At 47.1% G+C, this 72,089-nt stretch overlaps 1 protein-coding gene across 3 annotated transcripts; it reads right to left on the bottom strand.

The window, feature by feature from the left end:
• Window positions 1-23,316: 23,316 nt before the first annotated feature.
• Window positions 23,317-55,444, bottom strand: LOC137561242 (myogenesis-regulating glycosidase-like). Of its 3 annotated transcripts, none has more exons than XM_068272521.1 (2): window positions 55,349-55,444; window positions 23,317-26,616 (listed from the first exon to the last, which is right to left on the bottom strand). In XM_068272521.1, the coding sequence occupies exon 2, from the start codon at window positions 26,539-26,541 to the stop codon at window positions 24,517-24,519; it is 2,025 nt and encodes a 674-aa protein (XP_068128622.1). In that variant the 5' UTR covers window positions 26,542-26,616; window positions 55,349-55,444; the 3' UTR covers window positions 23,317-24,516. The 3 variants fall into 3 exon arrangements, with proteins under 3 accessions (XP_068128622.1, XP_068128609.1, XP_068128616.1); XM_068272508.1 differs by lacking the exon at window positions 55,349-55,444 and adding an exon at window positions 51,032-51,100; XM_068272515.1 differs by lacking the exon at window positions 55,349-55,444 and adding an exon at window positions 36,531-36,649.
• Window positions 55,445-72,089: the final 16,645 nt, after the last annotated feature.

The raw sequence follows: 72,089 nt of genomic DNA, 5'->3' as shown, positions 1-72,089 counted from the left end.
GTAATTTCACAATTTCATTTGATTTTAGCATAATTTTGTGCCAACTTTAATAGTTATTAGCAAAAAAGCCTCCATATATGTCATTGCCACCAAAATGGTTACGTATGTAAAGGAGAAGAGTGGGAACAAGTAAAAAAAATAGTTTTTCAAGTGAGTTTGTAGAGTGAGTTTGTGTGTGTGTGTGTGTAGAGTGAGTGTGTGTGTAGAGTGAGTGTGTGTGTAGAGTGAGTGTGTGTGTGTGTGTGTGTGTGTAGAGTGAGTGTGTGTGTGTAGAGTGAGTGTGTGTGTGTAGAGAGTGTGTGTGTGTGTGTGAAGAGTGAGTGTGTGTGAAGAGTGAGTGTGTGTGAAGAGTGAGTGTGTGTGTGTAGAGTGAGTGTGTGTGAAGAGTGAGTGTGTGTGTGTAGAGTGTGTGTGTGTGTAGAGTGAGTGTGTGTGTGTAGAGTGAGTGTGTGTGTAGAGTGAGTGTGTGTGTAGAGTGTGTGTGTGTGTAGAGAGTGTGTGTGTGTGTGTGTGTAGAGTGAGTGTGTGTGTAGAGTGAGTGTGTGTGTAGAGTGAGTGTGTGTGAAGAGTGAGTGTGTGTGTGTAGAGTGTGTGTGTGTGTGTGTAGAGTGAGTGTGTGTGTGTGTGTGTAGAGTGTGCGTGTGTGTAGAGTGAGTGTGTGTGTAGAGTGTGTGTGTGTGTAGAGAGTGTGTGTGTGTGTGTGTGTGTGTAGAGTGAGTGTGTGTGAAGAGTGAGTGTGTGTGTGTATGTGTGTGTGTAGAGTGTGTGTGTGTGTAGAGTGTGTGTGTGTGTGTAGAGTGAGTGTGTGTGTAGAATGAGTGTGTGTGTAGAGTGAGTGTGTGTGTGTGTGTGTGTAGAGTGTGTGTGTGTAGAGAGTGTGTGTGTGTGTGTAGAGTGAGTGTGTAGAGTGAGTGTGTGTGTGTAGAGTGTGTGTGTGTGTAGAGTGAGTGTGTGTGTAGAGTGTGTGTGTGTGTGTAGAGAGAGAGTGTGTGTGTGTGTGTGTGTGTAGAGTGAGTGTGTGTGTAGAGTGAGTGTGTGTGTAGAGTGAGTGTGTGTGAAGAGTGAGTGTGTGTGTGTAGAGTGTGTGTGTGTGTAGAGTGTGTGTGTGTGTAGAGTGAGTGTGTGTGTAGAGTGTGTGTGTGTAGAGAGAGTGTGTGTGTGTGTGTGTGTAGAGTGAGTGTGTGTGTAGAGTGAGTGTGTGTGAAGAGTGAGTGTGTGTGTGTAGAGTGTGTGTGTGTGTAGAGTGAGTGTGTGTGTGTAGAGTGTGTGTGTGTGTAGAGAGTGTGTGTGTGTGTGTGTAGAGTGAGTGTGTGTGTAGAATGAGTGTGTGTGTAGAGTGAGTGTGTGTGAAGAGTGAGTGTGTGTGAAGAGTGAGTGTGTGTGTGTAGAGTGTGTGTGTGTGTAGAGTGAGTGTGTGTGTAGAGTGAGTGTGTGTGAAGTGTGTGTGTGTGTGTGTAGAGTGTGTGTGTGTGTAGAGTGTGTGTGTGTGTGTGTGTGTAGAGTGAGTGTGTGTGTAGAGTGTGTGTGTGTAGAGTGTGTGTGTGTGTGTGTAGAGAGTGTGTGTGTGTGTAGAGTGAGTGTGTGTAGCGTGTAGCGAGTATGCAGAGAGTGTGTGTGTGTAGTGTGTGTGTGTGTGTAGAGTGTGTGTGTAGAGTGTGTGTGTGTGTAGAGTGAGTGTGTGTGTAGAGTGTGTGTGTGTATCGAGTGTGCAGAGAGTGTGTGTGTGTAGAGTGAGTGTGTGCAGAGAGAGTGTGTGTGTAGAGTGAGTGTGTGTAGAGTGTGTATGTGTGTAGAGAGAGTGTGTGTGTGTGTGTAGAGAGTGTGTGTGTAGAGAGTGTGTGTGTAGAGAGTGTGTGTGTAGAGTGAGTGTGTGTAGAGTGTGTGTGTGTGTGTGTAGCAAGTGTGCAGAGAGTGTGTGTGTGTAGAGTGAGTGTGTGTGTGTGTGTAGAGTGTGTGTGTGTGTGTAGAGTGTGTGTGTTTGTGTGTGTGTCTGTGTGTGTGTAGAGTCTGTGTGTGTAGAGAGTGTTTGTGTGTAGAGAGTGTTTGTGTGTAGAGTGTGTGTGTGTGTGTGTGTGTGTAGAGTGTGTGTGTGTAGAATGTTTGTGTGTGTAGAGTGTGTGTGTGTGTAGAGTAACTGTGTGTGTAGAGTGAGTGTGTGTAGAGTGAGTGTGTGTGTGTATGTGTGTATAGTGTGTGTGTGTGTAGAGTGTGTGTGTGTGTGTAGAGTGTGTGTGTGTAGAGAGTGTGTGTGTGTAGAGTGAGTGTGTGCAGAGTGAATGTGTGTGTGTAGAGTGAGTGTGTGTGTGTGTAGAGTGAGTGTGTGTGTGTGTGTGTGCAGAGTGAGTGTGTGTGTGTAGAGTGAGTGTGTGTGTAGAGTGTGTGTGTGTAGTGTGTGTGTGTGTAGAGTGAGTGTTTGTGTAGCGTGAGTGTGTGTGTAGAGTGAGTGTGTGTGTGTGTGTAGAGTGAGTGTGTGTGTGTAAAGTGAGTGTGTGTAGAGTGAGTGTGTGTGTGTAGAGTGAGTGTGTGTGTAGAGTGTGTGTGTGTGTGTGTGTGTAGAGTGAGTGTGTGTGTGTGTGTGTGTGTAGAGTGTGTGTGTGTGTAGATTGAGTGTGTGTGTAGAGTGAGTGTGTGTGTAGAGTGTGTGTGTGTGTGTGTAGAGTGTGTGTGTGTGTGTAGAGTGTGTGTGTGTGTAGAGTGAGTGTTTGTGTAGCGTGTGTGTGTAGAGTGAGTGTGTGTGTAGAGCACAGGTGTCGAACTCCAGGCCTGGAGGGCCAGATCCATGCCAGTGTTTAGGATGGACTGAGAAAGAGAGGAATGTGTTCTACCTGATGGACCACACCTTTCCTGATTCAGACCCATCAATTCATACGAGCAATATGAAAAATGTGTGAGGATCTCGGCCCTCGTAGGACCGGTTTGACATACCTGGTGTAGAGTGTGTGTAGAGTGAGTGTGTGTGTAGAGTGTGTGTGTGTGTGTGTGTGTGTGTGTGTGTAGAGTGAGTGTGTGTGTAGAGTGAGTGTGTGTGTGTAGAGTGAGTGTGTGTGTAGAGTGTGTGTGTGTGTGTAGTGAGTGTGTGTGTAGAGTGAGTGTGTGTGTAGAGTGAGTGTGTGTGAAGAGTGAGTGTGTGTGTGTGTGTAGAGTGTGTGTGTGTGTAGAGTGAGTGTGTGTGTAGAGTGTGTGTGTGTGTAGAGAGAGAGTGTGTGTGTGTGTAGAGTGAGTGTGTGTGTGTAGAGTGAGTGTGTGTGAAGAGTGAGTGTGTGTGTGTAGAGTGTGTGTGTGTAGAGTGAGTGTGTGTGTAGTGTGTGTGTGTGTGTAGAGAGTGTGTGTGTGTGTAGAGTGAGTGTGTGTGTAGAATGAGTGTGTGTGTAGAGTGAGTGTGTGTAAAGAGTGAGTGTGTGTGTGTAGAGTGTGTGTGTGTGTAGAGTGAGTGTGTGTGTAGAGAGTGTGTGTGTGTGTAGAGAGTGTGTGTGTGTGTAGAGTGAGTGTGTGTGTAGAGTGTGTGTGTGTGTAGAGAGCGTGTGTGTGTGTGTGTGTAGAGTGAGTGTGTGTGTAGAGTGAGTGTGTGTGAAGAGTGAGTGTGTGTGTGTAGAGTGTGTGTGTGTGTAGAGTGAGTGTGTGTGTAGAGTGTGTGTGTGTGTAGATTGAGTGTGTGTGTGTGTGTAGATTGAGTGTGTGTGTAGATTGAGTGTGTGTGTAGAGTGAGTGTGTGTGAAGAGTGAGTGTGTGTGTGTAGAGTGTGTGTGTGTGTAGAGTGAGTGTGTGTGTAGAGTGTGTGTGTGTGTGTGTAGAGTGTGTGTGTGTGTGTGTGTAGAGTGTGTGTGTGTGTGTAGAGTGAGTGTGTGTGTAGAGTGAGTGTGTGTGAAGAGTGAGTGTGTGTGTGTAGAGTGTGTGTGTGTGTGTGTAGAGTGAGTGTGTGTGTAGAGTGTGTGTGTGTGTAGAGAGTGTGTGTGTGTGTGTAGAGTGAGTGTGTGTGTAGAGTGTGTGTGTGTGTGTGTGTGTAGAGAGTGTGTGTGTGTGTAGAGTGAGTGTGTGTAGCGTGTGTGTGTGTGTGTGTGTAGCGAGTGTGCAGAGAGTGTGTGTGTGTAGTGTGTGTGTGTGTAGAGTGTGTGTGTAGAGTGTGTGTGTGTGTAGAGTGTGTGTGTGTGTAGAGTGAGTGTGTGTGTAGAGTGAGTGTGTGTATCGAGTGTGCAGAGAGTGTGTGTGTGTAGAGTGAGTGTGTGCAGAGAGTGTGTGTGTGTAGAGTGAGTGTGTGTAGAGTGTGTATGTGTGTAGAGAGTGTGTGTGTGTGTGTGTAGAGTGTGTGTGTGTAGAGAGTGTGTGTGTGTAGAGTGAGTGTGTGTAGAGTGTGTGTGTGTGTAGCAAGTGTGCAGAGAGTGTGTGTGTGTAGAGTGAGTGTGTGTGTGTGTGTGTAGAGTGTGTGTGTAGAGTGTGTGTGTTTGTGTGTGTGTCTGTGTGTGTGTAGAGTCTGTGTGTGTAGAGAGTGTTTGTGTGTAGAGAGTGTTTGTGTGTAGAGTGTGTGTGTGTGTAGTGTGTGTGTGTGTAGAGTGTGTGTGTGTAGAATGTTTGTGTGTGTAGAGTGTGTGTGTGTGTAGAGTAAGTGTGTGTGTAGAGTGAGTGTGTGTAGAGTGAGTGTGTGTGTGTATGTGTGTAGAGTGTGTGTGTGTAGAGTGTGTGTGTGTGTGTGTGTGTAGAGTGTGTGTGTGTGTAGAGAGTGTGTGTGTGTGTAGAGTGAGTGTGTGTGTGTGCAGAGTGAATGTGTGTGTGTAGAGTGAGTGTGTGTGTGTAGAGTGAGTGTGTATGTGTGTGTGCAGAGTGAATGTGTGTGTGTAGAGTGAGTGTGTGTGTAGAGTGTGTGTGTGTAGTGTGTGTGTGTGTGTGTAGAGTGAGTGTTTGTGTAGCGTGAGTGTGTGTGTAGAGTGAGTGTGTGTGTAGTGTGTGTGTGTGTGTAGAGTGAGTGTGTGTGTAGTGTGTGTGTGTAAAGTGAGTGTGTGTAGAGTGAGTGTGTGTGTGTAGAGTGAGTGTGTGTGTAGAGTGAGTGTGTGTGTAGAGTGTGTGTGTGTAGAGTGTGTGTGTAGAGTGTGTGTGTGTGTAGAGTGAGTGTGTGTGTGTAGAGTGAGTGTGTGTGTAGAGTGTGTGTGTGTGTGTAAAGTGAGTGTGTGTGTAGAGTGAGTGTGTGTGTGTAGAGTGAGTGTGTGTGTAGAGTGTGTGTGTGTGTAGAGTGAGTGTGTGTGTGTGTAGAGTGTGTGTGTGTGTAGATTGAGTGTGTGTGTAGAGTGAGTGTGTGTGTAGAGTGTGTGTGTGTGTGTGTGTAGAGTGTGTGTGTGTAGAGTGTGTGTGTGTGTAGAGTGAGTGTTTGTGTAGCGTGTGTGTGTAGAGTGAGTGTGTGTGTAGAGCACAGGTGTCGAACTCCAGGCCTGGAGGGCCAGATCCATGCCAGTGTTTAGGATGGACTGAGAAAGAGAGGAATGTGTTCTACCTGATGGACCACACCTTTCCTGATTCAGACCCATCAATTCATACGAGCAATATGAAAAATGTGTGAGGATCTCGGCCCTCGTAGGACCGGATTGACATACCTGGTGTAGAGTGTGTGTAGAGTGAGTGTGTGTGTAGAGTGTGTGTGTGTGTGTGTGTGTGTGTAGAGTGAGTGTGTGTGTAGAGTGAGTGTGTGTGTGTAGAGTGAGTGTGTGTGTAGAGTGTGTGTGTGTGTAGAGAGTGTGTGTGTGTGTGTAGAGTGAGTGTGTGTGTAGAGTGAGTGTGTGTGTAGAGTGAGTGTGTGTGAAGAGTGAGTGTGTGTGTGTGTGTGTGTAGAGTGTGTGTGTGTGTAGAGTGTGTGTGTGTGTAGAGTGTGTGTGTGTGTAGAGAGAGAGAGTGTGTGTGTGTAGAGTGAGTGAGTGTGTGTGAAGAGTGAGTGTGTGTGTGTAGAGTGTGTGTGTGTGTAGAGTGAGTGTGTGTGTAGTGTGTGTGTGTGTGTAGAGAGTGTGTGTGTGTGTGTGTGTGTGTAGAGTGAGTGTGTGTGTAGAATGAGTGTGTGTGTAGAGTGAGTGTGTGTGAAGAGTGAGTGTGTGTGTGTAGAGTGTGTGTGTGTGTAGAGTGAGTGTGTGTGTAGAGTGTGTGTGTGTGTAGAGAGTGTGTGTGTGTGTGTGTGTGTAGAGAGCGTGTGTGTGTGTGTGTGTAGAGTGAGTGTGTGTGTAGAGTGAGTGTGTGTGAAGAGTGAGTGTGTGTGTGTAGAGTGTGTGTGTGTGTGTAGAGTGAGTGTGTGTGTGTGTGTGTAGAGTGAGTGTGTGTGTAGAGTGAGTGTGTGTGTAGAGTGAGTGTGTGTGAAGAGTGAGTGTGTGTGTGTAGAGTGTGTGTGTGTGTGTAGAGTGAGTGTGTGTGTAGAGTGTGTGTGTGTGTGTGTAGAGAGTGTGTGTGTGTAGAGTGAGTGTGTGTGTAGAGTGAGTGTGTGTGAAGAGTGAGTGTGTGTGTGTAGAGTGTGTGTGTGTGTGTAGAGTGAGTGTGTGTGTAGAGTGAGTGTGTGTGTAGAGTGTGTGTGTGTGTAGAGAGTGTGTGTGTGTGTAGAGTGAGTGTGTGTGTAGAGTGTGTGTGTGTGTGTGTGTGTGTGTGTAGAGAGTGTGTGTGTGTGTAGAGTGAGTGTGTGTAGCGTGTGTGTGTGTGTGTGTGTGTGTAGCGAGTGTGCAGAGAGTGTGTGTGTGTAGTGTGTGTGTGTGTAGAGTGTGTGTGTAGAGTGTGTGTGTGTGTAGAGTGAGTGTGTGTGTAGAGTGAGTGTGTGTATCGAGTGTGCAGAGAGTGTGTGTGTGTAGAGTGAGTGTGTGCAGAGAGTGTGTGTGTGTAGAGTGAGTGTGTGTAGAGTGTGTATGTGTGTAGAGAGTGTGTGTGTGTGTGTGTAGAGTGTGTGTGTGTAGAGAGTGTGTGTGTGTAGAGTGAGTGTGTGTAGAGTGTGTGTGTGTGTGTAGCAAGTGTGCAGAGAGTGTGTGTGTGTAGAGTGAGTGTGTGTGTGTGTAGAGTGTGTGTGTAGAGTGTGTGTGTTTGTGTGTGTGTCTGTGTGTGTGTAGAGTCTGTGTGTGTAGAGAGTGTTTGTGTGTAGAGAGTGTTTGTGTGTAGAGTGTGTGTGTGTGTAGTGTGTGTGTGTGTAGAGTGTGTGTGTGTGGAATGTTTGTGTGTGTAGAGTGTGTGTGTGTGTAGAGTAAGTGTGTGTGTAGAGTGAGTGTGTGTAGAGTGAGTGTGTGTGTGTATGTGTGTAGAGTGTGTGTGTGTAGTGTGTGTGTGTGTGTGTAGAGTGTGTGTGTGTAGAGAGTGTGTGTGTGTGTAGAGTGAGTGTGTGTGTGTGTGCAGAGTGAATGTGTGTGTGTAGAGTGAGTGTGTGTGTGTAGAGTGAGTGTGTATGTGTGTGTGCAGAGTGAATGTGTGTGTGTAGAGTGAGTGTGTGTGTAGAGTGAGTGTGTGTGTAGTGTGTGTGTGTGTGTAGAGTGAGTGTGTGTGTAGTGTGTGTGTGTAAAGTGAGTGTGTGTAGAGTGAGTGTGTGTGTGTAGAGTGAGTGTGTGTGTAGAGTGAGTGTGTGTGTAGAGTGTGTGTGTGTAGAGTGTGTGTGTAGAGTGTGTGTGTGTGTAGAGTGAGTGTGTGTGTGTGTGTAGAGTGTGCGTGTGTGTAGATTGAGTGTGTGTGTAGAGTGTGTGTGTGTGTGTGTGTGTGTGTGTAGAGTGTGTGTAGTGTGTGTGTGTGTAGAGTGTGTGTGTGTGTGTAGAGTGAGTGTTTGTGTAGCGTGTGTGTGTAGAGTGAGTGTGTGTGTAGAGCACAGGTGTCGAACTCCAGGCCTGGAGGGCCAGATCCATGCCAGTGTTTAGGATGGACTGAGAAAGAGAGGAATGTGTTCTACCTGATGGACCATGCCTTTCCTGATTCAGACCCATCAATTCATACGAGCTGTATGAAAAATGTGTGAGGATCTCGGCCCTCGTAGGACCGGTTTGACATACCTGGTGTAGAGTGTGTGTAGAGTGAGTGTGTGTGTAGAGTGTGTGTGTGTGTGTGTGTGTGTGTGTGTGTGTGTGTGTAGAGTGAGTGTGTGTGTAGAGTGAGTGTGTGTGTAGAGTGTGTGTGTAGAGTGAGTGTGTGAGTAGAGTGAGTGTGTGTGTGTAGAGTGAGTGTGTGTGTGTGTAGAGTGTGTGTGTGTGTAGAGTGAGTGTGTGTGTGTAGAGTGTGTGTGTGTGTAGAGTGAGTGTGTGTGTAGAGTGTGTGTGTGTGTGTGGGGGGGGGTCTGAGATTTTTACAGCCGGTTGCTCAAGCACATGTATCCAGCATCAGATGATCCCTATCTGCATTCTGCATGCATGCACATGTATCTGGGAGTGAGGAAGTACTATGGGCATATGTGTGCATGTATGTGGGTGCATCTGTAAGTGCATGTGTGAATGTATGCAATGTGCTTGTGTATATGTTTGTGTAAAATTTGACAGTGTCAAAGACAGTGTGCCATATTTATCCAGGCCTACCAACTTTTTGAGATGAGAAAGAGGGACACTTAAGCCACACCCCTGATCACACCCCCATCACACCCCTAGTCACTGATACCATAATGATTTCATAAGAAAAATATGTTTTATAATTGAAACCACACTGGTCCTTTCTATCCAGGGTCATTTTTCTTCATATTCACATTTTACAATTAGCAATATATCAATGTAAAGGATGGGAATAAAGTTTAGAGTCAAGCAAACACATTTTGTAGTAGAGAATGTGTGTTTGCGTCTATTCTATTTGCCCCCTATACATTATAATGGAGCAAAATATTGACCCCTCACCCCAGCGTCAGCAGACACATGGCAGCCAATCAGCTATCCCTCCCACCTGGACCGCCTCCCCAACCTATCAGAAAGCCAGCACAGCAGCCACTTTACACTCTGACTGTGGCTGCTGTGTATTTAATGGACTCTAAACTTTATTCTCATCTTTTAAATTGATAAAATCCTTATTTTCCAATGTTAATAGGAGGAAAAGCAGTGATGATAAAAAAGACCAGTGTGGTTTGAATGATCAAATAAAGTCTTTTGATGATGAATTCCTAATGGTATGCCTGCCTAGGGGTGTAGTTGGGGCATGACTAGGGGCAAAGTTGGGTCATGACTAGGGGTGTAGTGGGGGAAATGACTAGGGGTGTAGTGGGGGCGTGACTAGGGGTGTAGTGGGGGAAATGACTAGGGGTGTAGTGGGGGAAATGACTAGGGGTGTAGTGGGGGCGTTACTAGGGGCAAAGTTGGGTCATGACTAGGGGTGTAGTGGGGGCGTGACTAGGGGTGTAGTGGGGGCGTGACTAGGGGTGTAGTGGGGGAAATGACTAGGGGTGTAGTGGGGGAAATCACTAGGGGTGTAGTGGGGGCGTGACTAGGGGCAAAGTTGGGTCATGACTAGGGGTGTAGTGGGGGCGTGACTAGGGGTGTAGTGGGGGAAATGACTAGGGGTGTAGAGGGGGAAATGACTAGGGGTATAGTGGGGGCGTTACTAGGGGCAAAGTTGGGTCATGACTAGGGGTGTAGTGGGGGCGTGACTAGGGGTGTAGTGGGGGCGTGACTAGGGGTGTAGTGGGGGAAATGACTAGGGGTGTAGTGGGGGAAATCACTAGGGGTGTAGTGGGGGCGTGACTAGGGGCAAAGTTGGGTCATGACTAGGGGTGTAGTGGGGGCGTGACTAGGGGTGTAGTGGGGGCGTGACTAGGGGTGTAGTGGGGGATATGACTAGGGGTGTAGTGGGGGAAAGGGGGCCTGACTAGGGGCAAGGTTGGGGCGTGACTAGGGGTGTAGTGGGGGGCGTGACTAGGGGTGTGGCAGAGATCACATCATTGAATGTTTCTTTTAAGACATGACCGATCGGTGTGGAGGATTTTTCATAGATCTGATTGCAAGTATGATCCTAAGTAGGATTCATTATCGCTGTGGATAGATTAAATATGATCTTTCTTGCCAGGGGCGTTGCTAGGATCCTAAGAGATCCAGGGCACATTTGGGCACTCCAGCCAGAAAATGGGTGTGGCCATGCACCTGAATGTGGGTGTGGTCATGGGTGGAGCCAAATTTACATGAACTTCACAGCGGTCTAAGTAGGCTTGCCCAGCAAAATGTTGGATGAAGCCCCCTCTCCATTAATACAAAAAAAATGCAGGATATCACATAAATAGGCAGTGTCCCGTAAAATATAACTAGGCCTGGTTACCTGGCCTCTTTGCTGGCAGTACTGGCTTTCTGATGGATGGGCTGGTCTGCTGCCAGGTTGTCTGGCAGTCTCCTCATAGCATTTCCTGACCTCCCAGTGGACCCCCTGCCATGGGCCTTGAGGCATCACAACTCCCAGCATGCCCCATAGAAGAACCACAGCACCCAGCATGACCCCATAAAGGCATCACAGTGCCCAGCATGGCACCACAGCACCCAGTATGACCACATAGAGGCACCACAGCATCCAGCATACCCTCAGTTGATGCACCACAGCTCCCAGTATGTCTATTATGGAAGTACCACAGCTGGCTCTGCCTGGGAAACATCCGGGACACCCCAGAATATATCCGGGGCACGTGCCACTGATCTTTGGGGCTAGCGACGCCCCTGTTTCTTGCAATCATAATGCTTTTATCGAACCATGCTTATTGGATGAAATTCACACTGCCTGGATCATCCAGAATTGGCCTCCGAAAAAAGTCCTAGCGTCGGGGGCCCATTGGTGCAGTCCAGCAGCGCACTCCCATGGCCGGGAGAGCTCTGTGCCTGTGCAGCAGTACACGGTGGAGGCGTGCACACCACTGACCCACGCATGCACAGTATGCCCCAGACCGGAGTACAGGTGGCGGCAGAGGAGGACGGTGAGGGAGCGGTCAGCCTGGAGTAGGCCCCAGGTACGTATTTTTTAAATTATTTCTTAACCCCTCAGGTTTACTTTAATGCTACAGCTCAGTACTGATTCCTGCGATCTGATAAAGGCAGCAATTCCACAGAACTCATTTATGCAGCTGTCACTACCCCTGATTGGCTCATTTCCAGACTGCATACATTTGCATAATATTTGCATAAAGTAGGAATCATTAGCATATCATTAACCATCCCTGCCGGTCAGAATAGCGTTCGGTACACAAGAGAGTCACACCACGTGTAGAAATAACGTCCTTTATTCCACATTGCGATATTGTGACATGAATGGACATGTGAAGGCACGTCACACAGTCATGTTATAATGAGAAGTTCCCTTTTTATTAATACAATCTCCGATACATGAATACTTTGACCTGCTAGCAGTTTATTGTGCGCAATCTTATACTTATCATTTTATGCGTAAGCATTTGTAAACACACATTTAGTACATAGATCATCACCCGCGGTGTAGAAAATGGACGGAATACAGCTCAATGCGTCATTCCCATCGCTTGTAACAAAAATAATATACACACGCTGTACATCCAGAGTACAAAAATATCAGTAGAAAACATGTCTTCAGCTTATTACATTCCACACAATCAGATTTTGGTTTGGCAGTGACACTCGTCATCATGATTAATGCGATTAATTGTGTACTGATAGAGCTGGACTACAACTCCCAGCAGCAGCACTATGATTCCCGACACTGCTGGGCTACAACTCCCAATATCCTCAGAGACGGCATCACAATTACCTTCAGTCATTTTTTTCACTAGAGATGAAATTAGTAAAACAGAAACATCAACATTTTTTTATTGGACTTTTGTTTCTTGTGCGTTCTTGTGTTTTCAATAGTTCTGCTAAATACGACCTAAAATATGACCTGTTTTTCATGCAAGTGCCAAAAGTAGGTAATGAATGACTAATTAAAATAAAAGGCCAAAAGATCAGACTTGTTTGGTAACTTATTGAGGAAAATGTGTGAAGTATTTCAGCCAGCAGGATTGTCTGTTTATTACAAGAGGAAATTACAGCCAGGTATTTAATCAATGGGATGATAACCCTGTGAACATGCAAGTATTTTCTGACGGTAATCTGGACCTCAGAGAAATGGTTATCGATGCTCAGTGGGCTGAAAAAGGTTGCAAAACTATCTGGGAGACTTGGGACGCCACCAGTTCACTGTCTGGCAGGTCCTGTACAAGAGGAGGCCATTATTGTTATTCTCCTCAGGTTTAGCTGACTAACTTAGATTTATGCCAAGATATCAAAGTACTTTGGGTCAATGTTAGACCTGGAGAGCTATTAATGTCAGCGTTTATGAGTTAACCATCAGAAGAAGAAGGTTAAATAACAGTGGTGTACGTGTCAAAAGAGAAAACAAGAAAATATCCAGTTTGCTATGGACCATACCAATATGCCACACAACTACTGGAAGAACATTAATTGGATGGATGAGACAGAACTTTAAAGAGAATATGTACTCTAAAATGTTTACAGCAAAAAGCATACCATTCTATTCATTATGTTCTCCTGGGCCCCTCTGTGTTGTTTCTGCCACTCTCTGCTGCAATCCTGGCTTGTAATTGCCAGTTTTAGGCAGTGTTTACAAACAAACTAACCAGCTTGTGATAGGCTCACATAAGCCGAGTGTGTGAGTCATACAGAGCCTGCAGGGGGCCTGGAGAGGGTGTGTATCGCTTCTATCCAATCACAAGCAGCCCTGCACATTCCACACATTCCAGCCTTAGCCCGACTGTGCTGACAGAAGAAAACAGATTAGATCATATAACAGAGATAACACAGCCACTGTGCAATTAGGAAAGGCTGCAGTAAGCCAGAGCAGATTAGAACAGGCAAAGGAACTTATAGGATAGAAGAACTAAGGCTGAAAATTTTGTTACAGAGTCTCTTTGATATTTGCTGACAGGCACCAGTTACTGAAAGCAGAAGCTTCATATACAGTATAGCCATACACTATTTCATTACCATTTTTCATCAATAAATAGATCAGCATCCGTGATGTTTTGGACTCCTTGTTTTGGGACTTGCATGAAACACGGATCATATTATTCCAGAGATTATGGAAACCCAAAGAGCTCCCAAGCTCCCCAGCACCACCTCTGCCTGCGGCTCCAACACCTTCTACACCCCACAGAGCACCCACATAAACACGAGGGGAGCGTACAACTCCATGCAGATCCATGTCTGGGGGCTTCAGCTGCAGGTGGGGAGCTCCATCTCTCTCTCTCTGTGGGTTTGATTCACAAAGAACAGACGTTCTCTCTCCTTGGCCTCTATGCCATTAACGTTTCTCCTGAGGATGTTTTTACACCTTATAAATAAAATACATTTGAAGCCCCCCCAACACACCAGTAAGAATTCAGAATACGTTTTATACTACCTTGCTTCCTGCCTTTTAGTACTTTTCTAATTGTTAGGTTCTGAAAATATATTTTGTAGGTAATAGGAAAAATTTCTCCTGGGAGAAAACAGTAGAATATTAATTGCATAGGGCCATTATCTGGTTTCACACAGCCAGGAGAACAATGAGCGGTAGAGGAATGACCTCATCCGTAGGGTAACAGCTCTGTTACTAGAAATAATTCGGCCCTGCGGCTCCGATGAAGTCCTGATTACTTATAATATCTACACGATGGTGCCGTTGAAGGTAATACACTGGCTTGGCTATCAGTGAAGTCATTTTACTTGTTTTCATTTAGTTCTGCTTTAAAGGGAACCAGAGACGCCGGACATGGAAAAAGAAAAAAGATTTCATACATACCTGGGGCTTCTTCCAGCCCCATAAGCCTGGATCGCTCCCACGCCGCCATCCTCCGCTTCCTGGATCCGCCAGTACCGGGTCCTGTCACTTCCAGCGGACACGGCCAATTGTCCGCATCACAGGGGCTTCCAGCATACCCTTACGCGTGCGGCTGCGCAGTATGCAGCCGCACGCGTAAGGGTATGCTGGGAGCCCCTGTGATGCGGACAATTGGCCGCGTGCTGACGCCGACTGGCCGAAACTACGGGACTCGGTACCGGCGGATACAGGAAGCGGAGGATGGCGGCGTGGGAGCGATCCATGCGTATGGGGATGGAGGAAGCCCCAGGTATGTATAAAATCTTTTTCTGGCGTCTCTGGTTCCCTTTAAGCCCTAGTTCACAATGCTCAGTTGTGTTGCAAAATCGCTCAGCACTTCAGCTCACAGTCCATACAATCCTATGAGACTGTTCACAGTGCTGCATTGTAACTGGTCACTTTATTCTAACTTACTGCACATACAATTCTATGGGCCAGGTCACAGTACTGCGGTGTAACCCATCGTTTTACTCTAACTGGCTGCATGCAGGCTTTGTATTACAATCTATGGCCAGTCGCCATTGCATTTCACACACACTTATAATGCATGTGTTGTACAAGTGAACACTGTGAACTCAGAGTAACGGTCTGTAATCCTTTTTTGTAGGAACGGTTTAAGCTGTTCTCACCAGCAATAGTGCAAAAGCCAAAAATCACCATAAAAACACTACAATAGTAAACACAGATCGATTCGGTCAGTAATACGACAAATTAAAATAAACGTTGCAAAATCGTAAAGCAAGCGTACGTCAAGGACAATATATTGCACACAATGTAAAAGCCAACGTCAAACGTCCACAGAAATAAAAAATAAAATACTTAGCGCACACATTAAATACGTACATAAGTGCTGAATGAGCCTTTTTATGACAGTGCTATGAAACGAGCTTTCCTTCCCACTCTGTGCCACACCCATTTTGTAAAATGGGTGAATGGACTGAAGTTGCCCAGCCTTTAGCCTCTCCCTCACATTCCTGATATTACCAGGTACATGGAATGAAGGTTGGCTACTCATATGAAACCCAGCCTGGAGTCACTAGTGCAGAATTAGGGCCCATTCCCTCTGCCTCGCATGCAGTTTTGGGTACAGTTGTGACCGTGTGTTTTTCATGCAAATTTTCACGTGATTTTTAATCTCCAAGGTAACGTGACATCACTCTGACTACGCAGGAAACTTGTTAGATGGGAAACTATAAAATCTGTGGGTTTTTTTGCATCGAAATCCTGAAAATTTGCTTTCGGGACCATTGACTTTCATTGCATGTGAATAGCAAGCGGAACAATGTGTGGTACGAAGAACTGCAGCGGGCTGTCCATTTTCTTCCCCATTGGACAGATTACAAAAAAATGCATTCAATGGAAACTGCTCCACTGAAATTGCATTGCTGTCAGAATGAATGGGAATTCGCGCTCAGTGGAAATGGGCCCTTAATATATGACTCCAGGCACAGAGTCCAGTCTAGTCCAGTGCCATCTGCTGCCGGTTGCCATAGTGACAGCGCCGGTGAGTGGCCCGGTGTAATATGGCTTATCAGTAGGACGTGATCTGCCTTCTCTTCTGCTCACAGGAAGTCAGGAAAGCAGATGAGCAGAGCTTCTGCCAATAGAAGCCACTCCCATCGCTTTCCCAAAGCTCGTGACCAGAAGGAGAGCGGAACGGCGGCCATTTTGTCTCCTTCCCATCAATAACCATAATGCCAGGCCGGCTATGGCTTTGGCTCTTTGAAAAGGCTCACCAGGGAGCATGGAGGCGGAGAATAACCTCCTCATGAGATGGCCAATGAGATGCTACTAATGTCATCTTGCATGCAAGTTGGACCAATAAAAATCAGGACGGCAGTGCCTATAATTGGCCATATTCTAAGCTGTGTATGGTGTCTGAATACAATTTGCATGCAAACATTATTAGCATCTCACTCATCATTTCTACCGATCTCCTAAAGGTATTATTTTTAGTTTTTTTTAATACTTTTAAGAAGGAAACCTGATGTAGAGGAAATACTGGAGCTGCCGTCTACATTTCTGCTTTCCCGCTTGTTATACTGGTCCTGCCTGGAACAAGCATGCAGCCAGTTGGATCAGGGCACCTCACCTGCATGCCGGGTCCGGGATTTAGGAGGAATTAGAAGGAGAGGGATTGAGATAATGGTCAGGCAAGCAATATTGTCAAGGCGGAGTCAGTTGTGGCTCCTCCCATACTGCTGTCACGTCAGGTCTACTTTAAGCTTTAGGAGCCACAATTAGTTCCCAAGCTTATTTGCAGACAGATCCCCGGTCTATCTCAGGTCCTCAATGTCAGTCTACGGGATGTATTACATTATTTCTAAGCAACGTCTGCATTGCTTTGATGTAACCCTGAAGTGGAAAAAAATCACATTCTATGCATTCCTAAGCAGGCTGCTCACTAACCTGACCCTGAACAGCCTTTGTTACCCACATATCAGCCAGCGCACTTCCTGTCTGCAGACAGACCCTCCCCCACCCCCCCACACTCCATCCCAGTATGGCCCCCCGATTTACTGAGATTGTAGGGCTTGTGTTATCTGGCAAACCTGGATCCTCCAAAAGTTTCTGTAACTAAGTCAAGAATGTTTTAATCTCTCCCCTGGGCCATATCAGATCACACTGAGGAAATACTGTCATACTCATCTTTTAGCTATTTATATCATGATCTGATACGACCTAGGCGAGAGTTATAAATCTTTGACATCAAAAAGCGGACAATTTGTACAAGAATCCAGTCCAAGTTTGTTGGTTTCGTCTGGCTCTCTCCCCGTTAATCTTACACCCATGGGTGGACATGAGGGTGGTCACATGACATGGGAGGCATCAGACAGCTGTGGCTCCGTGTTATTTCTTCTACATTTCAGGATTCCCTTAAAGCTAATGTAACCCTGTATTAAAAAAAAAAGTCCGATACTCACCTAAGGAGAGGGAAGGCTCTGTCCTAATGAGCCATCCCTCTCCTCTCCCGGTGCCCTCGGTGCTGCGCTGGCTCCACTGTTCTCATCCCACGCCGAGGGGACTTCGGTAGTCTTCGGGAGCCGAGTCCTCCTGAAGACAGGCGGCGCACACGCGAGTGTGTCATAGAGGGCGCTCTCGCGTGCGCAGTGTAGAGCGGCCCGTCTTCGGGAGCACTCGGGCTCCCGAAGCATTTCTGAAGCCGCCCTTCGGCCGGGAAACAGCGGTATTTGACCAAAATGGTCGAATACCGCTACAGGGGAGCCAGGACACCAGCGGGCACCGGGAGAGGAGAGGGAATGCTCTATGGGACCCAGAGCCTCCCTCTCCTTAGGTGAGTATCTGACTTTTTTTTTTTTTTTTTTAAAACGGGTTCCCATTAGCTTTAATACTAGTAACACAAGCAAGACAATAGCCCAGAATTAAGAATCTGTGTTTACCTCATCCACAACAACCTTCTAACTATTAGTAGAAGGGGCTTGGTGGTACTTGTAGGGACCAAGAGCACCTATGGTGCAGTATCGTTAGGTATAGGGGGATGAAAGTATATATGATTATATACACACAAAGGTGGGGTGCAGTTCCTGGAACCACCGTATAGGCGTGCGGGGAATTCACCGTCCCGGCTCAGTGACCCAGGTCTTGCCAGATACTGGACGGTCGCTCTCCTGTAGTTCAATACACTTTCCAGAAACCTGTAAAGCTATTACCTCCAATGGAGGCCTGACTGATATAAGGGTGGGATGGAGGCGTCCAAAATATATGGGAGTAAAAACTTAAAAACAAGATGTGTAAACGAGAGGTAATTGCTCACCTCTCCAGAGAATACAGACACCAGTTAACCTGGAAAAAAATGTATTCGAAAAATTGTCAATGCATTTCACGGGTCATTGCCCGCTTCGTCAGATCATTACAAAAAGTGCCTTAGCAGCATAAGAAATAGAGTGTAGGAGCCTGGTGAACTGGTGTCTGTATCTTCTGGGGAGGTAAGAGATTACCTTTTGTTTACACAAAGTTTTTGAAAGTTTTAACAGGCATATATTTTGGGAGCATCCAATCCACCCTTCCAACTATTTGGCACGAACAGTAAATATCCCATAAATCACAATCCTCCCACGGGGTCACACTGCTGGCAGACCCAATACCAACTTCTCAGCTGGTCTTATTACTCTGCTAGGGATCATGGTGAGGTCTGCCAGTCTCTGAGGGACAATTCCTCCTCTGTATAGAGCAGTATACACTCAGGTTTTTCAGTAATTGTTGGGAAACCAATCTCATGAGATACATGGGGAGACTTTTTCTTAATAAACGATTGATAAGTAATTCATTACCTACTTGATAAAAGTGCATAGACCAGAAATAGGGAGAATAACCCCCAGTACAGTCTGCTTATTGGCTGAATTTTGGCTTTGACTGATAGAAGGAGATAGTCGGTCAACTGTGCGTCTAAATAACAACCATGGCTCCCTTCCTCCTGACAATGCTGCTTGCCTGGTCATCATTCTGACCCCTCTGCCCATTCCTCACATAGTACCATATGAAGGATCAGGCGTTTCTCATTTCTCCAGGTGAGGGACCTAGAAATAATTATGGCCAGGTGGTCAAGACTACTGCCTGGAAACAACACAGAACAAAATAACAGAATTGCCTTCTTTAAAAAGAGGGTAAGTGAAAGTCATCAATCCTGCCACAGTCTATGGACCATTGTGCATCATTCAAAACTCTAGTAGGTGACACGCCAATTTCTAGTGTATATCCTTCTCTTTCTATGCCAATCTCTACCAGATGCCCTTCTCTTCCCACACCAATCTCTACCGGCTTCCGTTGTACGCCCAGCATGCATCTAGATCTGCCGGTTTATGACAAACTTAGAACTAAAATTCTATACATCCATATATACCAACAGTCAAAGAACGGACTCTGTGTAGGAGGAGCTACCTACATGGGCTATCCACTTTGAGTAAATTTAGCTCCACATTGTTTGGATGGCACTTCCTGTCCTGAAGCAATGCCTGATGGGCTTACTTTTTGTACACATACAGGAAGTAATGTAAGGCAATTTTCTTTCTATTTTAATAAAGTGATACTGAGTGTTTCAGCACGGTGACTAGTATTTTCACAAGGTTGGCTATGGCCAGCTCCAGATTCCTCACACAACAGATGTACTGTATGTAACATATGTAATTTCGACACAAAATATATATATATTTGTTTGTAATTTTAGTGCTTTGCCCTTGTTCACTCATTTTTTATCCCTCTACCACCTCCGATCCTCATCAGCCTGTTAACATATGGATACAGTAACATCTTAAACATAAACTGCAGTTACCTGTATATTAACAAAAAAGCAGCAATATGTTATCCTCCTTACTGATGTATGCATGTGTGTGTGCGCACGCACGCGCAACAGTTTTCATGCTTAGACTGTTGGAGGTCTAACTGTGGCCGGTGAGCGATAAACTGGAGTGTGATAACAAGACTCATCAAAAGCAGAAATGTCTCAAGGGCTTTGGCTTCATCTGCCTCCAAATACTTGCATAGATGGTGACTCCATATCATAGTAACCATACATAGTACATAGTGCAGGTAAGGCGGGGTCCAAACACTTCCTGGTTTACAAATAAGTCCTACTGCTAAAGCTACTTTATACAGTCACAATAAACAGTAAGTTCTTGCATCCAAATTAAGAAACAAAAAGGCAAGAGAGGCATATTTCTATCTACATGCACCCGTTATATCAGAGATGAATCACTCAGCATCTGCTTTCTTCTGAGATGATCACGTAACTTAAAGTATATCTGCAGCGTGGGAATTAGATACTCATCTGAGAAGAAGGGAGGATCTGGATACCTTAGAGTCTTTCTGGTCCTCTCTCTGTCTCCTCGTTCCTCCACTGTCCACCCATTCAAATCTCCTGCCAGCTATGTCTTCAGCCTTCCTCAGACAAACTTCGGAAGTCTTTAGGTGTCTGAGTACTTCCAAAGACAAGCGGCTCCACTCTCCATATGCATGAGGAATATGGAGCTGCTCAACTTCAAAAATACTCAGGGACACAAGTATTTTCAAAGCCTTCCAAGGAAACCCGAAGGCTTCTTCAACTAGCTGCAACGGGTAGTCAGGTGGAGGAGCGATGTGACACAGAAAGGACTGGGAAAGCTCTAAGGCAAGGGTGTCCAAACTTTTTAGGCCGAGGGCCATATCACCATTCTTTAGAGTGCTAGGGGGTCGAACTTGTGAAATTAAACACAACCTGTCAAGTTTTGTCAAATAAAACATTTTCATGGAAATAACCCATATACCGTGTGTAGTTGGCAAGTCCCTTTCATTATGCAGTCATAGTGGTGCTGGCACAGTGGCAGCTGCTAATCAATGGCTGCTACTGCTACAGTGGTGGCTGATAACCTACAGGCAATCAAAGGGGAAGGCAGAGTGGCAATACACGGTAGAACCTTCATATGGCACCACATCAACGGCATGCAGACCGCATGGAATTAACAACTTTAGAGAACTTCAGGGGCCACCAGATAAGGATTGGTGGGCCACATTTAACCCTCAGGCTCGGACTTTGGTCATACCTGCTTTAAAGGGAAGGTTCAGGGACTAGCTAAAAAAAAATAAAAATCCATTTCCACTTACCTGGGCCTTCTTCCAGCCCGTGGCAGGCAGGAGGTGCCCTCGGCGCCGCTCCGCAGGCTCCCGGTGGCCGACCCGACCTGGCCAGGCCGGCGGCCAGGTCGGGCCTCTTCTGCGCTCCATGGTGCGTTCCACGCCGGCGCGCTGACGTCATCGGACGTCCTCCGGGTTGTACTGCGCAGGCTCAGAACTACTGAGCCTGCGCAGTACAGCCCGGAGGACGTCCGATGACGTCAGCGCGCCGGCGTGGAACGCACCATGGAGCGCAGAAGAGGCCCGACCTGGCCGCCGGCCTGGCCAGGTCTGGTTGGCCACCGGAGACCACCGGGAGCCTGCGGAGCGGCGCCGAGGGCACCTCCTGCCTGCCACGGGCTGGAGGAAGCCCCAGGTAAGTGGAAATGGATTTTTATTTTTTTTAGCTAGTCCCTGAACCTTCCCTTTAAGGGGTCCAGAGCCTTACATCGTCTTTGGTGAGTATGCAAATTTTTGTTTCCCCACTTCAGGTATCCTTTAAACATTATCCTACACTTTATCCTAAGGGCCAGTTCACACTCGCCGCTTGGAGCGCCGCTTGCCCGTGATTGTGTTCGATTCCGCAATCGCGATTTGCGGATAAAATCTCATGATTCAGTGCGATTTTCGCTTGTGATTCACATTCAATAGAACGAGAATCACAGCGCAGTTGCCCCCGAAAACGTGCTGTGTGAATGTATCCATAGGGATACATTAGTAGCAGAGCTTTGCTGGTGATCAGAAAAGCGCTGAACAAATCCCTCTTAGATCCAGTGGTACTGACTAATCCAGGCTTAAGTTCTGGGATTTGTCCTGCCCAGTAAAGGCCAAACGTTCCTATTAAAGCTCACCACTAGTGTGCAATAACACTTATAGGAAAAAACAAAGCTAGGGTAAGAATATAACATGTGGCCTTAAAGGGAACCTTAACTGAACGGAGGGTAAAGAGTTTCACTTACCTGGGGCTATTAACAGCCCCCTGCAGCAGTCCTGGGCCCTTGGGCCACTCTGGAATCCTCCGGTCCCCCACTGTCACTTAGTTTCGTTTTTGACGACTCACCAGTCGGCCGGCCGCCATGCGTATTATTGGACGCATTCCCTACTGCAATTAGCGCTGTTGCGCAACGCAACACGTACAAAAATACGCGTTGCCATATATCTACGCGTGTGGAATGCTGCAACGCGTATGTTTGTTGTCCGCAACAGCGCTAATTGCAGTAGGGAATGCGTCTAATAATACGCATGGTGGCCGGCCGACTGGTGAGTCGTCAAAAACGAAACAAAGTGACAGCGGGGGACCGGAGGTAATTGACCCCAGGTAATTGAAACTCTTTACCCCCCGTTCAGTTAAGTTTTCCTTTAAGAAGGTGAGTTCAGTACGCATTGTCAAAAACAAATTCATGCAAGCCCCAGAAGATCCCCAAAGATTACAGGATCTGACCATGCTCCTACTATAGCCACTTCTCCAACCTCACCTGGCTATGCATTGTCTTGTGCATTGAGGTGAAGGCCAGAGAACAGGCTGTATTATGTGGGTTTGTTTCGTTGCTGTACGATAAGCCATTGAGACCCAACTAGAACCGTGTCTTTGGGGGAATGATTGGGCTCCCGTAACTTTAGAAGAAACGGTTCAGCACAGAAACGGATGATTTTGTGGCAGCACCAAAGACACCAAATGTGTACTAGTCATGGTTATTGGCTATTAGACGTAAATATGGTGAGTGTCAGGTGATAGGGTATTAGCTTTAGGTTTTGGGGTTACAATGTGAGATATAAACATTGTGAACGGGTTAATATTAAAGTGAACCTCCAGACTAAAAATCTACTCAGCAGAACTAAAAAGGCTTGGTGTTTCTTTAACAGTTTCACAGCATCAGAACTTTGTTTTTCTTATAGAAGTCACATTTTTAGCTGCATTTTTAGCTAAGCACCGCCCCATTAAAGAAAACTGCCCGGGCTTTTTTCCCCTGATGCTGTGCAAAGCATGATGGGATTTCCTATGTTGTTATTCACGTTGCCTAGCAACTGGGAGGAGTGATCAGGACGCAGGACACTTGGAACTGTGTCTCATGCTCCCTGTCACCTTCTTTCAACCAAAAAGATGGCAGCCCCCATGAAATCACAAACTTTTGCCTGTTCTTTTAAAACAGCGTGGGTAAGAGATTATATTACCTATCTATTTTAATTAACATAACTAATGTAACTTAATGACAGTATGTTTGTTTAGGCTGGAGTTCCTCTTTAAGGGGGAGGTTGATGTTAGGTGTCAAAGGGGGTTAACATGAATATAAGGCGTTAAGGTTAGGTATCAGGAAGAGGGTTTGAAGCATCAGGGAAAGGGGCTTCATTAAGGGTATTGGTTAGGGTTAGGCAAATGACGGGGTAGAAACACCAATAACCCCACCAAATACTAGACTGCATATCTGAATTATTATAAAGTAACCGGAAAAAGAGTAGCCAATACCCCGTACCCTACCTTGTCAGACAAAGTGCAAATATAGTTAGTCTGGGGAGAGGGTTTGGAGGGTACATATCTACTGGAAAGTCCTGAGGTCTTTGGGAATCTGTGGTGGCTTGACTGTTGTTGAAAACTAGTGCATTTTTAAAACAAAGAATACAGGTCTCTCTTGCCTAAATTATCTTACATTACACAATCACTTTTGGTGACAATTCGGCAGCGATTGCCTACTTTCTGGGCTCTGCTACAAGCCAGTGTGGGTAAATACCATAGCTATTAGTCAAATAAACGAAAGGCTGACTGCTGAACAGCTCACAGAGAGCAGACTAAGGGCTTGATTCACAAAGCTGTGCAAACTGTTTAGCACGGGTGTGCTAAACAGTTAACACGTGAAGTGCCATTCGCGGCACTTTGCACGCGCAAAACTCCGCAAACGGCACTTCACGTGCTAACTGTTTAGCACACCCGTGCTAAACAGTTTGCACGGCTTTGTGAATCAAGCCCTAAGTTGCCACCTGATCTGCTACGAACAATCATCCGGTTGACAGTTCACGAGTTCTGTGCAGTACTTAAACCCTTAGTCAGCCATCTCTAGAACACTGCGGGCCTGCTTTCACTTTTAGAAACAAAACAAAAATGTGGCAAATTAACAGTCTTTCAATTTGCAGCACCATCAAAAATATTCAATATTTCTTCTCCCTCTCCATATGACTGTCATGGCTTGATTGTTTCTCTAAATGAATGAAGAACTTGTAACCAAAATACCATCAAAATTAACCTGTAACACAGTCCAGCCTGTATTCAGAGCCAGATAACGCAATCTTATCCAAGGTCCAGAACTGTTCCATTTCTGAGATAAGCAGAAAGCCTAGAGATTGGGATAGATTGCTCGGATCGCATGAGATGTGCACCTCTCTCTGGTGTCAGGAGATGAATAGTGGTGAGAGCCGGTGACGTTCCCTGTATAGATCATTAGGCTTTTTTTCTGGCTAGACCAAAGAATCTACAAAGATGGTGGTTGGAGAACTGGCCAGCAGCACAGGACCTTCTGTGCTAGTCAACCAGATAACTACCAGTACTCAGAATAAAAATGTTCAGCTTATAAAGAAGACAAAGATTCCCGTAATACATGCAAGGCCTGCCTGAGGCCTCCTTTGGACTTGGCAGGGCAGATAAAGTGCTTAAAGCTTAATGTTTCAACATCAGAGAGATTTAAAGCATATCAACACTGGGCATCCACTCTTCCTCAAGTGCTTCTAGCTGGCCAGGCTGAGTTTTTAGTCAGTGAAACATTCATGGTTACATTACATTATTGCCATCTTGTTTCAGTGGCCATCAGTGATGTTTAGGCGAGAGCAGAAGTGTCAGGAAGCTGGAGAGCAGCGTGCAGCGCATCAGCAAGAGATGACAATATAGGCACGTTAACCATCTGCTGCTGCCAGTCCACACTAACAAGCTGGTCCAGTTTCATGGCGGGCAAAACTGAATCTCATTCTTCTGCTCATCCCTGCTGGCCACAACTTCTGAGGGCATGGAGATATGATGATATCCTGGCCTGGCAAAGGTACTTGAGGAAAGGTGCTACAGAATTAGATCAGCACCTATTGCTTGTACAAGGTTATGCTGGTGCTATGGCTAAGAGAAGACGTGTGTCAGTTGGCTTAACTGCTGATTATTGAACATATTAGTTAAGCTACCCAAGTGAAATAAGCCACTTCATCCAAATCTACAGGGTAGTCCGTCAGAAGAATGGGGGTCCTTTGATAGAGCTCGCCTTTGTAACTGCGCCACTTGCCAGTTGGAAGATACACATCCCGTTCCAGCTTTCCTGGCTCCAGGACTGGAGCCACCATTAGGGTGTCTCCAATAAGAAACTGAGAATCAATTTTGTGGGCGTTTTCATCATTCGGAGCAATCCACCAGATGGGTCGTATAATGGGGTCACCAGTATTAGTCACCTCACCAGCAAGCTCCAGCAGGAGAGGGGCCACCAGTGACTCATGGATTTTGGTAAATTTCTGAGCAATTTCAACCACTTCCTTATCGAAGAGCCATGGTGGAACGGAGAACTGCATGGAGGGCATGAACGCCGACACCTCCAACCACCGTATGTAGAGTTCTTTCATAGCCTTTGTAAAATTGTTGCGAGAATTTCCACCAATCATATCTGGAAGAATAAAGGGATACCCAAGCATACTGATGGTGAGGACGGTGGGTATAAGGGATTTCAACCCAAGCTCATATCCCCACACTGAATTACGATCAACGATCCTGAAGAAGCATGATATGTTCTGAGACTGATAACCAACCCTGAGCTCAGCCAAGTCATAAAACTGGTCAGCCATCTCTGTGTACCTTCTACTAAACATGTTGGGATCTGTCAAGGGTTGAAATGTACTGAATTGTTTGGGGAGGTAACTGGTTTCTCCAGCAACGAACTTAAAGGAAGAAATGCCATACTTTGTTCTAAGTTGTCTTAGGTTACCTTGAAACCATTCTTTAGTGCTAGGGTTTGTAAAGTCAAGGATAGCTCCAATTCCATTCCACCATTGAACCATGGCAGGCAGCTGACCAGTAGGTTCCTTTACAAATAATCCCCTCTCTATGCCAACGCCAAAGTTGGAGGAGTTGTAGTTGACAAAGGGATGAATCCAAAGGGTAACCTTGAACCCATCTTCCTTTAACTTTCTGAACACAGCTGTTGCATTTGGAAACTTTGCTGGATCGAAATCAAAATCACCATAATACTTTGTGTACATATCATCAACTTCTATGTGACTGTAGTTAAAATTGTATTTCTTTATGCTCTCTGTGAAATTAAGAAGCTTCTTTTGATTCATCCTGGTTTTGTAGCCTGGCCATGTTGACCAGATCGGATACTTGAATGCACTTTCTGAAGGTATCCGGCTGGGCTTGTTGAAATACCTTCTCACCATGTACTTGTGAATGGAGGTCACATCTGACCCTACGCATACTCTGTAGCTGAGTTCAGGGAAGGGCTGTTTTCCGGGGGAAGGTTTGTAAGGAGAATTAGTATATCTTGCTTCGAGCAAAAAAGTCTTCTCAGTGCTGTTCCACCCAAGATGGAAAGGGACTGAGGCATTAATTTTAATGGCTGTAGCATTTGATGAAAGCCAGTAGCTTTCCAAGATTCCACCAAAGCCATTCCTGAATGCATAAACATCACCAGTTATAAATGGAATGGGTTCTTGGTCTGTGGTTAATTTGATTGGCCAGTGTTGAATACCCAACTCAGCCCCTCCGTACCAGTAGGCATTATCCCAGTACATGGTGTGCCGGACAGATGTGTCAGCCACAAACTCCTCCCAGCGCACTCGGTAACACATCACGGTCTCTTTATCCTTGATTATAGTCTGCACAAAGAATTTTAAAGGTCCTTTCTCTGATCTAGAACAGGACAAAATCGCCCCTTCCTTGGAGCAAGAATCTAAATCCAGAACACCGGATTGGAAAGCCATTCTGAAGACCACCCTCCCATGGCTGTTGTGTACAACAAACCCGTCCTTCTTCAGAAACAGCAACTCGGTTTTCAGCTGATCAGCCTTCCGGAGGGAGACGGAGTAGTAGCACCAGGAGACCACAGCAGAAATGACCAGCACAATGCCCAATAAGATGGCACAAATCAGATGTTTTTGCTCCTTGGCAACCTTTTGCTTGGCTGGAGTGATGCTTTCTGGATAGAAGGTGTACATGATGGCAGCTGATGATAACAGAGGACTATTCTGTTGGGTTAAATCATTCTCTGTCTTTTCATCGGTACATCACATCTGCAAGGCAAACAGAAAAAAGGTCACATTTCCCTCACTTTCAACTAAAGCAAAACAAAAGTAAACGTGGAATCAGACCACAAAAAGATTACAAGTGGGATTAAGGCCTCTTGCACACTACATGAGATTCCGATTTTTTATCTGATCTGATTTTGGATTCAGATTAAAAAAAAACTACTGCGTGCTGCTAAGATTTTTAATCGGAATCCAAAATTGGAGGTATATAAAAAAATCAGAATCGCATGTAGTGTGCAAGAGGCCTTATGAAATGTTACCGTATTGGGAGGTTTTGAATCAGGATCAGTGATGATCGTAATCATCTAAATTACGATTATGCAAAATTTTTCATAAATTTTCGCAATTACACCTATACATAATTACAAATTGTTAATTGATTTTTTATAAGCATTCGTGTAATTTACGCATAATTTTGTGCCGACTTTGGCGATGAATAGCAAAGCCCCCATATATGCTATTGCTACCAAAATTTCTACACATGTTAAGGAGAATAATGGGTACACGTTAAAAAAAAAAATATTCAAAAAGATCTTGAAGTTTTTGAAAAAATCGATTTTAAATATGCAAAGAAAAATGTTTTTTAAACTCAGAGAAATGACAGTTTAAAAAACATTTTTCTTTCCAGTTTAAAATGTTCTCAAAAACTACAAGGTCTATTCTCCTAGCAATTAAGATCCTGTTGCAACCGCACCTTAATATAAATCAAAGATGAAAAATTATCTCCCAGGAGAAAAAGTTAATTGCATATGGCCCAAAGTCTCACTGTGAATGCAGACTGATAGTACTTTTTCACCTACAGTTTGGTATGTTTTCCATTACAAAGTGCTAAAAAGTTATTATAAAATCGAAGATAAAAAATGTTCTCCTAAACCTGGGAGAAACCTCAGGAGAAAAGGTGAATTGCATATGGGCCCTTGTCATAAAAGTATTTTAAACCACCAGCAAGCAAGACAATACTCAGAATAATTTTAAGGCCTCTTTCCCACCAGGACGTTGCGTTTTAGGGGACATTATAGGTCGCATAACGTGCCCCTAACGCAACGCATGGTGGTGTTGTAGGAGGACGCTACCAAGAGCCGCGTTATGCAGCTCTTGGTGCTCCTTTTTTGTGCTATGGGATGCGGAGACCACGTGATCCGCATCATGTGGTTCTGCCGGCCAATCGCCGCACAGAGTGGCCGCTCCAGGAAGTAAACACTGCATGTCACTGAGTGCAGTGAATATTAATTAGCCATGTGGCTGGCCGCGGAGGAGGAGGGGAGACCGCCTCCTCCAACATTACTGAGCATGTGTAAACAGTCTATCGTGGCTTAGCCCAGTATAACGTACAGCATGCAGCACTTTGTTTAAACGTGCTGCGTTACAATGTAACGCAACGTGTGCACTGTGAACAGCCCATTGATTTTTCATTGCTGTGCGGTGGGCTGCGTGACAGGATGCACTAACGTGCACCTGTAACGTCTTACTGTGAAAGCAGCCTTATACTACATTTTCACGTACTTGTATTTTTTCAGGAGTTACTGTTACTCAGGATAAAAAGTTAATTGAATATGGGCCCTGATCTAGATACTGGTTTTGGGTCAGTGTGATTTAAAATACCAGGGCCCATATGCAATTCACTTTTTCACCTGAGATATCTCCAAGTTGACATTTTCACACCATGTCATAAAATCCCTTTTAAGCCACCAGCAAACAAGAAAATACTCAAAATAATTTTGATAATACCTTTTCTTTACTTTTTGGTACTTTTTAGATTACAAATTGCTGAAAAGTTATTTTAAAAAGAAGTTGAAAAATTATCTCCTAGGAGAAAACTCAAGTGAAAAAGTGAATTGCATATAGGCCCAGGGCTCATATGCAATTCATTTTTTCACCTAAGTTATCTCCTAGGAGATCATTTTCTCTTTAAACTAAATTTTCAGAATTTTACAATTGAAAAAGTACCCAAAAGTTGGTGAAAAAGTACTATCAAATTTATTTTGAGTTTTTTCTTGCTTGCTGGCGGCTTAAAGAGGAGCTGTTAGGTATAAGGTCTCAGAGAAAATAAACACATATATCAGTAGCTAAAGATTGGCTGTACTTACATTACATATGCATTTCACTGTCCACGTTTGGACTTCACAGAATTTGTATATAGTATATGCAGAGATAGATGCTCATGACAGCTCATGGCAGGCTCCATGTTTTTCTGTCAAATGTGTCGTCATGTCCTGCCTGCCTACTGATCACAGATAAGCTCGTTCTTGAACAACACGGTGTGCAGTGAATATTAATGAGCCATGTGGCTAGGAACAATAGCTGACTCCTGCAGAGTACTCTGCCCCGAGATTTATCAGTGCTACACAGCTAGACTGATTACAAGCTTCTGTAACGTCTCATTAGCAGCCGAGGGGAGGGCCCCAGAATGCTTTGCAGTTTAGCTGCGGCTTGCGTCTTTATGGGTCTATAACAGACTTGCTGATAAGCACACATCAAAGGTAACTGAAATGTTTATCTTCACTAATGGCTTTTGAGCTTCCTTCTAAACTGTTTAACACAGGAGAATAGAGGTTTAAATTAGCTTCTGCAGCCTGACAGTTACTCTTTAAACAGCATTTTATGACAAGTTGTGAAAATATCACTCAGGAGAAAACCCTAGGGCCCTTATGCAATTCACTTTTTCACCTAAGTTTTCTCCTAGGCGATCATTTTTGATTTTCTGTTTAAAAAAACTTTTCAGCACTTTGCAATTGAAAAAAATACTAAAATTAGATGGAAAAGTACTGCCATAATTATTCAGTGTATGTTCTTGCTTCATGGTTGCTTAACTACCTGCGGACCTCCGCAGTATAAATCTACGGCAGGCAGGGGGCGCTGCGGTTCTGACCGGACGTAAACTCTGCGTCCCATTCACCGCGCGCCCCCGCCCGTCCCCGCCGCTCGATCTCCGCCGCAATGTGCTGCCCTGCTGCCTCTATGACGGCAGAGCACTGTGAGCCGGGCAGGAGCAGTTTTCATTGGCTCCTGGCCCTGTCATTCATGTAAGCCAATCTCATTGGCTTACATTGAGTGACAGGGTCAGGAGCCAATGAAAGCGGCTCCTGACCGGCGCACAGCGCTCTGCCATCATAGCGACGGCAGAGAGAGCAGCCTGCGGCGGGGATAGAGCGGCGTGACCGACGGATTTTAGCGGCGATTCGTCAGGAAGCGGCGGTTTACTGGACCAGCACCCTCTGGTCCTTAAGGGGGCAGAGGGTGCTGGTCCCGAAGGGGTTAAAAAGCCTTTTATTGACAAGGTGATATTTTCAAATGTGTCAAGAAAATGCCCTTTAAACCACCAGCAAGCAAACAAGTACTCAAAATAATTTTAATAGTACTTTTTCACCAACTTTTTAGTACTTTTTCCATTGCAAAGTGCTAAAAAGTTATTATAAATAGAAGATGAAAAATTATCTCCTAGGAGAAAATGTGAATTGTATCGGCCCCAGGGCCCATATGCAATCACGTTTTTCTCTTAGGAAATAATTTTTCATCTTTGATTTAAAACAAGTTCAACACCTTGCAATGGAAGAAGTACCAAAAAGTAAGTAAAAAAATACTATCAACATTTTTTTGAGTATTTTCTTGCTTGCTGGTGGTTTATAGGACGTTTTTTTTCTACAAATTTGAAATTATCACCTAGGAGAAAACTCAGGAAAAAACTTAATTACACATGGACCCATATGCAATGAACGTTTTCTCCAGAGTTTTCTCCTAGGAGATAATTTTTCATCTTGTATTTAAAATAACTTTTCAGCATTTTGTAATTGTAAAAATACCAAAAAGTAGTTGAAAAACTTGTTTGACAATTTTTTGATTATCTTCTTACTTGCTTGCTTGGGGTTTTAAAATACATTTTATTAACAAATTGTGAAGCTATCACCTAACAGAAAACTTAGGTGAAAAAGTGAATTGCATATGGGCCCAGGGCCCTTAATTTTTAACCTCTTGACGACCAGCTAACGCCGATTGGCGTAGACTGGTTGTCTGTGGGTTTCCATGGAAACGGGCTCTCGTTCGAGCGGCCGTTCCATGTCAGTTCACGGAGGGTGTCTCCGTGAACTGCCTGCGAGCCTACGATCGCGGCTCGCAGGCGAAATGTAAACACGCGGGGAAGAAATCCCCGGTGTTTACACTACACGGCGCTGCAGCAGCGCCGTAAAGGAGATCGGCGATCCCCGGCCTCTGATAGGCCGGGGATCGCCGCGGTCTGATAGGCTGAAGCCTATCAGAGGCGGTACAGGACGTATCGCCGTCCTGTACTGCCTACAGAGCCAGGGAGAGGGAGGGAAGGAGAGGGAGGGAAGGAGAGGGAGGGGGGAATAGCGCTGCGGAGGGGGGCTTTGAGGAGCCCCCCCTCCCCCCCCCCCCCACAAGGCACAGCAGAGCGGCGGCGATCAGACCCCCCCCAGCAGGACATCCCACTAGTGGGGAAAAAAGGGGGGGGGGAAGTCTGATCGCCCTGCCTGCAATACGATCTGTGCTGGGGGCTGAAGAGCCCACCCAGCACAGATCAATAGGAAACCACTTGGTCGGCAAGTGGTTAAGCACTGAAGTCAATAAGTTAAGAAAGCAGAGGATAGCAGCTCCTATTTCCACTCTAAGTGCTGACACCGTGTCCTGAGGTTGACTTTGACCATGGCGTGAGCAGTGCTGGAACGATGCCTCCAGCTGGAATGGAAAGTGTGGCGATAGGGGACGTGGGGAGAGGAGGAGCCCGTTATAAGGCATATGGCCAGGCCAGGTGTTCTCGGTGCAGGATGGGGGTGAGGAGCCTGCTAGAAGGCATATGGCCAGGCCAGGTGTTCTCGGGACAGGGAGTGCTATTGTTTTCTGATAATCACTTTGTGTGATGCTCAAACAGAACCTAAGCAGCAGAGCAAACATCCACTCTGCAGGGTGAACGGCCACTCATATCCCCAGATAATATTCACTTTCCGTTACTGAGAGGTTAGGAAAACACAGCTTGTTTGACCGGGAAATCTATACATTACAGGTGATGAAAAGCTGGGTTTCTCCCGTCTGAAGCAGACCCATCTAGTATGTATAGGGAGGGCTCCAGGATCTGCAGCAGCACAAGTGAATCATTCTATAGGATGAAATCTGGGTATTATGGCAAACACTGAGATTTCAACCTAAAGTCGGAGCCCCCTTCCCATCTAAAAACAGCATACTTTCTCACATACATGTGCTATGGTTGCCAGTGCTTTTTGGCTGTTACGCTTGGTGGTAAATTCTCCACAGTCAGCACGTGTATATGCTGACGTGAAGGAGGTACACACGCTAGCACAAGGAACCAGGATATCCCCAGTGTAGTGGAGGAGAGGACTGACTCCCGTAGGAGATTGTGGCGCACAGAGCAGGCGTAGATCCGAACCGCCACAATCAATACTTTCACTATAGTAGCTCAGCGCAAGGTAGCGCTGAGTGCATAAACCAGGACTCAGAAGATCAGGACAGGCAGACAGAATGAACGCTTGCTTAACTAGTCACTGCTTAAGTGACAGCAAGCGTCCATAACAAGACAGACTGGAATGAGGCAGCCAATGCGATTGCAGCGGTGGCGTGCCTCACAAGGACAGGACAGAATAGTCAGGAAATAGCAGAGTCAAGGCAGGCAGACGTAATACACACAAATATACAATAGGTATGATTTCCTAGCATATTACGATTACAGCTATCAATGAAACTACAAACGACTAACTAACATATGTATATATTGGCAATGAACTGATATATAACATAAGCAAGGAACACTGGCTAGGAACTGGAGCACTACAGGGAACAGGAGTAGGAAGGATTCGCTACTTCTACGCAGAAGTGAGCGCAATCCACGCAAGGTAACAGGAACAGGACTCAGAAGGACTCGCTACTTCTACGCAGAAGTGAGCGCAATCCATGCAAGGTAACAGGAACAGGACTAGGAAGGATTCGCTACTTCTACACAGAAGTGAGCGCAATCCACGCAAGGTAACAGGAACAGGACTGAACTAACTAAGCACGGGTGATCACACTAAGCGCAACCTACCGAAACGTGCTGGAAACTGACTGACTGAACACAGGATATAAACAGTTAGGGTACGTATATATCAGCGACACTGATGTATTAACGTAACATGAATACAAGGAAAATAAACGTGCTAGTATGCGTATACTGTATATCGGTGATAAACCAATATATGATGCAAGACTAGCAAAGTAACAAATACTGATAACCAGGAACAGGACTAGAAGGACTCACTGACCCCTACGCAGGAGTCAGTGCAGTCCACACGGACTAGGAACGGGGGGGCCCAGACAGAGTAACAGACTGATCTGAAACTATGACAGCCCGTGGATCACTGCAGGAAGCAGATCTTTATACTGAGGTCATCCAATGGGAGCAGACCTGCAGATTCCCACACAGCTGAATGGTAATCATTCAATCCTGAGCTGGCCAGAACTACAGAGCAACTGCAGATGGAATCAGCAACTATGCAAGCAAATGCATGCAATGAACTCAGAACTGCTTGGGCTGCAATACCACTGCAGCCAGCAGTACAAGCTGCAGAAGCGATCGTGACATTGGCCCGGAATATTACTGAAGTTTCTTTTTTTGGAAATATCTATTCTTATTTCCTCTCTGTCCTCTTTTCTAACACTAAGCCAAATGCGCCCTTCATACATAAGTTAACCTCCTGGGCGTTACGCCGCTCAGGAGGTTTTGTTACTTTTGCCTGATTTTTTAATAATTGTGCCAAATGAATGTAAATCCTCTAGCTAGCACTAGGCTAGGTGGAAGAAGTCTCCGGCAGCCCCCGATCCCCGCCGATCCCCCCGTTTATACATTACCCAGCCTGGATCCAGCAATCGGCGCAGCCTCCCCGGACAGCTCCGGTCTTCACTATGGGGAGGATCGTACATGACGTCATGCGCAAACCCAATCCTCCCCAAAGAGGGACCGGAGCTGTGCCGGGAGGATGCGCGATCGCTGGATCCAGAGGGGGGTAATATATAAACGGGGGGGGATCAGGGGCTGCCGGAGACTTCTTCCACCTAGCCTAGTGCTAGCTAGAGGATTTACATTCATTTGGCACAATTATTTATTTATTGGGGACTCCTGGGGCCACAAAGCGATATGCCCGACACAGTGTCATACATACGGCTAAGGAGGTTAAAGTGTACCAGAGCTGAGCAAATATAAAAGTTTTATACATACCTGGGGCTTCCTCCAGCCCCATGCGCACAGATTGTGCGCATCGCAGCCGCTGGAGAGATACGTAGAGGGCACACTTCTGTTGCACAGACTGGCCGTGACTGGCTGAAGTTACGGGACCCGGTACCGAAGAGGGAGAAGACTGAGGACGGCAGCTTGGGAGCGATCTGTGCGCATGGGGCTGGAGGAAGCCCCAGGTATGTATTTGCTAAGCTCTGGTACCCTTTAAGTAGCTTTGTTCCCCAGATAACAGAATTAATCTGATCTCAGGTCTGAGTGACAGAGAGGCACAGGGGCAGGCATGGGGGTGCAGCACAGGGGCAGGCATGGAGGTGCAGCACAGAAGCAGGCATGGGGGTGCAGCACAAGGGCAGGCATGGAGTACAGCACAGGGGCAGGCATGGGGGTGCAGCACAGGGGCAGGCATGGGGGGTGCAGCACAGGGGCAGGCATGGGAGTGCAGCACAGGGGCAGGCATTGTGCTTATGGTGCTGTGGCGCCCATGGCATGAGCCATGCCTGTACCCCTCTAGATACACCTCTGGTCTGTTGTACGTAACAATCAGATGTGTGTGTAGCGGTAACACAGTGGATAAAACCAGACACAGTGAAAACAGATGATTGAGCGGAATCATAGCAAAGTATGGTTACACTCTGCATGTCTACTGCCAACTGCCAGGAAAGAGTCTGACAGCGGATCTGATGAATCAGTAAAACAATTATTCTTCTACATAGCTCTGACATATTCCACAGTGCTGTACAGAGATCACTGATCCATTCCCATCAGTCTCTGCACCAGAGGAGCTTACACTCTAATGTCCTCACCACAGTCACACACTATTATTATTATACATTTATATAGCTCTGACATATTCCACAGCGCTGTACAGAGATCACTGATCCATTCCCATCAGTCTCTGCACCAGAGGAGCTTACACTCTAATGTCCTCACCACAGTCACACACTATTATTATTATACATTTATATAGCTCTGACATATTCCACAGCGCTGTACAGAGATCACTGATCCATTCCCGTCAGTCTCTGCACCAGAGGAGCTTACACTCTAATGTCCTCACCACAGTCACACACTATTATTATTATACATTTATATAGCTCTGACATATTCCACAGCGCTGTACAGAGATCACTGATCCATTCCCATCAGTCTCTGCACCAGAGGAACTTACACTCTAATGTCCTCACCACAGTCACACACTATTATTATTATACATTTATATAGCTCTGACATATTCCACAGCGCTGTACAGAGATCACTGATCCATTCCCATCAGTCTCTGCACCAGAGGAGCTTACACTCTAATGTCCTCACCACAGTCACACACTATTATTATTATACATTTATATAGCTCTGACCTATTCCACATCGCTGTACAGAGATCACTGATCCATTCCCATCAGCCTCTGCACCAGAGGAGCTTACACTCTAATGTCCTCACCACAGTCACACACTATTATTATACATTTATATAGCTCTGACATATTCCACAGCGCTGTACAGAGATCACTGATCCATTCCCATCAGTCTCTGCACCAGAGGAGCTTACACTCTAATGTCCTCACCACAGTCACACACTATTATTATTATACATTTATATAGCTCTGACATATACCACAGCGCTGTACAGAGATCACTGATCCATTCTCCTCAGTCTCTGCACCAGATGAGCTTACACTCTAATGTCCTCACCACAGTCACACACTATTATTATTATACATTTATATAGCTCTGACATATTCCACAGCACTGTACAGAGATCACTGAACCATTCCCTTCAGTCTCTGCACCAGAGGAGCTTACACTCGAATGTCCTCACCACAGACACACGCTATTATTATTATACATTTATATACTGTAGCTCTGACATATACCACAGCGCTGTACAGAGATCACTGATCTATTCCCATCAGTCTCTGCACCAGAGGAACTTACACTCTAATATCCTCACCACAGTCACACACTATTATTATTATACATTTATATAGCTCTGACATATTCCACAGCACTGTACAGAGATCACTGATCCATTCCCATCAGTCTCTGCACCAGAGGAGCTTACACTCTAATGTCCTCACCACAGTCACACACTATTATTATTATACATTTATATAGCTCTGACATATTCCACAGCGCTGTACAGAGATCACTGATCCATTCCCATCAGTCTCTGCACCAGAGGAGCTTACACTCTAATGTCCTCACCACAGTCACACACTATTATTATTATACATTTATATAGCTCTGACATATTCCACAGCGCTGTACAGAGATCACTGATCCATTCCCATCAGTCTCTGCACCAGAGGAGCTTACACTCTAATGTCCTCACCACAGTCACACACTATTATTATACATTTATATAGCTCTGACATATACCCCAGCGCTGTACAGAGATCACTGATCCATTCTCCTCAGTCTCTGCACCAGATGAGCTTACACTCTAATGTCCTCACCACAGTCACACACTATTATTATTATACATTTATATAGCTCTGACATATTCCACAGCGCTGTACAGAGATCACTGATCCATTCTCCTCAGTCTCTGCACCAGAGGAGCTTACACTCTAATGTCCTCACCACAGTCACAGTTAATTGCTGATGTGTCCCCAAAGTGTGTGAAAGAAGCACTGTTCTTCATAGACACCTCTATTCTACTCACATAGAGATCCTCATCAGAACATTATAATATCGGTATCGGGATGTTGGTAATCCGCTCACACGTCATCTCCCCGATGCAGACAGATGTGCCGCGTGAGGTCGGCGCCCCCCCAGTGCAGACAGATGTGCCGCGTGAGGTCGGCATCCCCCCGGTGCAGACACACTGAGAGGACGGCGGTCACGCTGCCGTGCTGGAAATAGAGACGGGTATATCTGCCAGGACAGATTCCAGCTCTGTGCTAGTTGGTACAATGTGCCAGGAACACAGCTATTAATAATTACACAGAGATGTGAGGAGAGCGTGCCCTTCCCAGGATCTCTACTGAAGCTCAGCAACAGGGAAGAGATTCAGGCACTATGTACGGCCTCACCCTGCAGGCACTGTGTACGGCCTCCCCCTGCAGGCACCGTGTACGGCCTCACCCTGCAGGCACCGTGTATGGCCTCACCCTGCAGGCACTGTGTACGGCCTCCCCCTGCAGGCACCGTGTACGGCCTCACCCTGCAGGCACCGTGTACGGCCTCACCCTGCAGGCACTGTGTACGGCCTCCCCCTGCAGCACTGTGTACGGCCTCACCCTGCAGGCACCGTGTACGGCCTCCCCCTGCAGGCACCGTGTACGGCCTCACCCTGCAGGCACCGTGTACGGCCTCCCCCTGCAGCACTGTGTACGGCCTCACCCTGCAGGCACCGTGTACGGCCTCCCCCTGCAGGCACCGTGTACGGCCTCACCCTGCAGGCACCGTGTACGGCCTCCCCCTGCAGGCACCGTGTACGGCCTCCCCCTGCAGGCACCGTGTGCGGCCTCCCCCTGCAGGCACCGTGTGCGGCCTCCCCCTGCAGGCACCGTGTACGGCCTCCCCCTGCAGGCACCGTGTACGGCCTCCCCCTGCAGGCACCGTGTACGGCCTCCCCCTGCAGGCACCGTGTACGGCCTCCCCCTGCAGGCACCGTGTACGGCCTCACCCTGCAGGCACCGTGTACGGCCTCCCCCTGCAGGCACCGTGTACGGCCTCCCCCTGCAGGCACCGTGTACGGCCTCCCCCTGCAGGCACCGTGTACGGCCTCCCCCTGCAGGCACCGTGTACGGCCTCCCCCTGCAGGCACCGTGTACGGCCTCCCCCTGCAGGCACCGTGTACGGCCTCCCCCTGCAGGCACCGTGTACGGCCTCCCCCTGCAGGCACCGTGTACGGCCTCCCCCTGCAGGCACCGTGTACGGCCTCCCCCTGCAGGCACCGTGTACGGCCTCCCCCTGCAGGCACCGTGTACGGCCTCCCCCTGCAGCACCGTGTACGGCCTCCCCCTGCAGGCACCGTGTACGGCCTCCCCCTGCAGGCACCGTGTACGGCCTCCCCCTGCAGGCACCGTGTACGGCCTCCCCCTGCAGGCACCGTGTACGGCCTCCCCCTGCAGGCACCGTGTACGGCCTCCCCCTGCAGGCACCGTGTACGGCCTCACCTTGCAGGCACTGTGTACGGCCTCCCCCTGCAGGCACCGTGTACGGCCTCCCCCTGCAGGCACCGTGTACGGCCTCACCCTGCAGGCACCGTGTACGGCCTCACCCTGCAGGCACTGTGTACGGCCTCCCCCTGCAGCACTGTGTACGGCCTCACCCTGCAGGCACTGTGTACGGCCTCCCCCTGCAGGCACCGTGTACGGCCTCACCCTGCAGGCACCGTGTACGGCCTCACCCTGCAGGCACCGTGTACGGCCTCCCCCTGCAGGCACCGTGTACGGCCTCCCCCTGCAGGCACCGTGTACGGCCTCCCCCTGCAGGCACCGTGTACGGCCTCACTCTGCAGGCACCGTGTGCGGCCTCCCCCTGCAGGCACCGTGTACGGCCTCCCCCTGCAGGCACCGTGTACGGCCTCACCCTGCAGGCACCGTGTACGGCCTCCCCCTGCAGGCACCGTGTACGGCCTCCCCCTGCAGGCACCGTGTACGGCCTCACCCTGCAGGCACCGTGTACGGCCTCCCCCTGCAGGCACCGTGTACGGCCTCCCCCTGCAGGCACCGTGTACGGCCTCCCCCTGCAGGCACCGTGTACGGCCTCCCCCTGCAGGCACCGTGTACGGCCTCCCCCTGCAGGCACCGTGTACGGCCTCCCCCTGCAGGCACCGTGTACGGCCTCCCCCTGCAGCACCGTGTACGGCCTCCCCCTGCAGCACCGTGTACGGCCTCCCCCTGCAGGCACCGTGTACGGCCTCCCCCTGCAGGCACCGTGTACGGCCTCCCCCTGCAGGCACCGTGTACGGCCTCCCCCTGCAGGCACCGTGTACGGCCTCCCCCTGCAGGCACCGTGTACGGCCTCCCCCTGCAGGCACCGTGTACGGCCTCCCCCTGCAGGCACCGTGTACGGCCTCCCCCTGCAGGCACCGTGTACGGCCTCCCCCTGCAGGCACCGTGTACGGCCTCCCCCTGCAGGCACTGTGTACGGCCTCCCCCTGCAGGCACTGTGTAAGGCCTCACCTTGCAGGCACTGTGTACGGCCTCCCCCTGCAGGCACCGTGTGCGGCCTCACCCTGCAGGCACCGTGTGCGGCCTCCCCCTGCAGGCACCGTGTACGGCCTCCCCCTGCAGGCACCGTGTACGGCCTCCCCCTGCAGGCACCGTGTACGGCCTCCCCCTGCAGGCACCGTGTACGGCCTCCCCCTGCAGGCACCGTGTACGGCCTCCCCCTGCAGGCACCGTGTACGGCCTCCCCCTGCAGGCACCGTGTACGGCCTCCCCCTGCAGGCACCGTGTACGGCCTCCCCCTGCAGGCACCGTGTACGGCCTCCCCCTGCAGGCACCGTGTACGGCCTCCCCCTGCAGGCACCGTGTACGGCCTCCCCCTGCAGGCACCGTGTACGGCCTCCCCCTGCAGGCACTGTGTACGGCCTCACCTTGCAGGCACTGTGTACGGCCTCCCCCTGCAGGCACTGTGTACGGCCTCACCCTGTAGGAACAGCTCCTTACACAGCTGAGGGAAGTCCTCACCTTCCTCATTGTAAGACAGGAGCGGCTTTTGTGGCCAAGAGAATTCCTCACCTTCCACATTATATAACACAAGCCTCTGTGGTGAGAGAGATACTCGTGTGACCAAGAAGCCTCACCTATCTCATTGTATGACTGAGAGCAGCTGCTGAGCAGGGGGCTGTCACTGATGTTGTTAAGAGAAGGCCTCACCGTCACAATCATGTCAAAAGCCAGATCTTGTGGGACCAACACTTCACTTCCTGTCCCAGATACCAAGGCTCACATTAAAATCATATAAAAATCTGCAGACACAGACCAACTTGGTGGTGTTGCAATAGGTCATTCATCAAGTGGCGATCAGCACATACACCTCCCCAAATATCATTAGGCATGTCCCCTAAACAACATAATGCCCCTAAAAATAATATAAGAACCATGGCTACTACACTATATAGCCCCCCCCCCCCCCCAATATGTACAAAGTATGACCCACACAAAGATAAGGCGGCAGTGTTAAGGTGGTCATACATCGGATGACTTAACGGCCGATCAACCATGAAAATCGGTGCCGCTGAGAGCCTGCCTGAACCACAGTGCCACCAACTGGTCGTTCACATAGATCGGACATGTTGCAAGATATCGGGCCAACGTGCTCGACTGGGTGCACGACATGCGATATCGGGACGAGCGAAGAACACGACAGAACACCCGGCCCCCCTGATGCCCGGGCATGAATACTTTACCTGTCAGCGTCCTCCGCTGATTAGTGGGCGATTCCCACTAATTGCTAAAGCGTTAGCACTTTTTAAAGCTAGTGCTTTGTTACCCTATGGCAGTGTTCTCACTGCCGCGATTGGCGGCGATTGCGGGCGTTTTGCGATTAGCGCCAATTGCAAACGCGTTACCTGCAGCATTTTCTGGGCGATTCAGCAGCGATCGCGGTACAGAGCTTATAAAGCGCTGACCGCGCTCTGAAATCGCGGAAGTATACAGTGATTTTTACCACGATAATCGCGGTAAAATCACTAGAGCAAAACGCTAGCGCTTAGCGCTAGGCGATTTTAAGTGTGAATGTGCCCAGCGTGTAATGCATGTTACAGGGCTAGATGCTTATATATCGCATCTGCTGATTTCACTTAGATTTCAACAGATCTAACGGAAAATAAATCCAAGTCGTCCCGCTAGTTCTGTAGTGTGAAGCAGGTGGTTTCGGTGCTCGGTGCCAAAGCTGGGCGCTGCTATTGCACTATGACTTCTGCCTGCAAGATGCTATGACTCAGAGGGGGAACAATATTTCACACCACGATAAAACTAGTACGCCTATAGTGCTCAGCATAGTGCAAATCTATGTGGCCGGCGATCGCCCCAAAGATGAAAGCTTGCTGCCGCTCACACTTATGCAGCTGACTGGAAAACTGTTTAAGATTGTTTAAAAAGTTTATCGATTGGACAGGTACTCAATCACTCTGAGCAAATCTGCTGAAAGATTAAAAAAAAAAACAGCAACAGAAAACACTACTTTAAGGCCCCATTCATACCTAAAAACAAAAAGTGCTTTGCGTTTTTGTGCGCTGTTTTTGTAAAAAGCGCTTTTCTAAGCACTTTTTCAGAGCGGTTTTGTAATTCACTCCCTGGCGCAAGGTTGGAAGTTAACTCTTTGACCCGGAAAATAATAAATACAATGTATTTATTCTTAAAAACGCGAATGCAATCACTGCACAAAGCGATTTTGTGAGCGTTTTTCCCAGGGCTGTGGAGTCGGTACAAAAATCCACCGACTCCGACTCCTCAGTTTAGGATTCCACCGACTCCGACTCCTCTAATTTGCATATTACAATGTTGTTGATGGAAAGTATGTAACATGAAATTCGTCTCTTCACTGCCAACGCTTAGGAATTTTAAAAGACAACTGAAGTGAGAAGGATATTTAGACTGCCATATTTATTCCCTTTAGTCATAGACTAAAACTAGTCCCTGGTAAGAGTACTTGTAAAAGGTACAGACTGGAACAAAGAACATCTATCAGGCCCTAGGCAATATAAGTGTGGGTACATGTAAGAATGATGTGCAGGTACTCTGCAGGGGAATGAGGGGATTCTTCCTATTACACATTCCTCATGCACAATCTGAACATCTATCAGGCCCTAGGCAATGTGACTGGGGGTACATGTAAGAATGATGTGCAGGTACTCTGCAGGGGAATGAGGAGATTCTTCCTCTATTACACATTCTTCATGCACAATCTGAACATGGATCAGGCCCTAGGCAATGTAACTGTGGGTACATGTAAGAGTGATGTGCAGGTACTCTGCAGGGGAACGAGGAGATTCTTCCTCTATTACACATTCTTCATGCACAACCTGAACAAGGTTTATGGGTGACAGACAACACCTCTGTGTTCAATGTGCACAACATTCTCAGTGGATCCCCTGCAGCTCTGTGGGGAGTGCATATGTAGAGAATAGTACTACTGTGTAACAAAGTAAACCTGAGACAGATGAAATTAAAGTTTTATACATACCTGGGGCTTCCTCCAGCCGCCTTCAGGATAATCAGTCTCTGTACACACACACCACACACCACACACACTGTACAAACACACACACACCACACACACTGTACAAACACACACACTGTACACACACACACACACACACACTGTACACACACACACATACACACACACTGTAAACACACACGTAGTGTGACCACAAGACCAAGCTTTAATTACAATGACCGCAAAACTACAGATCTGCAGCTCTACCAGAATAAACAGCTATTCCAACCCAGAAATAGAGCATAGAGGGGACACAGGACAGAGAGGCCGGTCACATGACAGCCACCCACACTGCATCCATACAGGACAGAGAGGCCGGTCACATGACAGCCACCCACACTGCATCCATACAGGACAGAGAGGCCGGTCACATGACAGCCACCCACACTGCATCCATACAGGACAGAGAGGCCGGTCACATGACAGCCACCCACACTGCATCCATACAGGACAGAGAGGCCGGTCACATGACAGCCACCCACACTGCATCCATACAGGACAGAGAGGCCGGTCACATGACAGCCACCCACACTGCATCCATACAGGACAGAGAGGCCGGTCACATGACAGCCACCCACACTGCATCCATACAGGACAGAGAGGCCGGTCACATGACAGCCACCCACACTGCATCCATACAGGACAGAGAGGCCGGTCACATGACAGCCACCCACACTGCATCCATACAGGACAGAGAGGCCGGTCACATGACAGCCACCCACACTGCATCCATACAGGACAGAGAGGCCGGTCACATGACAGCCACCCACACTGCATCCATACAGGACAGAGAGGCCGGTCACATGACAGCCACCCACACTGCATCCATACAGGACAGAGAGGCCGGTCACATGACAGCCACCCACACTGCATCCATACAGGACAGAGAGGCCGGTCACATGACAGCCACCCACACTGCATCCATACAGGACAGAGAGGCCGGTCACATGACAGCCACCCACACCGCATCCATACAGGACAGAGAGGCCGGTCACATGACAGCCACCCACACCGCATCCATACAGGACAGAGAGGCCGGTCACATGACAGCCACCCACACCGCATCCATACAGGACAGAGAGGCCGGTCACATGACAGCCACCCACACCGCATCCATACAGGACAGAGAGGCCGGTCACATGACAGCCACCCACACTGCATCCATACAGGACAGAGAGGCCGGTCACATGACAGCCACCCACACTGCATCCATACAGGACAGAGAGGCCGGTCACATGACAGCCACCCACACTGCATCCATACAGGACAGAGAGGCCGGTCACATGACAGCCACCCACACCGCATCCATACAGGACAGAGAGGCCGGTCACATGACAGCCACCCACACCGCATCCATACAGGACAGAGAGGCCGGTCACATGACAGCCACCCACACCGCATCCATACAGGACAGAGAGGCCGGTCACATGACAGCCACCCACACCGCATCCATACAGGACAGAGAGGCCGGTCACATGACAGCCACCCACACCGCATCCATACAGGACAGAGAGGCCGGTCACATGACAGCCACCCACACCGCATCCATACAGGACAGAGAGGCCGGTCACATGACAGCCACCCACACCGCATCCATACAGGACAGAGAGGCCGGTCACATGACAGCCACCCACACCGCATCCACACAGGACAGAGAGGCCGGACACATGACAGCCACCCACACCGCATCCACACAGGACAGAGAGGCCGGTCACATGACAGCCACCCACACCGCATCCACACAGGACAGAGAGGCCAGTCACATGACAGCCACCCACACCGCATCCATACAGGACAGAGAGGCCGGTCACATGACAGCCACCCACACCGCATCCATACAGGACAGAGAGGCCGGTCACATGACAGCCACCCACACCGCATCCATACAGGACAGAGAGGCCGGTCACATGACAGCCACCCACACCGCATCCATACAGGACAGAGAGGCCGGTCACATGACAGCCACCCACACCGCATCCATACAGGACAGAGAGGCCGGTCACATGACAGCCACCCACACCGCATCCATACAGGACAGAGAGGCCGGTCACATGACAGCCACCCACACTGCATCCACACAGGACAGAGAGGCCGGTCACATGACAGCCACCCACACTGCATCCACACAGGACAGAGAGGCCGGTCACATGACAGCCACCCACACCGCATCCACACAGGACAGAGAGGCCGGTCACATGACAGCCACCCACACTGCATCCATACAGGACAGAGAGGCCGGTCACATGACAGCCACCCACACTGCATCCATACAGGACAGAGAGGCCGGTCACATGACAGCCACCCACACCGCATCCATACAGGACAGAGAGGCCGGTCACATGACAGCCACCCACACTGCATCCATACAGGACAGAGAGGCCGGTCACATGACAGCCACCCACACTGCATCCATACAGGACAGAGAGGCCGGTCACATGACAGCCACTCACACTGCATCCATACAGGACAGAGAGGCCGGTCACATGACAGCCACCCACACTGCATCCATACAGGACAGAGAGGCCAGTCACATGACAGCCACCCACACTGCATCCATACAGGACAGGAATTCTGAACTTTTCTGTTACTTTTACCATGGAAAACTGGCAGTTTAGTGACGGACAAGCCTTGTGACCATTTGTACAGAGCCCAAGCAGTACTAGTGCTTCCATAAAGGCAAGGGGAACAATTACCCTGGGCCCCCGAGTGCTGCCAGGCCCCCGACCTCCCCCTTAACTCGGACCTGCTCCCCAGGGCCCTGCACTATAACAGCATTGCTATCTCACCTGTCCTGGCCCCGTGTTCATATCTCGCTGCCTCCCTCCTGTGACCGGCGCATATCATTACGCAACATACGCCGGATCACAAGAGGCAGACAGCAGGAAGAAGATGTGAGCAGCACGTCACCGCAGGACAGGTGAGATACTGATGCTGTTATAGTGCAGGGACCCCGGGGAGCACATCAGAGTTAAGGGGGGGGGGAGGGAAGCCAATCGGGAGGTGGCAGCTGGCTTGGGGGCCCTAGGAGCTGAGTTTGCTGGGGGAGGGGCAGGTTACATTTGCCCCGGGGCCCCATCGGGCGCTGAACAGCCTTGAGCCAAAGGTGTTACACACAACTATGGTGCTCATCCCCACTTTACAAAGCAGCAGTAAGCAGTCACTATTAACAAGTGATGAGGTCGGTGTGCAAAATGCCCCTCAGGAACTCATGAGGAACATGGCAGCCAATGTAGCAGCAAATGACCACGCACAGGTGCACTGATAACATCAACTGATCTTCCAGTGCCTGAACATTTCCCTGTGCAGGGACACAGATTCCTATACTGAGGAGTGACTGCAGATCTCAGAGAGACACAGTATAGCGGGACACCAAATCCATTGGTTCAAAACCGCAAACACAGGAGACTGACCGGAGATCACAATGTCTATGCTGGGATGATGCAGACTGAATGTAACTGGCACATTTCATCTCTGTCTGAAAGTAAACCTGAGATGGCGAGGGAGAAAAAAACCTGGGGTTTCCTCCAGCCCCCTCCAGGCTTGTCACTCCCTTGCTACCCTCCTCTGCCTCCTGGATCCTACGCAATTTGCCCGGGGGAAGTATTACTGCGCAGGCGCAGAATGATCCCGGTGTCAGGGGGCACTGCAGGGGAGCGCGCGCGGCTGGGGGATGCGCCTGTGCTGACTGGAGATTCCAGATGATCCAAGCAGCACAGAAAGACAGCGAGGGAATGGTCAGCCTGGAGGTGGCTGGAGGAAGCCCCAGCTATGTATAATTTTATCCTCCCTTGCCATCTCAGGTACACTTTAATAAGTATTGGATCAGCTCTGTTACTAGCTTAATTAGTGAATTCTAGAATGACAGTTCTGCCAAGTCAGGCTACATCCCTAAACATGAGATTCATAAAAAACAATGGGGGTCTTATCTGTCATAAATATAGAAAACATTCATCTGATGTCCTGTATCTTGTATGTATCTCATGACGCTCATTTATATTAGCAAAGATCTACTAACACCTTCTGATGGTCAGATGTGTGCAAGCTGTGTGTTCTACCCTTAAATTCAGTATATTAGGAATAAATATGAAAAAGCCCATGAGTGGGGTGGAGTCCTTACTCTTTACATCAGGGCACTTCTATAGTTATGGCTGTGACTAAGGGTCAGGGGAGATCAGCTGATCGTGGCACTGTTCTGGCCATCAGTTAATCACCATATTCATAAATACGTTTAGCAGAAAGTATTATTTCTAGTTATATGAGGGCTCGCCTGCCTTCCCCGATAGTAACAGTCAAGAAGTGGACGTTACTTAATTTAAGAAAGGAGTAATCAGCTCCTCGATCTCCGTTGATGTTACGCAACTTCTTTCTTTGTGTCTTTGGTTCTTCTTTGGCAGCCTTTGGAACCCTGACCACACCTGATAAAGGGTAGAGCCCGAAACATGTATTGTGCAGATATTGCCAATAAACAAGAACTGGAATTTCCAGCCTGTGGAGTGCCTCATTCTACATATTTTTATAGCCTTTAGAACTACTACCATCCCCGAATACTTCAGAAGACAAATCCATACTGGGCTCGATCATGTGCAGTAGGCCTGTGCTCATCTACTCAGGGCACAACTAGTTCCAAAGGCTGCCAGAGGAGTACCAAAGACACAGCCAGTCATGTAACTTCTACCGGGAACAGGAGCAACGTGACGGAGGGAGGAACGGGAAAGCTCTATGGTCTGCAGAGCATTTATGTATCTAACCTGAAGGGATTTTCCTGAAAAGGACACCAGAGGTGAAAATAAACTAATGAAATAAACAATTGTATCTCTCTTCCTTCTCCTTTTATTTTATATTTAAATTTACTTTTCAAGTTTTTACTGTTTTATTGTTTTGGCTGAATGACACATTCATTGACGTATGCCAGAGCTAAAATCTATGAACTATTGATCCTTGTTATCTCTTTCCTGCTCTCAGAAGCCATTTTCTGCTAGGAAAGTGTTTTATAGTTGTAATTTCTTATCGCTGAGGGTCACGCTGTAGTCTGACCCAGTCCTGACTCAGACAGGAACTGCCATTTACATACCTGATATTTAACTCTTTCAGGCAGAGTTCATCATGTCACATGTCACCTCGGGTATCCATTAAGAGATACAGTGGGATGCGAAAGTTTGGGCAACCTTGTTAATCGTCATGATTTTCCTGTATAAATAGTTGGTTGTTACGATAAAAAATGTCAGTTAAATATATCATATAGGAGACACACACACAGTGATATTTGAGAAGTGAAATGAAGTTTATTGGATTTACAGAAAGTGTGCAATAATTATTTAAACAAAATGAGGCAGGTGCATAAATTGGGGCACCACAAAAAAGAAATTAAGTCAATATTTAGTAGATCCTCCTTTTGCAGAAATGACAGCCTCTAAACGGTTCCTGTAGGTTCCAATGAGAGTCTGGATTCTGGTTGAAGGTATTTTGGACCATTCCTCTTTGCAAAACATCTCTAGTTCATTCAGGTTTGATGGCTTCCGAGCATGGTCAGCTCTCTTTACTCACACCACAGATTTTCAATTATATTCAGGTCTGGGGACTGAGATGGCCATTCCAGAATGTTGTACTTGCTCCTCTGCATGAATGCCTTAGTGGATTTTGAGCAGTGTTTAGGGTCGTTGTCTTGTTGAAAGATTCAACCCCAGTGCAGCTTCAGCTTTGTCACTGATTCCTGGACATTGGTCTCCAGAATCTGCTGATACTGAGTGGAATCCATGCTTTCCTCAACTTTGACAAGATTCCCAGTCCCTGCACTGGCCATACAGCCCTGCAGCATGATGGAACCACCACCATATTTTACTGTAGGTAGCAGGTGTTTTTCTTGAAATACTGTGCTCTTTTTCTTCCATGCATAACGCCCCTTGTTATGCCCAAACAACTCAATTTTAGTTTCATCAGTCCACAGCACCTTATTCCAAAATGAAGCTGGCTTGTCCACATGTGCTTTAGCATACCTCAAATGGCTCTGTTTGTGCTGTGGGCGAAGAAAAGGCTTCCTCTGCATAAAGAATCTCCTTGTGTAAAGTGCGCCGAATGGTTGAACGATGTACAGTGACTCGATCTGCAGCAGGATGATGTTGTAGGTCTTTGGTGCTGGTCTGTGGGTTGACTCTGACTGTTCTCACCAGTCGTCGCTTCTGTCTATCCAAAATTTTTCTTGGTCTGCCACTGTGAGCCTTAACTTGAACTGAGCTTGTGGTCTTCCATTTCCTCGATATGTTCCTAACTGTGGAAACAGACAGCTGAAATCTCTGAGACAGCTTTCTGTATCCTTCCCCTAAACCATGACAGTGAATTATCTTTGTCTTCAGATCATTTGAGAGTTGTTTTGAGACCCCCATATTGCTACTCTTCAGAGAAAATTAAAAGAGAAAGGAAACTTACAATTGACCCCCTTAAATACTCGTTCTCATAATTGGATTCACCTGTGTATGTAGGTCAGGGGTCACTGAGCTTACCGAGCTTATTTGAGTTCGAATAATTAGTTCTAAAGGTTTTGGAATCAATAAAATGACAACAGTGCCCGTATTTATGCACCTGCCTAATTTTATTTAAACAATTATTGTGCACTTTCTATAAATCCAAAAAACTCAATTTCACTTCTCAAATATCACTGTGTGTGTCTCCTATATGACATATTTAACTGACATTTTTTTTTTATCATAACAACCAACGATTTATACAGGAAAATCTTGATTAACAAGGTTGCCCAAACTTTCGCATCCCACTGTATATGGTAATTTAGCAAAAGACCTGCCTCAGGCTGGAATGTCCCCAAGTGGGGAACTATAATTACAGAGCCAGTCGGGAATGGTGTGCATGTTTCGGAGTGCACACAGTCCTTCTTCAGGACTAATTACTGTGTCCTCTGAACCATGTAGCTGCTGTCCTGCGGGCTCTCTTAGATTGATAAAAGTGCATTCAGATTGAAGAGACTCTTATGTGCTTGCTGCATGTTCTGCTAGCCATAGAGAGGGGCCACAGATAAGCCATGGCCGGGAGTAGCGGGCTGAACCTTCGCTTGTGTACCTCACTTTTATTCTACACTTCCTAAAATGTCAGAGAACTGGGGAGAAAATCTGTTTCACCTGTACCTGGTGCAGTAAAAGCAGCGATCGCAGTGTCCCTGGAAATAAGAAATGGTCATCAGTATAATTCATTCATATGAAGCTGTCCCTGGAAAAGATCCTCACAAGACAAGTCAAATAACAAGTCAAATATCGTGTGGTGCGCGGATTGCGCCCATTAAGCCCTATGGGCGTTGCGTGCGCATTTGCGTGGTTGCGCGCGCAAAACTTTGCACGCGATCAGCAGCACAAAGCTGTGATAACTCAGCTAGGGCAAAGGTTATCACGCCTAAAGTCTTTTAGGCATGATAACTGGGTTATCACCGCTTTGTGAATCAGGCCCAATGTACGTATATCACACGGTCACAGGAGATAATAACACAATGGGCTTGATTCACAAAGCGGTGCTAACTGTTTAGCACGGGTGTGCTAAACAGTTAGCGCTCAAAGTGCCGTTCGCGGACTTTTGCGCGCGCAAAGTGCCGCGATTCGCGCGATTGCTGACCTTTGCGCGCGCAAAAGTCCACGAACGGCACTTCGAGCGCTAACTGTTTAGCACACCCGTGCTAAACAGTTAGCACCGCTTTGTGAATCAAGCCCAATGTATGTATATCACACTGTCACAGGAGATAATAACACAATATATGTATATCACACTGTCACAGGAGATAATAACACAATGTATGTATATCACACTGTCACAGGAGATAATAACACAATGTATGTATATCACACTGTCACAGGAGATAATAACACAATGTATGTATATCACACTGTCACAGGAGATAATTATTATTATTTTTTATTTATATAGCGCCAACATATTCCGCAGCGCTTTACAAAGCACAATAAGACGACAAGGGGAACATAGATACAACTAACAAATATACAGCAGAGTTCCAAGCAGCACAAATATTGTTACAAAAACAGTAAACATTAGGAGGATAACCCTGCCCTTGCGAGCTTACAATCTAATGGGTAGTGGGGGACACACTAGGTAAGGGGGTGGAGGATGGATGAGGCAGTGATTCTTTGCCTCTGATTACATTGTGACAAATAAGTAAATAAAGGGCTATAGAATGTTATAAGCTTGTCTGAAAAGGTGTGTTTTAAGAGTGCGTTTGAAGATGTCCAGGTTTGGAGATAATAACACAATGTATGTATATCACACTGTCACAGGAGATAATAACACAATGTATGTATATCACACTGTCACAGGAGATAATAACACAATGTATGTATATCACACTGTCACAGGAGATAATAACACAATGTATGTATATCACACTGTCACAGGAGATAATAACACAATGTATGTATACCACACAGGAGATAATAACACAATGTATGTATATCACACAGGAGATAATAACACAATGTATGTATATCACACTGTCACAGGAGATAATAACACAATGTATGTATATCACACTGTCACAGGAGATAATAACACAATGTATGTATATCACACTGTCACAGGAGATAATAACACAATGTATGTATATCACACTGTCACAGGAGATAATAACACAATGTATGTATATCACACTGTCACAGGAGATAATAACACAATGTATGTATATCACACTGTCACAGGAGATAATAACACAATGTATGTATATCACACAGGAGATAATAACACAATGTATGTATATCACACAGGAGATAATAACACAATGTATGTATATCACACTGTCACAGGAGATAATAACACAATGTATGTATATCACACTGCCACAGGAGATAATAACACAATGTATGTATATCACACTGTCACAGGAGATAACACAATGTATGTATATCACAGTGTCACAGAATATAACACAATGTACACATATCACACTCTGCAGAGTGACATGCTGCCCCCACTAGCACTGACCTGTATCAGAGACCCCTCTGCCTGCTCCGATCAGTCTCCGCTCTCCCTCCAGTCTGGGCTGCAGTCAGTGCAGGAAGTTATTCTGCGCTCCTGACTGGCCAGTTGGCTCGTCAGTTAGCAGGGGGGCGGGGCTGTGAAGCCCAGAGATTTATGGGAGATGTAGTTCCTTATCACTGGCAGCTGCTGCTACTTCTGTTCTGCACAGACTCCCGGCAAGTCCCCCTGAAATGTGGATGCTGGGACTAATAGTTCCACAAAACTACATTACACTCCTGGTTATTAATGGAGCTTAGAGCTCATAAACCATTTTATAATGTGTATGATTATAGTCCATAGTTGAGTCATCAGTCTACTCGCGGTGTCATTATAATGTTCCAGTTACCCAGAAGTCAATAATGCCTCATTAAAAACTGTCATTAAAGTGGCATGTGACATGATGAGATAAACAAGGGTACATATAATATGAGAACTTGCCTGCGTCCAGCTTTAATTGTGAGCATTTATCAAACTTAATAGCCGTGTTATCTGTGTGGAAATGAAGCAATCAAACTGAGTTGAATACAGCCAGCTCTCCAAGAGAGTAAACAGAAGCAAATCAGTTTTATCTGGGTGAGCAAACACTGCTGATAACAAAAGAGAACAAAGTGTAATGCTGGGAATATACGATGAGTTTTTTCCGCTCGATTCTCCATTTGATTCTCTTATCTTCTGCTAGTTTTTCTTATCTTTTTCCATTCACTTCTATCATCAATCGAACGGTAAAACAATGGAGAGGAATATCAGACATGAAGACATTTATTAATCGAACGCATCTATCTAATGAACAAAACGGTAACGTGTGTTCCCAGCATAATGCTAGGTACAGACGGGACAATTTTCTGTTAGATTTACCTGCCAGATCGATTTTTTCCAACATGTCCGATCTGAATTTTGATTGATTATCTGATCGATTTCCATTGAAGTGAATATAAATCGATCTGAAAATCGATCGAAATTCAGATCGGACATGTTGGAAAAAATGGATCTGGCAGGTAAATCTAACAGAAAATTGTATTGTGTGTACCTAGCATAGAGGTACATCAGGCGACTTGGCGGCAGATTGACCATCTAAGTCGATTATTATAATAAGATTGGATGAAAATCAGTGCTGCCAAGAGCATGACCAATCGACGCGGCAACCATTTTTTTTTCTCAGTCGATGCAACCAATTTTGTTCCGAAATCAGTCGCATGCATCAACCGGACATGCTGCACGATGTAGGGCCAGCCTGATTGATTGGGTGCATGGCGGTAACGACGAGGGATATCGGGACAAGCGGCAGAACCCCCGGCACTGTCCCCACCATGTAAAATATCCCCCCTCCCCCCCCAGGTGACTAGTGCCGTATACTTGACCTGTCCGCTGGCTCCGTCCTCTGTCTTCATACACGCGCCCCACAATGTTGCTGGTGTAATGTGGGCGTGTGTATGAAGACAGAACCCGGATCCAGCAGCAGGCAAGGGCAGGTAAAGTATACTGCACCGGGCACCAGGGAGGAACAGCTTACATTAGGGGGGGACAGTGCCGGGGGCGGAGAGGCGGGGTCCCAGGAGACTTCATGCTGAAATCAGCCGGGAATCGGCCTGCGGTGTATGGGCAGCCGACAGATCACTCTCCGATCACAGAGCGATCTGTCTCTTGGTCGATCTGCCCACACATCGTCTGATGTATGGGCACCTTAAAGTGGATCTGAACTCTTGCACAGAAAACACAGAGAAATGCACCCTGGATGTATTAAGAGAGTTTAGCCTGTGTAATCCCCATTTATCTGTCACAAGTTGCAATCTGATCTATCCCCTGAGTCAGCTGACTGCCACGACAGATAATCTCATTTGAAAGCACAGGATGTTAGCAATATGACTGCCTCCATAAAAGCAGGAAGGAGAAACACTACAGATTTATTTTAGGGTTTGTGTCAGCTGTAACAAAGAAATGTTTTTAAAAGAAATATTTTTAAAGGTTATTATGCTGTTGCATATCTTTTAGAGCAGAGAGGAAGTTCTGAGTTCAGGTCCACTTTAAGCGTTACTCCTTCTTGTTGGCAGCTGAATGAAGCAGATTTTACATCACACTGACCTGGCTTCTGTGCAGGTCTAAATTGAAACAAGAGAATGCGGGGAGTTTGTATTAGATCAGGTTTCCTTTAAAGGGGTTCTGTGGGGGTTAGAAAAGGCAAAAATTGTCACTTACCTGGGGCTTCTAGCGGCCCCCTGCTGTTATTATGTCCCACGCCGTCACTGAAGCCGTCTTCGTTCGCCGCCTTCGGTAACCTGCTAATTATTTGTCTAACTAGACGTATAGTACTGCGGCTGCGCAGCCTCACTCGGCCTCGCTTTCACGCCTGTCAAAGGGAGCTTACTGCACAGGCACAGTACAAGAAAACTTTGTACTACACCTGCGCAGTAAGCTCCTGATGACGTGCGCGGGAGCGAGGATGCGCGCTGTGCAGCCGCAGTACTATACGTCTAGTTAAACGAATAATCACCAGGTTACCGGCGGCTGCGAACGGAGGCGGCTTCAGTGACGGCGTGGGACATAATAGCTGCAGGGGGCCACTAGAAGCCCCAGGTAAGGACCTTTTTCCACTACCCTGCGATTTGCTATTTGATTCTGATTGCAAATCGCAAAGTACATTAAACTAATGGAAATTGCTGCTGCAGTTTCCATTAGTGCAATCCCATTGCGATGCGATTTTGGTCAAAATGCAATCGTCGTCCTGCCGCGTTTTGGATGCTATTGAGCTTTACTATAATGAGTATAGTAGCTCAATCGCAATCGCATGGTGGAAATTAAAACACCATTGCGATCGCAATCACAAACGCGATCACAATCGCATTTCATAGTGGAAAAGAACCCTAAGTGATGCTTTCTGTCTTTTTTAACCCCCACAGAACCCCTTTAATGCTTTATGGATAGGTGTCCAGCATGCCCGCTATATCCTCACAGGGCAGGAGATAACGGATCGCTATCTTATTCTATTCATGAACAGGATACAGATACATCTTCAGAGCGCTCTGAAGCACTCATGACACTGACCGTCCCTCATAGGGCCACATTAGATGTAACAACAGTCTGGGGATAATCTTCAGATAGCAAAAACAGCAATAACTTTTGCCAAAGGACAAGTTTTTGTCCAAAACTGGAATATTTTAAAATACAAGTCCATGCCACCCGACCGGCACCTCCCCGAAGCAGGACATATCTCATTGTTCTTTCCCAGGCTCCACACTGCCAAACATCTTATAATAATTGCTTCAGCTCTGCCTGTCTCCGCGGACCTCTGCCGACTATACATAACGTGACGCAGGTCTGTCTGCATTCTGCACATCACAAGCACACGCACATTGTCTGCATAATGTGAATCTCAGTATTGTTCAGAGAAAATGGAAATTCAGAAAAAATGACAAAGAAGGCAAAGCTTTCCATTTCTTTCAGTATGATATTTGCAAGTTAGCCAATCAAAGCAGTTTTCTTCTTCACCAGCACTGAATGCAGCCATGTAGAGGACAAACATTCGGTACACTTAGTGTTTCGCACCCACTCTGGTAATCCACAGGAGCCGTTCCCACTGCTGCGGTGTGGAAATACGCCGTATCTCCAGATATGGCAACGCGGTATACTACAGTGCACATTGCTGTACCTGCTGGAAACAGACTACGTGAAAGGGCTCACAGGAAAGCATGGATTCAATCTCCGCTGTAAACAGACTACGTGAACAGGCTCACAGGAAAGCATGGATTCAATCTCTGCTGTAAACAGACTACGTGAACGGGCTCACAGGAAAGCATGGATTCAATCTCTGCTTAAAACAGACTACGTGAAAGGGCTCACAGGAAAGCATGGATTCAATCTCTGCTTGGAACAGACTACGTGAACGGGCTCACAAGAAAGCATGGATTCAATCTCTGCTGTAAACAGACTACGTGAACGGGCTCACAGGAAAGCATGGATTCAATCTCTGCTGTAAACAGACTACGTGAACACGCTCACAGGAAAGCATGGATTCAATCTCTGCTGAAAACAGACTATGTGAACAGGCTCACAGGAAAGCATGGATTCAATCTCTGCTGGGAACAGGCTACATGAACAGGTTCACAGGAAAGCATGGATTTATTCTCTGCTGGAAACAGACCATGTGAACAGGCTCACAGGAAAGCATGGATTCATTCTATATGTCTGTTAGGCAGCTCAGAAACACGATGCAGCAGCAGACGCAGTGTGAACCGACCAAGACGAGAAGGGAGGGGGGGAGATTTAAAAACAAGTAAAAAGGCCCACCCATTAAAAAAATGGGCGCTAGGTCACAGCCGCTACCCCCCGCAATGCGCGCACATACGCGTCCCGCTTGCTCGTTCCCCACCACTGTCTGAAGTATATGCACACAGGAAGCTGCTTGCCAGGCAGTTGGAAAAAGCTGTTATTTCCCACAATGCAATGAGAAGCTCTGAACCACACACAGCAAACTGTCAGATCCGGCCCTGTGTCCTAACTGCCCTGGCTGCGCACATGCTCAGTACAAAAAAGCCAGGGACACACAACCATTTAGCTGATGACGCAGGGACACTTGCATTTTATTGTATAGCATATCCATATTTTTTTTCGGTACTTATCCGTTAGCCGGGCGCATCGGCATGTGGCGCTGTTGATGTTAATTCCAATCATAATTACTTCACGTAAACTGTGAATGTAAACGCCGGCTTGCTTCGTGTCTCGCTCTCCTCCCCCCCCCTTGCCCTCTCTCCTATAGAACACTGGGGAGGGGACATGCGTGTCCCCCGAGTCGTTCGTCCCAATGCCGCATCGAACGACTCTGGGGGGACACGCATGTCCCCTCCCCAAGGCTCATACGAGAGAGGGCAAGAGGGGGAGGAGAGCGAGACACGAAGCAAGCCGGCGGCTTGATCTGTTAAGCCGGGTGCATCCGGCGTTTACATTCACAGTTTACGTGAAGTAATTATGATTGGAATTAACATCAACAGCGCCACATGCCGATGCGCCCGGCTAACGGATAAGTACCTTTTTTTTTTATGTCTCATGCAGGTAACCCTGAGATCCTGCAGCCCCCACTTATCAGGTGACTGAGGGAGGGGCCCACTAAGGTTGAAAATTGGTGCCACCAAGTGCACCCCTGATCGACGATGCGACCAATTTGGGGCCAAGCATGTCGATCGGATATGCTGCAAGATGTCATGGCCGATCGGGTGCACGGCGGTAATGGCAAGCAATAACAAGATGAGCGACGAAACCCCCAGCACTGTCCCCCCAAATGACAAATGTGCCCCCCCCCCATGCCTGGTGCACTATACCTGTCTGCGCCCGGTGATGGCTCTGTCCATACACGCGCCCACATTACTCCGGCAACCACCTGGGGCACGTGTATTACCAGAGGACGGAGCCAGTGGCATACACAGACAGGTAAAGTATACTGCAATGGGCCCCAGGGGCCACATTTGATATTAGCGGGACAGCGAAGTGGGTTAACAAGGCCGGTTCCTGATTGACATTATCATGAAATTGATTGGGAATTGACAGTGAGTGTCTCATACCTTCATAACCATCATCCAATTCATTTTTCTGCTAAGTTTTCTTCCAAGTGTTCATTTTTCATCTCAGCTAAAAAGTAGGTAAAAAGTTGGTATTAAAAATCCTATTTTTATTTGACATTTATCTTCAGCATAGCTAAAACGCTGCATCCCCGCGGCAGAACGCTGTATTTAAATCCCCGAAATACCGGGGCAAAATTCCACGACTTTCCAAGTCATGGATTTTGCTGCCCGGGGAGGCAGAGGTTTGCGCTGTAGCTCCGCCTCCATGCGCATCAATCACCACTGATCGCCGCCTCTAAGTGAAAGAAGACTGAGAGGGGCGGGATAGAGGCAGAGCTTAGTGCTGTAGCTCTGCCTTTATCAGGAAGCTCTCCCCACATTTTGCCCCGGGGATTTAGGGGGTTTAACAACAGCGTTCCGCCGCGGAGATGCAGGGTTTTAGCACTGGTGATATTGCAGAAGATAAATGTCAATACAAATAGGATTTTTAGAAGGCTTCGGACTCTCTTTAAATGTATCCTTAGCAATGAATTGTTCAGTGGAAGCCCTGAAGCTATTTCCTGGGTAAGCAGTGTTCTGCCCGGGCTGTTGTAGGCGGGTCCTCCAGCAGGCGCATTTTGATGAGCACCCGGCTGTCATCAGATCGCTGCCTCCTCCTCCTATACTGTAAGCAGAGTTGCACCAGCCCCTTCACTCCCCACCCGGCTACTTTTTCATGCCACATGGCTGGGGAACATTTCTGGGGAGAAAACTGGGTAAGATTTGAAAATATCTCTCCGGAAAAAAACTCACGTGAAAAGGATATAGGCCTCCCGCATGAAAGGCTGGTAATGTTGCCGTGTGCAGGAAATACACAGCAATTTCACCGGTCCTAGAGCCAGGAGATCATCGCCCGTTACTCTATTAGCGCAGCCCATGTTACCACAGATAAAGCATGAACGTAGCGGACATTGATCCACTGACATTGGGGCGGATAAAATTGTTATGAGCTGTCTGCACGGTAAATTTACTGGCCTTTCGTGTATCAGGCCTCATGTATTTCAGGTATTCTGTTTCACACATCAGAATGCAGGTGATTGAGGCTTAGTTCACTCTAGCAGATAAAACAATTTAATTATCGGATTGACAGGTAGTGGATAAATGAATATGTTAATGGATCCTATGCTAAGTACAGGATCGAATCATATATGCCTATTCCAGCGGGTCTGTTGCTTCCTGAGCGATGGACAGACCGGGCAAGGTTGGGCGATACACAAATCGGTGACAGAGTGGCAGGCCCCCTCCCCAGTGGCAGTTACCCCCTCCCCGCAAAGACAGTCCCCCTCCTCAGTGACAGGACCCCCCTCCCTCTCGACAGCCTGGCAGAACTCTAACCTCCGCCCCCCCCAAATGATATGTTTCAATTAACCGGTTGCTTCTGATCTGATGGACAGGCAGGGTTGAGCGGTACACAATAACTCCAGACAGCGGACATGTGATACATAACTTGCTTTCTATAACATGTCCGATGTAAGGGCCAAAATGTAGTCTCTGGAAACAAGTGTTACCGTGACGTGCATGGCGACAGTGCATCCACTGTACTGTGCATGCCAGGAATCTGTACTAGTGGGGTCCAGGCCTTACTATGCCCCTGTGAGAGGATTTGTTGAAGAGACAGTGACAGGCCCCCATCCCAGTGACAGTCAGGCAGGAACCCCCCTCCCAGTGACAGACTGGCAGAACCCCCAACCCCAAGACAGACCCCTCCCTAATGACAGGACCGACCGACTCCCCCCCCCCACGCACGAGTACTGTGGCAAACGCCTTCTCCACAGTAACAGGCTGACAGATCCCCTCCCCGCCAGCGACAGGCTAGTAGACCCCTCACTCAGTGACAGGCTGAGATACCCCCAGTTACAGGCTGGCAGACCCCCTCCCCAGTGACAGGCTAAGATACCCCCCCAGTGACAGGCTGGCAGGTACCTCCACCCCCTCAGTGACAGGGTGGTAGATCCCCTCACCAGTGACAGATGCTCACCCCCTCAGTGACAGGCTGGCAGGTCCCCCACCCCCTCAGTGACAGGGTGGCAGACCCCCTTCTCAGTGACAGATCCTCACCCCCAGTGACAGGCTGGCAGCCCCCCCTCAGTGACAGGCTGGCAGCCCCCCTCAGTGACAGGGTGGCAGACCCCCTCCTCAGTGACAGATCCTCATCCCCAGTGACAGGCTGGCAGGTCCCCCCACCCCTCAGTGACAGGCTGGCAGACCTCCTCCCCAGTGATAGGACCCCCTCAGTGACAGGATGGCAGACCCCCTCCTCAGTGACAGATCCTCACCCCCAGTGACAGGCTGGCAGCCCCCCCCCCCCCCTCAGTGACAGGGTGGCAGACCCCCTCCTCAGTGACAGATCCTCACCCCCAGTGACAGGCTGGCAGCCCCCCTCAGTGACAGGGTGGCAGACCCCCTCCTCAGTGACAGATCCTCATCCCCAGTGACAGGCTGGCAGGTCCCCCCACCCCTCAGTGACAGGGTGGCAGACCCCCTCCCCAGTGATAGGACCCCCTCAGTGACAGGATGGCAGACCCCCTCCTCAGTGACAGATCCTCACCCCCAGTGACAGGCTGGCAGCCCCCCCCCCCCCTCAGTGACAGGGTGACAGATCCTCACCCCCAGTGACAGGCTGGCAGCCCCCCCCCCCCCCCTCAGTGACAGGCTGGCAGCCCCCCTCCCCAGTGATAGGACCCCCTCAGTGACAGGCTGGCAGCCCCCCTCCCCAGTGATAGGACCCCCTCAGTGACAGGCTGGCAGCCCCCCTCCCCAGTGATAGGACCCCCTCAGTGACAGGCTGGCAGCCCCCCTCCCCAGTGATAGGACCCCCTCAGTGACATACACAGTAACACACAAATGGACACATCACATCTTCCAACTTCCAGTACAGATGTCCCTGCACAGCTCATCCCTCCCCTGTATCCTCCCCAGCATGGCAGCCCCGCCCTCCGCTGCATCTTACCTGCCACATGTCCGCACTCCCTGGCTCCTCCCGCCTCCCAGCACTGCCTGTGGTCTCCGGAAACATGGCCGCCGCCCGCCTGAGCCAGGCACAGAGCAGAGCGGCCTCTAGCGTGGCAGCCCCGCCCTCTTCTGCACCTCACCTGTCACATGTCCGCACTCCCCGGCTCCTCCCGCCTTCCAGCACTGCCTCTGGTCTCCGGAAACATGGCCGCCGCCTGTCTGAGCCGGGCACAGAGCAGAGCGGCCTCTAGCGTGTGGGCGGGGATACAGGAGGAGGAGAGAGAGTTCTAGAAGGAGGGAGGGGAGCAGAGAGCCGCGCCATTACTGAGCTGTGCTCTGGGGAGAGGGGAGGCTGCTGGCTGTGCGGATAGAGAGGAATGCTGAGGGGGGACAGACATTATATAGAGCTGACATTATACTGAGGGAGCAGCACGCTGTGTGGCTGTACACTGGCTGCTGTGCTGATAGAGACACACTATGGAGGAGACTCCTATAGACAGAGGGAGGGAGGGAGCTGTGTGGCTGGGTAATGGCAGCAGCTGTGGGGAGAGGGCAGCACATGTACAGGGAGCTGCTGTATAGAGCAGAGACTTGCTGTACAGTGTGCTGATAGAAGCACAGTATGGAGGGGGCTCCTGTGTATAGCAGACTGCAGGAAGCAGCACACTACAGTATACAGCTATGAGGAGACTTGCTGTACCGTGTGCTGATAGAAGCACAGTATGGAGGGGGCTCCTGTGTATAGCAGACTGCAGGAAGCAGCACACTACAGTATACAGCTATGAGGAGACTTGCTGTACCGTGTGCTGATAGAAGCACAGTATGGAGGGGGCTCCTGTGTACAAATGAAGGCAGCTGCTGTATAGAGCAGGGAACACTGCAACACTATGTACAATGGCAGCTGTGAGGAGAGGGCTGCATAGTGTCCTGGTACATTGGGGGGGGGGGGGGGGGGGGATAGAGAGATAATGGCTGCATACAGCAGGTATTGGAGGGAGCAGCATGCTGTGTACAGTATAATGGCTGCTGTACTGTGAGGAGGGGGCTGCATAATGTGCTGATATATGGAGAGAGCTGACAGATGGGGGAAGACTGCTGATACATGGGGGATAGAGAGATAATAGCTGTATGTAGCAGGTATTGGAGGGAGCAGTATGCTGTGTACAGTAATGGTGGCTGTGAGGAGAGGAGGGGGTATCTGCTGATAACAGGCTCTGCTGGCACACAATGAACTGTCCTAGAGCTGTGCACAGAGATGTGTGTGAAATATGACAATTATAATTTATATGTATGTACATTTAGTCACACACTGTTACATGAAGAGCAGGCAGCACCGCTCTAATATCGGGGAGCAGGAAGGTATCCTAATAATCCTGAGAGTTATGTGGAAGATGAAAGCCACACTAGTTATGTTTCTTGTTGGGGGGAGCAGCAGGCACTCCTATGCGCGTAGGGCCCCTACCTTGCAGCGCTGGGGCCCTGGAGGGAACATTTTACGCATATGTTTTTCTTTACTTTTCAAGTTTACACACAACAAATATAAATATATTCTACAGAAAGTATGGGCAGCACAGTGGCATAGTGGTTAGCGCTCTTACTTTGCAAGCTCTGGTTCCCTGGTTCGATTCTCGGCCAAGTCAACATCTGCAAGGAGTTTGTATGTTCTCCCTGTGTCTGCGTGGGTTTCCTCCGGGCACTCCGGTTTCCGCCCACATCCCAAAAACATACAGATAAGTTAATTGGCTTCCCAGAAAAAATAAAAAATTGGCCCTAGACCATACATGCACTACACGATACATACATATGACTATGGTAGGGATTAGATTGTAAGCCCCTCTGAGGGACAGTTAGTGACAAGACAATATACTGTGTACATCGCTGCGTAATATGTCGGCGCTATATAAATACTTAAATAAATAAAAAATAAAGTACGCTATTCTATTGGGGTTTGGTACAGATCCATTTATGACGATAAATGCTGTGTACATTTATACATTTCTATAGATTATACAGTTGAGTAAATCTGAGTAACCTTAAAGGGAAGGTCCAAGCAAAAAAAAAAAATGAGTTTCACTTACCTGGGGCTTCTACCAGCCCCATGCAGCCATCCTGTGCCCTCGTAGTCACTCACTGCTGCTCCAGTCCCCCGCTGGCAGCTTTCTGACCTCGGAGGTCAGGGCCGAATTGTGTACATTTTTACACATTTCCGCTAGTGCAGGAACATTAACACATACATTTTTACGCATTAGTGGTGCAACGCGTAAATTTTTGTTCCTGCACTAGCTGGAATGCGTAATAATGTATGCAATGTGGCCCTGACCTCCGAGGTCAGAAAGCTGCCAGCGGGGGACTGGAGCAGCAGTGAGTGACTATGAGGGCACAGGATGGCTACATGGGGGAGGTAGAAGCCCCAGGTAAGTGAAACTCATTTTTTTTTTTTTGCTTGGACCTTCCCTTTAAGCTCTACATAAGGGAGAAGGTAATTGTCCTACCCAAATGGGCTGCCAACCAACAACCAGAAGATAAATTACCTTGTGTACCAAATGTAGTGGAAGCTGGTTTGTTCTGAGATTTTGATTTTGGGGTTCTCATAAGCTCTCAGCCATAATCATCAACATTATGACGAGTAAAGGCTTGACGTATCTTGCTGTGCGTGTAATGAGTCTATTTCATAAATTAGTTTTACCTTCTCAGTTCAATTATTGAAATAAATGACCTTTTTCCCCTCAATATTCTCAGTTTTTGCTCCTCTACATGTTTTTTTTTTTCCACTGACATCATAACATGTCTGGAGACTTTATCATCTGATCTGCGCGGAATAATTTTTATTGTATTATTTCTCTCCTGAGATTCTCACGAATTTGACACTCTGCTATAAGCGTAACATTAACTTATTTTTTTTCTTTCTGAGCATGTGTCCTAGGCCAATTTTAATGATTCCTATAATAATTGTTTTATATTTGTACTAGCTGATTGCCCGGCGTTGCCCGGGTATGTATTTGGCTGGTGTTGGCTCCGCCTACTTTTTCTAACCCTAACACATAATTACTCACTGGCCAAGTTTGTGAGCTTTGCGGTCTTTGGTATCAATGATCTGTTTTGAAATGAAACAAATCTGATTGGCTGTGTGTGGCTCCACCCCTTTTCTGAATTTGAACCCCAGTCACACAATAACCAACTGTACCAGGTTTGAGGCCTGTGCCAATAACAGTTCAAGAATGGTAGCAATTAAATATTCCCCTTGAAAAGCAACAGATGAAGTTTGATTCACTTTTGTAGGCTCCACCCACTTTTCTGAATATTAATCCCAGTAACCAACTGTGCAAAGTTTAAAAACCCTGGCATTAACAGTGTAAGAATGGCTGCAGTTTACATTTTCCCAGTGAAATGTGTATTTGTCTCCACCCACTGATGATCCGACGTTACCCGGGAATGTATTTGACTGGTGTTGGCTCCGGCCACTTTCTAACCCTAACGCACAAACACTCAATGACCAATTTTGTGAGCTTTGGGGTCCTTGGCATCGATAATTTGTACTTTCCCATGAAATGAAACAAATCTAATTCACTGTTTGTGGCTCTGTCCCCTTTTCTGAATTTGAACCTCAGTGACCCAATGACCAACTGTACCAGGTTTTAGGCTTGTGCCATTAACAGTGCAAGAATTGCAGCAATTTTAATATTCTCCTTGAAAAGTGACATGTGATTTTTGATTGGCATTTTTAGGCTCCACCCACTTTTCTGAATATTAATCCCAGTCACCCAGTAACCAGCTATGCTAAGTTTGAGAACCCTGCCATTAACAGTGAAGAAGGACTGCAGTTTACAATTTCCCAGAAAAATCTGTTTTTAACTCCACCCACTTTTTATAACCTTGACACAGTCACTACTCAATGACCAAGTTTGTGAGCTTTTGGGTTCCTGGCATCAAAATTGTGCTAATGGAAGCAGTTTATCCAGCAAAGAAATCTGGTTCTTTTTGGCTCCGCCCCTTTACTGAATTTGAACCCCAAACACTTAACAACCGACTGTAGCAGGTTTGAGGCCTCTGCTATTAACAGTGTGAGAATGGCTGCAGTTTCAATATTCCCCTTGAAAATCAATAGGTGAATTTTGATTGGCTCTTGTAGGCTCCACCTACTTTTCCGAATATTAATCCTAGTCACCCAGTGACCAACTGTGTGAAGTTTGAGGACCCGGGCATTAACAGTGTAAGAAAAGCTGCAGTTTACATTTCCCCATGTAAAAAGTTAGTTGTTTTTGGCTCCGCCCACTATTTCTAATCTTGACATACAGTCACTTAATGACCAAGTTTATGAGCTTTGGGGTCTTTGGCATCAATAAGTTGCATTTTACCTTTGAAATTAAACAAATCTGATTGGCTGTTTTTGGCCCGCTCCCTTCAGAATTTAAATCCCAGTCTCCCAGTGACTGACTGTAGCAAATGTTAGGCCTCTGCTATTAAGAGTGTATGAATGGCAGCAATGTAAATATTCCCCTTGAAAATCAAAAGGTGAATTTTGATTGGCTGCTGTAGGCTCCACCCACTTTTCTGATCATTAGTCCCAGCCACCCAGTGGCCAACTGTGTCACGTTTGAGAACCCTGCCAATAACAGAATGGCTGAAATCAATCTAACAAATCTGATTGGCTGTTTGTGGCTCCACCCCTTTAGTGCATTTGGACCCCAGTCACCCAATGACTGACTGTATCAGGTTTGAGGCCTCTGCCACTAACAGTGTAAGAATGGTAGCAATGTGAATATTCCCCTTGAAAATCAATAGGTACATTTTGATTGGCTGTTGTAGGCTCCACCCACATTTCTGAATGTTCATCCCAGTCACCCAGTGGCCAATTGTGTAAAGTATGAGAACCCTGCAATGTAAAAAATGAAGTTGTTGGCACCGCCCACTTTTTCTAACCTTGACATACAGTCACTCAATTATCAAGTTTATCAGCTTTGGGTTCCTTGGTATCAACACTTTGTATATTCCCATTGAAAAATAAACAAATCTGGCTGTTTGTGGCTCTGCCCCCTTCCTGAATTTGGGCCCCAGTCACCCAGTGACCAACTGTACCAGGTTTGAGGCATCTGCTTTTACCAGTATAAGAGAATGGTAGCAGATGAAATATTCCCTTTGAAAATCAAATGGGGAATTTTTATTGGCTGTTGTAGGCTCCACCCACCTTCCAAAATCTTAATCTGTCACCCAATGACCAACTGTGCCAAGTTTGAGAACCCTGCCATTAACGGTGTAAGAATGGCTGCAGTTTATATTTTCCCAGTAAAAGTTGTTTGGCTCCGCCCACTTTTTGTAACCTCAACACACAGTCACTCAATGACCAAGTTTGTGAGCTGTCAGGTTCCTGGCATCAAAAATGTGTGAATGGAAGCAGTTTATCCACCAAGGAAATCTGATTGGCTGTATGTGGCCCCGCCCCTTTAGTGAATTTGGACCCCAGTCACCCAATGACCGGCTGTAGCAAGTTTGAAGCCTCTGCAATTAAAAGTGTAAGAATAGCAGCAGTTTAAATATTCCCCTTGAAAATCAATAGGTGAATTTTGATTGGCTGTTGTAGGCTCCACCCATTTTCTTGAATCTTAATCGCAATAACCCAGTGACCAAGTGTGGCAAGTTTGAGAACTCTGTGATTAACAGTCTAAGAATGGCTGCAGTTTACATTTTCCCATTTAAAATGAACGGCTGAAATTTGATTGGCTGTTTTATGATCCACCCACTTTTCCTGGATTTGTAACCTCGGTCACCAAGTGACCAACTGTACTATGTGTGGGGACTCTGGCTTGATTACTGTGAGAATGGCAGCCTTTTACATTTTTTCCATTGACTTGAATGGGTGGAATCTGATTTGCTGTTTGTAGCTCCGCCCATGTGTGTAGGGGGGCAGCGAGACCCCCAGAACATATCATCCCAGGTAGTAAGGGATCTGTGTACCAAGTTTCGTTCAAATCGGTCAAGCCGTTTTCGCGTGATACACACACACGCACGCACGCACGCACGCACGCACGCACGCACGCACGCACGCACGCACGCACGCACGCACGCACGCACGCACGCACGCACGCACACACACACACACACACACACACACACACACTTTTATATATATATATATATATATAGATAGCGCTTTTCTCCTGTTGGACTCAAAGCACTTGTGAGGCGGCCACTAGAGCCCACTCAGTAGGCAGTAGCAGTGTTAGGGAGTCTTGCCCAAAAACTCCTTACTGAATAGGTGCTGGCTTATTGAATAGGAGGAGTTGAGATTTGAACCCAGGTCTCCTGTGTCAGAGCCTTTAACCATTATCAGCCACTGCTAGTTAGTTACTATTAGTAAAGTCGCACACCAAACATGTTAGGAACTATATAAATCCATAACATTACCCATGTTAAAGAGAAGCTTTAGTGACAATAAAACTGATTTTTTTTAATTTTTATTTTTTTATTTTTACAATATTACGGTAATTTATGCATTTAGTCAGCTTGCCCAATGTAAAATCCTTTCCTCACCCTGATTTTACATTCTGAAATGTGTCACAGATGGCAACATCTTTAGTCTTGTCAGGTGATCTTTGCGGCATGTTTGTTTTATAGAATTCTGAAGCTAGTACAAAATATCTGGTGTCCCTGAATGCTCTGGGGGAAAGAATTGCACATAGCTACTTAGGCTTGGATAAAAATCCAATGGAAGCCCCGGACTACATATGGAAATGCAGCAATATAGAGGTATAGGAATTGTTTCTGATTTTTAAACCAGGAAAATTGCCGTGAAAGTGGGGATCCTGAAAAACTGGCTGCAATCTGTTACAGCACCTTTATAAGTAGAGCACATATGGTAAAGTTTCTAGGCTGGGATGAGGGAATAATACCTCAACTGGTGTACATTTTACCCTTTTTTTTTTTTTTTTAATTTTGTAGATGGAAGTTTGCATACATTAGGTTGTGAGCCTTTTCCCTAACACAAAATATAAAGTATGTTTCAAACCAATTTTTTTCCCCTCATATGGGCTTCAGTGCGCTAAAAAACATTCAGTAAAAAAATTGGGTCTGTAAATTATTTGGTAATCTTTCTCCACTCCCCGCCTCAGATTCACTTCGATTTTCACACACAAGCGAAGTTAATTACCGAAAAACGGGAGCCGGACCATCTCTTAAGGGGGCAGACGCGCGAGTGAGGGAGAAGAGAGGAAAAGAGGACACTGCGCCCAGCGATGGATGGTGAGTAACCCCTCCACACACACACACCCCACATCCATAACACACACCCTCACCCCACTCAGGCTGTAAGTCGCAAAATTTAGGACTATGCGACTATAAGTCGACCCCCCCACTTTTTTACTTTGAATCAGTCCTAAATTTTGCGACTTATACCCGAGTATATACGGTACTACAGAATATTGTGACGTTACGGAAATGATATTTTAAAACATTCCTATTTTCCTGAATAATTTAACCACTTGATGCATAATGGCTATTTTATAAACATCCTATTAACAAATTTAGTGTGGATAGGACATTTAATAAATATCCATCCTGCTGAAATGCATGTATGCCACGGAAGCATATAGACATTTTAACTGCTTAAAGTGTAACTATCGGGCATAAAATCAATTCTTTATTTTTATCTGGTAAATAATAGGGATGCTAACCAGGCAATCCAAAAGTTAAAATCGATTATTACTTTTCTTGTTGATAAATGATCATTCCCCAGTTTACCTGACTCTTTATTTGGTACATCTACCACACAAAGGAAGTTGCAGGGCATGCTGGGTTGTCATTTTTTGCTTCTCTACTTTCCCCTCCGACTTAATGAAGCCCGATTTGGCTGAAGCATCTTTCCTGGTTTCCCCTCCCACACCTCTGTTCCTCTCTGGCCAATATTTCTCATGCTGAGACAATGCACTTTCTATTGCAGAGCTGGGTGGAAATGCCTGAAGACTGGGAGAAGGGAGGGTAATGCATACACAGTCAGGCAGAGGAGAGTAAGGGAGAAAATGACACCAGGTTTGGCTTCAAAATAGTCCGTTAAAATGTGAAATGCTAGCGAGGAATTTATTTTTGTAGAAAAATCACTAAAATCAAAACATGGACAGTGCAATACATATGTAGTCTGTACCTCTCGGCTCACTCCAACCTGAATTATCGCACATTCTTTCTGTTTTAGGAAAGCAAACTTTTGTTTTTCTTAACATCTTAGTAAGGGGGCTATTAGGACCATTGTAGTCCCTTACACACTCCAATGAGTTCTGGGTCACCATGAGCTTGCTGGTTAGTCTGTACCTCTCGGATTTACAAGCCCTACTCCATAGAGCCAAATTAATCTATGCCATGCACTGATGAGGATCAAACGATCCGAAACAGTCTGTATGCATGTTGGATTATTATGGCTCTGTACAAATTAACAAGCTGACACATCATTGCATTCCAGCGGTTCTGGAGGTGTGTTTAGCTTCTAAGGGTACAATGGTTAATTTTCATATATTCAGCAGTGTTGCTCTGGGAGACATCTCAAGCTCACTCCAACCTGAATTATCGCAAATTCTTTGTTTTAGGAAAGCAAACTTTTGTTTTCCCTCTCAGTTAAGGTTCCCTTTAAGGAAAGGTTGTATATTGAATATCGTTTGGGACTGGAGATTGGGGATATTACAGTAAGGGCGTTTGGGGTGGTTGAATATGCAGCCAATAACAACATTAAACTGTAAACAAAGACATCAGTACCCTAACAAGTATGTGTACGCCAGGTCCACTTGTTTGGCTCCGGTCTGGGAACCCGGGTTGCCAGATTAGCGGTGATGTGCAATCTCAAGTATTCAAGAGGACACAGGCAGAATATTGTCTGAGCAAAGTGAGGACTGAGCAAGCAGTGCAGTGAGCAAAGCGAGTGGGAAAGGGAAACACAATCAAAACCTGTACGAAAGGGGAGAAATACACAGCCCTACACACGACGAGTACAGGAGGGACAGAAAGAGAGGGCAAGAAGAGGAAAACGAGGGGGAAGAAAATTTCAAAAGGAGGTTTTGAGAGGGGAGGGGATATTGAACCTGAGTGGTACACCCCTGGAAAAAAAGGAAGTGCAACTATTAGATCAAGGATTGAAATTTGCCCCCAAAAATAACTTGAATAAATTCCAAACATACATTGATTTAAATCGTTTTACTAGAAAATTTAATTTCAAGAAATATTTTAGTAATAAAGAAAGCCCCAACGACAGGGCAAACTGTATACCCACCTTCCAACATACTTCACTCCGCGATCCATCCACATTTAACCAATAAGAGAGGGGTAACTACAAATCCATTGAGTTTTTTAGGAAATTAGTGGAAAGGGATATTAGAGAAATTGAAGTGAGAAGGGAACCCCTGGAGGTCAAGATCGCCAGAAAAATGCTTGAGGAAAAGAATCTGGTAGTTAGACCGGCGGATAAAGGCGGCGGGGGGGGGGGGGGGGTGATACTTAATAAAACACAATACAATGCCACATTGGATGGACTTATTGAAGTTCAAAATACTTACACAAAACTAGGAGGAGATCGGACCAAAAGGTTTTTGGAGGAACCCAGAGCATTAGCCAAGGAGGGCCTACAGGAGGGAATGATTGGGGACGCAGAGTTTGATTATATCATGCCCTCAGCACCCAAAATACATATAGTGTATCAAGTCCCCAAGATACACGATAAAATCAACCCACCTGGGTGACCTATTATTAGCGGGCTGGGGTCAGTATCTCATCATTTGGGGATATGTCTTTAACGAATACCTCCAACCAATAGTACAGACTTTACCTTACATTATAAAAGATACCAAGCATATGATCCAAAAGATCCATAATGTAAGGGTGGAAGAGGACACAAGAGTGGTAACAGCTGATGTATCAGCATTGTATACGAATATACCCCACGACCTAGCCCTCGAGGCAGTTAAACATTACATGGGACAAGCAGGCATGATCCCAAAAACGCAACAAGTTTTTCCTTTTGAAGGTTCTACAATATGCACTAGTGAGAAATTACTTCTGGCACCGGGGTTCGTATTTTCTTCAACACAGAGGTTGTGCCATGGGGGCAGGATTTGCCCTGGCAAACCTCTTCATGTCGCGGTGGGAGGAGCAGGTCATCAGATGGGCGGACCCCGAGCAACTCTTGCTGTGGGGACGTTACATTGATGACCTGTTCCTCCTATGGAGGGGAAATCTACACTGCTTTCAAACTTTTTTTTACACGTTTAAATGCTAACACGTGGAATATTTCCCTGACTATGGAACAACATTTGATTAGCATTCACTTTTTGGATCTCCTAATTTTTAAGGAAAATAATAAATTATGCTCTAAAAGGTTCTTCAAGGAAACGGATCGTAATGGGTTCATGCCTGTTACAAGCAATCACCACCCTAATTGGATAAGGGGAATACCTAACATGGAAGACTACATAGACCAGGCCCAGATCATGGTGGAAAGATTTAAGGCCAAAGGCTATGATGAAATAGAACTATAGATGAATATGATGCAAGTGGGAAGAGAGAGTACAGAAATATCTGAAAGATGTCACTAAGGAGCAGGGTCACCAACAAGAGGTGGCATTTATAAGGAACTTCAGTGGACAATTTAGGAAAATGGAGCATATTGTAAAAAAGCATTGGGATGTATTGAAAGAGGACCCTGCCCTTGGAAACTTGATACCTGACAGGCCTAGATTCATCTATAGAAAGGCCCCTAATTTAAAAAATGTACTGGTACCGAGCTGTGTAGATCCCCTGGGCCATTTTGGCAACAAGAGGGCTTCTTTCCATGCAGGGACTGTGTAGGGTGCAGGGAAGCTAGAGGGATTAAAACACAGAAAATGAAATCAAACGCTAATGGAATAGACAAAATATCACCTGCAAGACAAGGGGGATGGTTTACCTATTGTGGTGCAGTTGTGGTATACAGTATGTAGGACGGATTAAAAGACCCCTGAGAGACAGGATAGGGGAACATGTACACCAACATTAAAAATGGGGTGCAGGGGCATAGTGTACCCACCCATTTCAAAAGGAAACATCACCAAAACCCTGAACAATTGTCCTTTTGTGGTCTGGAGAAGGTGAAAAGGAATTGGAGGGGAGGTAATTTCATCCGTTTAATGCCCCAAAAGGAAACAAAGTGGATATATGAACTAGAAACATTAACACCCAAAGGATTTAATGTAGATATCAATTTAAAGTGCTTTATTGAACAGGGCTAAACTGCATGGAAAGAAGCCCTATATACACACATGAAATGCTTGTGGTGTAGAATTAAATCCTCTAGATTTTTTCTTATTGAAATTAAATATAATAAACTTTATGCCACTATTAATCTTCACCCCATAATACTCACCATGTCCTTATAAATTTTTACCCCTATTATACCCAACTTGAAATAATACCTGTCAGGTCCCAGATATTAATTGTTATCAACAACATTATACACTCGATTGAATGAATTTATTACTGCAGTGTAGTAACAAGTTACCCCACATTTTAATAAAACATAGAAGTAGTAAAGATAGAAAATCGAGAGCTATATCTGCAGTGGTGAGGAATTGAAAATGAATATATACCGTAGATAGATGAATTTGTCTTAAAGGGATACTGTAGGGGGGTCGGGGGAAAATGAGCTGAACTTACCCGGGGCTTCTAATGGTCCCCCGCAGACATCCTGTGTTGGCGCAGCCACTCACCGATGCTCCAGCCCCGCCTCCAGTTCACCTCTGGAATTTCTGACTTTAAAGTCAGAAAACCACTGCGCCTGCGTTGCCGTGTCCTCGCTCCCGCTGATGTCACCAGGAGTGTATAGCAGAAGCCCAGTATGGTCTGTGCCTGCGCAGTACACTCCTGGTGACATCAGCGGAATCGAGGACACGGCAACGCAAGCGCAGTGGTTTTCTGACTTTAATGTCAGAAATTTCAGAAGTGAACTGGAGGCGGGGCCGGAGCATCGGTGAGTGGCTGCGCGGGCACAGGATGTCTGTGGGGGACCATTAGAAGCCCCGGGTAAGTTCAACTCATTTTCCCCCGACCCCCCTACAGTATCCCTTTAATGTGATTGGATATGTGTACACTGTGGGCTCTCAATCGTTGGCCTCACGGGGTGACCGCAGTTATTTTTCCAAATTCTCCCGGGGATAATACCTTCTTCCTTTTTTAATTTTCTATTATTTACTCCTCCTAAGGACTTATGTCCAATGTTTTTATTGAAATATTGTTTTTTAATACACCTCCGGTGTGGGAATCAATACACTTCCTCTACACCACGCTGGAGTGCATGTTTTAAATAAAGTTTTGTTGAGGGGAGGGGAAATGGGCCACCCTTAACCAATGACAGTGCCCGCATGCAGATATCAGTAGCACTAGCGCCGCCGTAGCTCCGTGCCCCTGATGAGTCACGTGTAAGTGATGAAATCGATTGGGCGGAGCTACGATCGGTGTCCTCTCCGCAATACAAGCGA

The sequence above is a fragment of the Hyperolius riggenbachi genome, chromosome 1 (assembly GCF_040937935.1).
Source record: "Hyperolius riggenbachi isolate aHypRig1 chromosome 1, aHypRig1.pri, whole genome shotgun sequence".
NCBI lineage: Eukaryota > Metazoa > Chordata > Amphibia > Anura > Hyperoliidae > Hyperolius > Hyperolius riggenbachi.
The sequence above is the reverse complement of the archived record's forward strand: the minus strand, read 5'-3'. Positions and strand labels throughout refer to the sequence as shown.

Coding starts and splice junctions, on each gene's coding strand:
- LOC137561242 (XM_068272521.1), bottom strand. CDS start 26,541: ATGTACACCTTCTATCCAGAAAGCATCACTCCAGCCAAGCAAAAGGTT.